Source organism: Giraffa tippelskirchi, chromosome 3, assembly GCF_054371585.1.
Source record: "Giraffa tippelskirchi isolate mGirTip1 chromosome 3, T2T-mGirTip1v1.2.pri, whole genome shotgun sequence".
In the NCBI taxonomy this organism is placed as follows: Eukaryota; Metazoa; Chordata; class Mammalia; order Artiodactyla; family Giraffidae; genus Giraffa; species Giraffa tippelskirchi.
The window spans coordinates 24,982,917-25,054,021 of NC_137277.1; the positions used below are offsets into that span (position 1 = coordinate 24,982,917).

The 71,105-nt window shown below is 45.8% G+C and overlaps 1 protein-coding gene across 3 annotated transcripts; it reads left to right on the forward strand.

The window, feature by feature from the left end:
- The first annotated feature begins 18,095 nt into the window (after nt 1-18,095).
- Nucleotides 18,096-57,845, forward strand: IGF2BP1 (insulin like growth factor 2 mRNA binding protein 1). Of its 3 annotated transcripts, none has more exons than XM_081582510.1 (15): nt 18,096-19,705; nt 20,847-20,907; nt 43,478-43,526; nt 44,055-44,106; nt 47,911-47,974; nt 49,124-49,405; nt 50,129-50,263; nt 51,222-51,344; nt 52,089-52,224; nt 52,855-52,977; nt 53,341-53,457; nt 54,257-54,331; nt 55,044-55,175; nt 55,604-55,717; nt 57,398-57,845. In XM_081582510.1, exons 1-15 carry the CDS (start codon nt 19,531-19,533, stop codon nt 57,488-57,490), a joined length of 1,731 nt encoding a protein of 576 aa, XP_081438636.1. In that variant the 5' UTR covers nt 18,096-19,530; the 3' UTR covers nt 57,491-57,845. The 3 variants fall into 3 exon arrangements, with proteins under 3 accessions (XP_081438636.1, XP_081438637.1, XP_081438635.1); XM_081582509.1 differs by having other exon boundaries at nt 18,107-19,705; nt 53,338-53,457; XM_081582511.1 differs by lacking the exons at nt 49,124-49,405; nt 50,129-50,263 and having other exon boundaries at nt 53,338-53,457.
- The last annotated feature ends 13,260 nt before the right edge of the window (nt 57,846-71,105 follow it).

The window sequence follows — 71,105 nt, forward strand, 5'->3', positions numbered from 1 at the left end:
CGCCATCGTGATTATCTGGGTCGTGAAGATCTTTTTTGTACAGTTCTTCTGTGTATTCTTGCCACCTCTTCTTAATATCTTCTGCTTCTGTTAGGTCCATACCATTTCTGTCCTTTATCGAGCCCATCTTTGCATGAAATGTTCCCTTGGTATCTCTAATTTTCTTGAAGAGATCTCTAGTCTTTCCCAATCTGTTGTTTTCCTCTATTTCTTTGCATTGATCGATGAGGAAGGCTTTCTTATCTCTCCTTGCTTTGGTTTACCTTCCGGCAAAATGAGGAGTGTAATAGTTCCTGCTTCAAAGCATTGGTTTGAAAAGTATTATACTTAGAAAATGCATTATGTTACATTATATCTTGATACATTAGGTATTTTTTGCTGTTTACGAAATTATTCCAAATTTTAGCAGTGTAAAGCAATGAACATTTATTTCTCACAATTTCTGAGGATCACTGATGTGGGAGAGACTTAGCTGGGTGGTTCTGGCTCAGGGTCTCTCATGTCAGCTGAGCTGCAGTCTCAGAAGACTCATCTGGGGCCGAAGGTCACCTTCCAAGTTCACTCCATGACTGTAGGCTGAAGGCCTTAGTTCCTCACCATGCGGACGTCTTCACAAGGCTGCTCACTGCGTGGCTTCTTTCCCCCAGAGGCAGGGCATGAGCCTAAGATGAAAGCCCAAGTGTCTTAAAACCTAAACCCGGAAGTGACATGCCATATATCATCAGGTCATCTATATGCTATTGGTCACAGGGACCAGCATTAGCACAATGTGGGAGGGACTCCACAAGTCTGTGACTACCAGGAGGCAGGGTCACTGGAGGCCACCTTAAGAGACTATCTTATGCATACTGAAGCAGGCCTTCTTGTCTCTCCTTGCTATTCTCTGGAACTCAGCATTTAGTTGGATGTACCTTTCCCTTTCTCCCTTACTTTTCGCTTCTCTTCTTTCCACAGCTATTTGTAAAGCCTCTTCAGACAACCACTTGGCCTTCTTGCATTTCTTTTTCTTTGGGATGGTGTTGTTCATTGCCTTCTGTACAATATTACAAACCTCTGTCCACAGGTCTTCAGGCACTCTGTTTACTAGATCTAATCCCTTGACTCTATTGGTCACCTCCAATGCATATTCATAGGGGATATTACTTAAGTTGTACCTGACTGTCCTAGTGGTCTCCCCACTTTCTTTAGTTTAAGCCTGAATTTTGCTATGAGGAGCTGATGATCTGAGCCACAGTCAGCTGTAGGTCTTGTTTTTGCTGACTGTATACAGCTTATCCATTTTCAGCTACAAAGAATGTAATCAATCTGATTTTGGTATTGACCATTTGGTGATGTCCATGTGCAAAGTCATCTCTTATATTTTGAAAAAGGATGTTTGCTATGACCAGTGTGTTCTCTTGGCAGAATTCTGTTAGACTTTGCCCTGCTTCATTTTGTACTCCAAGGCCAAACTTGCCTGTTACTCCAGGTATCTTTTGACTTCCTACTTTTGCATTCCGGTCTCCTATGATGAATTTACTATTCAGTCATTCAGTCATGTCCAACTCTTTGAGACCCCATGGACTGCAACACTCCAGGTCTCCCTGTCCTCACCATCTCCCGGAGTTTACTCAAACTCATGTCCTTTGAATTGGTAATGCCATCTAACCATCTCATCCTCTGTCATCCCCTTCTCCTCCTGCCTTCAATCTTTCCCAGCATCAGAGTTTTCCAATAAATCATCTCTTCACATTAGGTGGCCAAAGTATTGGAGCTTCAGCTTCAGCATCAGTCCTACAAATTAATATTCAGGGTTGATTTCCTTTAGGATTGACTGGTTTGGTCTCCTTGCTATCCAAGGGACTCTCCAGAGTCTTCTCCAGCACCACAGTTCAAAGGCATCAATTCTTCGATGCTCAGCCTTTTTTATTGTCCAACTCTCACATCCGTACATGACGTCTGGAAAAACCTTGGCTTCGACTATACGGACCTTTGTAGGCAAAGTAATGTCTCTGCTTTTTAATATGCTGTCTAGTTTTGTCATTGCTTTTCTTCCAAGGAGCAAATGTCTTTTAATTTCATTGCTGCAGCCACCATCCACCGTGACCGTGGGGACCAAGAATAGGACATCTTTTTTAGTGTTAGTTTTTGGAGCTCTTCTAGTTCTTCATAGAACTGATCAACTTCAGCTTCTTCGGCACTGGTGGTTTGGGCATAGACTTGAATTACTGTGATATTGAATGGTTTGTCTTGGAAAAGAACCAGGATCATTCTGTTGTTTTTAAGGTTGCAGCCAAGTACTGCATTTCGGACTCTTTTGTTAATTATGAGGGCTACTCCATTTCTTTTATGTGATTCCTGCCCACGGTAGTAATTATAGTGGTCATCTGAATTAAATTCACCCATTCCTGTCCATTTTAGTTCACTGATTCTTAAGATGTTGATGTTTACACTTGCCATCTCCTGCTTGTAACTGAGGATGGTGACTGCATCCATAAAATTAGAAAACTATTGCTTCTTGTCAGGAAACCTGCGACAAACCTAGACAGTGTGTTAAAAATCAGAGACATCACTTTGCTGGCAAAGGTCTATATAGTCAAGGCTATGGTCTTTCCAGTAGTCATGTACGGATGTGAGAGCTGGACAATAAAGAAGGCAGAGCGTCAAAGAATTGATGCTTTCAAACTGTGGTGCTGGAGAAGACTCTTGAGAGTCCCTTGGAAAGCAAGAGGATCAAACCAGTCAGTCTTAAAGGAAATCAACCCTGAATACTCTTTGGAAGGACTGACGCTGAAGCTGAAGCTCCAATACTTTGGCCACCTGATTCTAAGAGCTGACACATTGGAAAAGACCCTGATGCTGGGAAAGACTGAGGGCAAGAGGGCGACAGAGGATGAAATGGTTGGATGGCATCACCGATTCAATGGTCATGAACTTGGGCAAACTATGGGAGATGGTGAGGACAGGGAAGCCTGACATGCTGCAGTCCATGAAGAAGTCAGCTATAACTTGGTGACTGAACAACAACATCATATGCATAATCAGTACTGAAAAAATGTTGACCACCATTACCACTGTTATAGAAAATGCTAGATTCATTGTTTCTTTTCATCATCATACATTCTGGCCGTTTAATATCTCCCTATCCCTATCTCTCTACTTAATATCTCCCAGTCCTGATCTCTCTGCAGGAGTGGAAATGAAGATGATTTTAGATATCGAAGACCAGCAGAGGACAGATAGCAGAATGAATTGCATTCCAAGAGGGTACTTGCTTGGGTAGGCAGCAAATCTTGCATGGGATGTATTTGTACTAAAAAGTGTTTTAACATAGTTGTTTATCTGAAATTCAGATTTAACTGAGCATCCTGTGCTGTTACTTGCCAAATATGGCAACCTGAACTTTCCTAAGATTTTAAAAATCCTAGTGCCTCAGTGTCATTCCCAGAGACTCTGTGTGTCATTTGTCTGGAGATTTTTAAAACCTTCTGTTTTGAAGTATGTTAAAACTTACAGGGAAGTTGTAAAAATAACATGGAGAACTCCAGTATACGCACAGAGTCACCAGCATTCAACATTTTGCCACTTTTGTTCCATCACTCTATTATCTATCTTTTAAATTGAGAGTAGATTATGCACATCATGCTCCTTTACCAGTTAATATTTTCAAGTATATTTCCTACAAACAGGGATATTCACTTATCTAACCACAATGAGCACAATTATGAAATGTGAGACATTTAACATTGATATAAACATGTAGTACGTATTAGAATTTTTTTCAATTATCCTGCTAACATCCTTTCAGGCATTTCTCCTCTGTCCATAGATCTGGTCCAGGATTGTGTACTGCATTTCATTGTTATGTCTCTTTATTCTCCTTTAATCAGTTTCTCAGTCTTTCTTTCTTTAATGATACTGACATTTTTAAGAGTATAAGCCAGTTATGTTATAGAATGTTTCCCCATTTGGTTTTGTCTGGTGTTTCTTCTAGATGAGATTCGGGTTATACATCCTGACCAGAGCACTGGAAAATGAAAATATGTCTTTTTTTCAAGGTATTGCACCTGGAGGAACAAGGTGTCTGCCTTCCCATGACTTATGATAATTTTGATCACCCGAAGTTGGATTTTCCCACCGTACAGTTCCTATTTTTCACCTCATAACTAATAAGCAATGTACATGGAGACACTTTAGGACAATGCACATACCCGCTTCTTCATCAGAATTCCCCCTCCCTCAGACTTATTTAACAACTTTTGATGATTCTTGCATCATATCTCTACTATGATGATGGAAAACGGTTATTTTTCCAATTCGCCACTCCTTTCTCAGTGTTGGGATTTTTTTAAATGGCATTGTTGAGGTATAACTGACACATACTTAACTGTACATATTTAAAGTGTACAATGCAATGTTTTGACATGTGTCTCCTCCCATGAAATCATCACTCCGCTTAAGGCAGAGAACATAACTGCTGTCTCCAAAAGTTTCCTTGAGCCCCTCTCTCGTACGACTTACCCCTTCCATCACCAATCTGCTTTCTGTCACTGTAGATTTGTTGGTATTTTCTTGAATTTTATATGCATGGAATCACACAGTATGTATTCTTTTTGTCTGGCTTCTTTCATTTAGCATACTTGAGATTCAATCACATTGTGGCACAATGTCCATTCTTTTTTATTGCTATGTAATATTCTTCCATCATATGGATATATTAGTTTGTTTATCCATTCATCTGTTGGTGGACATTTAGATTATTTCCAGCTTTTGTTTATTACAAATACAACTACTGTGAATACTTGTGGACAAGTCTTTGTATGGACATTTACTTTTATTTGTATGGACATATAAAAGAACAATACCTAGGATTGGGGTATATTTGGCTTTTTAAGAAACTGCCAAGATGTTTTTGAAGTGGTTATAACATTTTACATTTCTACAAGCTGTATGAAAGTTCTTCCACCATCTTGCCCAAACTGAATTTGGTCAGTTTTAAATTTTAGTCATTTTAATAGATATATTATGGTATTGCATTGTGATTTTAATTTGCATTTCTCTAATGGCTATAAAGAAAGCTGAGCGCCGAAGAATTGATGCTTTTGAACTGTGGTGTTGGAGAAGACTCTTGAGAGTCCCTTGGACTGCAAGGAGATCCAACCAGTCCATCCTAAAGGAGATCAGTCCTGGGTGTTCATTGGAGGGACTGATGTTGAAGCTGAAACTCCAATACTTTGGCCACCTGATGTGAAGAGCTGACTCATTTGAAAAGACCCTGATGCTGGGAAAGATTAAGGGCAGGAGGAGAAGGGGATGACAGAGGATGAGATGGTTGGATGGCATCACCGACTCAATGGACATGAGTTTGGGTGGGCTCTGGGAGTTGATGCTGCTGGAGTGCTGCAGCTCATGGGGTCGCAAAGAGTTGGACACAACTGAGTGACTGAACTGAATAGCTAATAATGTTAAGTAGCTTTTTAGTGGGTTTATTTGCTATCTGTATATCTACTGTGGTGAAATGTCTGCTCAAATCTTTTGACTATTTGGGAGGAGGGATTGTTGTTTTTTTCTTGTTATTGAATTTTGAGAGTTCTTTGGATGCAAGTCCTTCGTCAGATATATGATTTGCAAAACTTTTTTCCAAGTCTATGATGTGTCTCTTTTTCTTTTCCTTTTTTCTTTTTCATCTTTCTCTTCCAGTTTAGAAGTATCATTGACATACAGCACTATATATCCAATCAGCATGATGATTGGACTTATACCTACATTGTGAAATGATTACCAGGGTGTTTAGCAGACATCTATGAAAAGTTTTACATGAGAAAAAAAATTTTCATTATGATGAGACTCTTAGGATTTACTCTCCTAACAACTTTCATATATAGCACACAGCATTGTTGATTATAGTATACTTGTTGTACATCATATTCCTAATGCATATTTATAACTAGAAGTTTCTAACTTTTGACTGCCTTCACCCTCCCTTCCAACTCACCCTCCCCTCACCCACCATCTCTAGTACTACAAATCTGACCTTTTCCTATGTTTGTTTGTGCAAAGTATAATTGACCTACAACACTGTATTAGTTCCAGGTACACAACATAGTGTTTCTATCGGATAATCACCACTACGACTTGTCTTTTCATTCTCTTAACAATATCTTTTGAGAAGCAGTTTTTAACAATTTTGATAAAGGCCACTTTATCAATTAGGCTTTTTTGTGAATTTTGCTTTTAGTGTCATACCAAAGCTTTGTCTAACCCAAGGTGGCAAAGATTTTTCTCTTAGAAGTCTTATAGTTTTTGGTTTTTCAGTTAATTGTATGACTTAAATGATTAGATTTAGGTATATGATTGAGTTAATTTTTGTATATAGGATGGGGTATGAAAGGATATTTATTTTTTGCACATGGATATTTAATTGTTCCAGCACCATTTGTTGAAAAGATTATCCTTTCCCCATTGAGTTGTCTTTACACATTTGTATGAAATAAACTGTGATATATATGTGGGCTGCATTGGGATTTTTAAATGCTCCACTGATATAATGGCAAGTGCAAGGACTTATGTCTAAGCATACTTGGGTTAGACTCCTGGTCTATCTGTGGCATAGCTGACCTATAGAATAGAAACAATGATACAACCACCTCAGGGTGTTACCACATTTTCCATTGTTCTTTCTGCATCTCTTCTTTCCTCTTCTGCTCTCCTCCAAAGCAAAGTACTGAAATTAGGAAAGCTGCTGCTGCTGCTGCTAAGTCGCTTCAGTCGTGTCCGACTCTGTGCGACCCCATAGACAGCAGCCCACCAGGGTCCCCCGTCCCTGGGATTCTCCAGGCAAGAACACTGGAGTGGGTTGCCACTTCCTTCTCCAATTCATGAAAGTGAAAAGTGAAAGTGAAGTCGCTCAGTGGTGTCCGACTGTTAGCAACCCCATGGACTGCAGCCCACCAGGCTCCAAGCTGGTCCTGACTAATGTTTCTCAAACTCTTGAGTCTTTACTTCCAGGGCTATAAGAAGGAAGGAAGGAAGGAAGGTGGAATGGGTACAGTGTTATCCATGAGCTACTTTCAGCATGATTCAGTGGGTAAAGAATCTGCCTGCAATGCAGGAGACACAGGAGACGTGGGTTCAAACCCTGGGTCGGGAAGATCCCCTGGAGTAAATGGCAACCATTCCAGTATTCTTGCCTGAAAAATCCCAAGGACAGAGGAGTCTTGCGGGCTATGGTTCAAAAGGTTGCAAAGAGTCAGACATGATTGAGAGACTAAGCATGCATGCACACTGGACATCAAACACAAATTATCCTAGGCACAGCTGTATGGGTAAATTCTAATGCCAAGTCCCTCTGCTTTTGGTGGAAATAGTGTAACCTCTTGCCACTTGTGTAGAAGCTCTGCTTTGTTGTTTAGTCGCTCAGTTGTGTACAGCTCTTTACAAACTTGTGGACAGCAGCATGCCAGGCTTCCCTATCCTTCACTATCTTCTGGAGTTTGCTACAACTCATCCATTGAGTTGATGATGCCATCCAACCATCTCATCCTTTGTTGCCCCCTTCTCCTCATGCCCTCAATCTTTCCCAGCATCAAGGCTTAGCCACTCATTTGTTATCACTTGATCAATGGAATTTTTTGATAAGGCAACATTTTGAAAAATGTTGGGCTTATATATGCAAGCATGTTCAGTTGTGTCTGACTCTTTGCGACCCCATGGACTATGGCCCTGCCAGCCTCCTCTGTCCATGGACTTTCCCAGGAAAGAAAATGAGTGGGTTGCCATTTCCTTGTCCTGGGGATCTTCCCAACCTAGGAATTGAACCCGTGTCTCTTGTGCCTCCTGCATTGCAGGCAGATTCTTTGCTGCTAAGCCACAGAGAATTTCTCACTTGATCAATGGAATTTTTTGATAGGCAATGGTTTTCAGAATATTGGGCTTATAGGGAAATAATAAAGGAGATCTTAGGTGGTAAAAATAATGAAGCCACTCAGAGAAAGGAAACAACATGGATCCTGTCATGTGGTTTCCAATGTATTGAAGGACATGATCCCTCAGCAAAAAACTCTCTAACTAATGAGAAAGAAATAAGCTTCACCCTATGGGTTTCCAGTGATGCAAATGAAACGCATCTTCAAGATCTGGGATAGACTGGGCAGGTGTGAATCTGGATGCTTGCTTCCTATTATTCACCAGCTGGTCCTAAGTTTCAGCACAGACCATCTCAGTTTATTATGAATACATGTATAATTAATTAGACCTTTAGCTAAAGTCAAGCCACATCCGTGATTTGGCTTGTAAAGATATTTTGGGATGATTAATTTAAATATCCATTTTACCTTTTAAAAAAAGATTGTTATAAAAACGTAATAGACAGTTGGGAAACCCTGAAAAATATAGCAGAGTAAAGAGAGAGAGAAATGGACAGTGGGGAGAGAGAGAGAGAAACAGGGAGGGGGAACAGAAAGAAATTCACCGCTAGTCTCAAAAACAAACAGTTATTGTTAGTGGTGATAATATTGAAATGCATAGAAATATCAAATCACTGTGCTTTGCATCAGGAGCTAACATAGTGTTGTAGGTCATTACTTCAAACAAACAGAAACAGAGATCAGATTTGTGGTTACTAGAGATGGGGGCGGTGAGGGGAGGGAGAAGGGGATGAAGGTGATCAAAAGTTACCAACTCCAAGTTATCAGATAAATAAGTGGTAGGAATGTAAAGAACAAAATGATTAATATAACACTTCTGTATGTTATATATGACAGTTATTAAGAGAGTAAATCCTGAGTTCTCATCACAAGGAAAAACTATTTATTTCTATTTCTTTAATTTTGTATCTATATAAGATGATGAATGGTCACTAAATTTACTGTAATCATTTCATGATATACTTAAGTCAACTCATTACACTGTACACAAACTTATACAATGCTGTATATCAACTATAGCTTAATAAAACTGAAAGAAAAAACTATTGTTAACAATAGTTTTCCAAGCTTTATTATTTCCATTAATTTTTATTATGAAATATTTATACTTAACAAATGGAGAAGGAAATGGCAACTCACTCCAGTATTCTTGCCCAGAGAATTCCATGGATTAACAAATGGAGAAGGAAATGGCAACTCACTCCAGAATTCTTGCCCGGAGAATTCCATGGACAGAGGAGCCTGGTAGGCTGCTGTCCAAGGGGTCGCACAGAGTCAGACACGACTGAAGTGACTTAGCATGCATGCATGCATTGGAGAAGGAAATGGCAACCCACTCCAGTAATTCTTGCCTGGAGAATCCCAGGGACGGAGGAGCCTGGTGGGCTGCTGTCTATGGGGTCGCAGAGTCGGACATGACTGAAGCAACTTAGCAGCAGCAGCAGCATACTTAACAAAAATAATGCAAACTATACACATAGAGTTTCAACAATAATACAACAAATACTTGTGAAGCTACGACTCAGATTAAGAACTAGGACATCCATTCCCAATCTTTGAAGCATCCTATGAGTCTCCCTACATACTGTTTAGTTTTGCATATTTTTCGAACTTAGATAAATGGAACCATAATGTGTGTATTACTCAGTCTCTGGTTTTTCTTTTTAAAATCAAATTATGAAATTCATCCATGATGACACACATTGCTGAAATTCGTTCATTGTCATTGCTCACTAGTATTCCATTGCATAACTATATCTGGTTTTACTTACCCATTCTCCTATCAATGAACATTTGTAGAGTTTGTAGGTTTTGTTATTATAAACAATGCTGCTGTAAATATTCTTGTACATGTCTCTGGATCTCCATGTACAAGAGTTTCTGTAGGGTAATTTCTAGTCCTTTATGCACATGTAATTTTTATTTTCAGTCATACAGACTACATAAGCACAAATACTGTTTTGTGACATGCATTTTTTGGTAAACTTCCCCTAAGTTTTTCTAAACTCTAAACATAATTTTTTTGTTTGTTTTAACACAAATGTAGTTTTATTTTAATAAGATTTATGCTAGTAACTGAGTTAAGAATTTGTATACTCAGATAAGATAAAGGAGAAAATTCAAAATTGTAGGACTTATGTATCCAAGGAATTTTATACAAAATACTGACTTCAAACAATCTCCCCAAATTTAACTCCATGACAAATGCTTAAGCATCTGTTTTGGCAGTAAAACTAGTATTACTGAGGTTACACTTTGAAATGATATTACCTCTTCTGTACTTAATTAAGGAAACAACATACTCCTGTGGCCAGTTTCTTGAGCTGTCTAAGCAGAATATACCATGAAGTAGGTTTATGTCTCTCTAATCACAGTCGTCAGTGATGATCTATGGAATCTCATTTTCATATCACTTAATGCACAACTGATCAAATTTAATAATTTCACAAATTCTTATTTAAAAATTTAGTCTACTTATAACTTTAATTTTAAACTCAATGTAAATCACAGTTCTCCCTCTACATTGTATGTTCAGGCTTGATCTGGAACTCTTGACAGTTTATTATGAAGGATGGTAGGAAAGATAAGATATAGGTCAAGTATACAATTTGCTAAAAGCTTTGACACACGCATAGACACAGGAAATCACCACCCCCGTCAAGAACGTGATTCAGATGTATGTGCGACTTTGCACACATTCTTTAAGAGCAAAGCTGCTGTTTCCAGCATCCTTCCAGTTCTTCCAAACACAAGTCCCACTGGCCTTCTGTGAACATAATTTTTAATGACTATGTAATATTTTACTAATAAAGTTACTTGAAGAGTTCCGTGTTTTAAAGCATTTATAATATATTGCCAACTGATTTTCTTGACAGATACATAACACATCCTTATTCATTAAGTTTTTTTTCTTTTTGAAATTTCCATTAAGTTTTTTGCCTTTAAAAAAAATTTGGTGGGGGGGGAGCAGCACACTGCACAACATGTGACATCTTAGTTCCCCAACCAGAGACTGAACCCATGCGCCCTGCAGTGGACTGAACCCATGCCCCCTGCAGTGGACTGAACCCATGCCCCCTGCAGTGGACTGAACCCATGCTCCCTGCAGTGGAAGCAGAGTCCTGACTGGACTGGACCACCAGTCCACTGGACCACCGGGGAATCTACCCTTTTTGCCTTTTTTAATCGTGGTAAAATATATATAACATAAAATGTATAATTTTAACCATTTAAGTGTAAGATTCAGTGGTATTAAGCACATTTACAGTCTTGTACAATCATTGCACTGTTTCAAGAACTTTCCTGTCCTCCTAAGTTGAAATTCTGCACCCTCGAAACAGTAACTACCCACCCCACCTCCTTCTCCCAAATCTTGCCACTTTCTGTCTCTGAATTCATTCTAGGTATCTCAGGTAAGTGGAGTCATATATTTGTCCTATTTCATCTGGCTTATCTTACTTAGTGTAATGTTTTTAAGGTTCATCTATATTGTAGCAGTTATCAAAAATTCATTTCTTTTTAAGGCTGAATAAAATACTTTATATACTGGACTTTTGGTAGAAATGTTACTCAAAGTGTAATTTCTTAGTCAAATGGTATGAATTTTTAAAAGTGTTTGTTGCTTTAAATTTCTTCTCCTCCACAGTTACATGGAATGTTCTAGTTCCCTATATTCTTGCTAGTAATGAGTATTATCAATTAAAAACCAAACAAAGCATTTTGCTATTTTCATAACTGGCTTTATATTTTTCTTTAATTTAACCTGCTATTAAAATTTGTTTGCCTTCTCCTTGAGTGTTTATAGCTGTGTGTCCATGCTCGGTCCTGTCTGACTCTTTGTGACCCCATGGACTGTAGTCTGCCAGGCTCCTCTGTCCATGGAATTTTTCAGGCAGGAATACTAGAGTAGGTTGAAATTTCCTACTCTAGGAGATCTTTCCTGAACAGGGATTGAACCTGAATCTCTTGGGTTCTCCCACATTGGCAGGCAGATTCTTTACTACTGCACCACCTGGGAAGCCTGTACTGATAGCTAGAATATTCAATAAACATCTGCTATTGTTGGGTGACTACACCAGACATTCTGAGAATCACCAAGATGGAGGGCTATCCTGGAATGACATTTTTGCTTTGGATGATGGTTAATGGGGAGCTGCCTACATTCCAGAGGAAAGACCCAAAGAGGGATCTTGGCAGGAGGCGTATGTAGATTGGGATTGTCATGCTGGGTGTGTGGCATCAAGGGAGATCAAGATAGTAAAGAGATTGACCAACTCTGTTGGTTGCCAGTGACTGCCTGAAACTCTGAGTTGAGAATAATTTCAAGGCTATTCCTTTGACCAGACATGGAAAGAGGATGCTCCACATTGGGCACTGGGCACTGTCATGGCACAAGACTAGGGAGTGAAAAGCCCAGAGATGCCATTTGGTTGCTATTCTTGATGCAGGCCAGTTTTTTCGATGGCTGCATTTACTTGTATTTCAACTGATGATTGTTGAGTATGGTATTTAAAAAAGAAAAGAGGAGGGGAAGGTAGGGGAAATGAAAGGAAGGAAAGAAGGCAGGGAGGGAGGAGGGGAAAAGGGAGGGAGGAAGGAAAGAAAATGCACTTATAAGCTGAATACAGCATTTTATCTGATTACATTGACTTCATCTTCTTCTCAGGTAGCATCAGAAGATACTTATTTTATATATACATATATCTGTATACATATATATATGTCAGACACCTGTTAGAACTGTGTCCCACTCCCTGGGTAATAGTCTTTGCTCTCCAGGATTTGATGCATAAAATGCTAATAACCAAATTAGTTATAAGCAACACAAGACACAGGAAAATGATACAAAGAAGGAAAATGTCTAGGGAATGTTCAGACAATACACACTGGGAGTACAGGGGTGAAGGAGCTCTGGGGTCTGAATAACCCTGGAGTTCTCAAAAATCTAACAAGTTTCCCATTTTGGTGTATCAATTAATTCAAGCATCTCTGTGCCCTTCCACTTCATCGGAAATAACAGTTTAAATGACACGTCAATGATAGTGGGAGAGGAAGTGGGAAGGAATGAAGAAAAGCATAGAAAGTTTGAATAGGTACACTGATTAAAAAGAGGAAAGGAATGGGTTGAGGGGCAAAAGACTCAGAGAATAATAAAAGGGGGAAGAGTAGTAACAAAGAAAAAAGACAAATTGAAAAGAGGGTAAAGGTAAAGGGGGAGGAGGAAAGGAATTGGCAGTGTCGGGAGTAGGAGGAAAAATGGAGGAACAAAAGGAGAGGAGGGGGGAGAAAAGGGGGAGGGGTGGGGGGAGGGGCGGGGAGGAAGAGGAAGATAGGGAAAGAGATCCTGAACCTCATTTCAAAGCAATTTAGAAACAACTCTAATATTTGTTTCCTACACACTTTGTAAGCACATTTGAGAAATGAAAAGAAAGTCATAAAAATTATTCAATCATTTATCACACACATGCTCATCAAATACTTGCAGGTTATGTTTAAAACTGGAAGTTGTGCTAATAATAATTCTTAAAAATTTTTTAGTATTTATGAGAGAAGTGGATGGACCAAAACTCTAGACTGTTAACCCATGAAAACTGAAATCACTTTTAGAATTGTGTCTCAGTTTAGTTAAACAACCATTAAAAAAAAAAAAAACAAACAATGTACTGTTAGGCTGGGTCCTTTTTCTTTTACAAAGAAAAAGTTTGTTTTACAAAGACAGATTGAAGTGTTTTTAATGAGTATTTTGCTGATGAACTATCAGTGAAATAGTGTATGTATTAATTTTTTCTTAAATATATTTTTTAAAGTATCCCTTTTAAGCACTCAGAAACATTTAAACATTCAATACACCTGAAAAAAAAGAGTCCAACTAGAAACAGGAGTAAGGTAAATTAATTTTATCATCAGAAGTAAAATTTTAATGAAGCAAACAAAACTAGTTTGAGGTCCAGATAGAAAAATTCTTTTAGTCTTGAAAAGCATAGGTTATGCAGATAAAATCAAATTAACTCCATGCAATTTAATGTTGAAACTTATTCATTTTGAATTACAGTAATTTACTTAGAAGACATGTAGCTTTCAAGTAAAAAACTGTCTTATTACTATTCCCACTTAAATAATATCCATGTATGCATTCCCTCACTTTTGTTGCTTGTTATAATTTATTTGGGAAAATAACATTTACTTCAAAAAATAACATTTATTTCCTTGTCTTTTATTCAGTTGTACAATTTTGCCCCAAACATATGAACTATTTTACATTTTATGCAAAATAAGGACTAAATAAAGTTGTTTATTATCTTTTAACCAAATGATTTTGCAGTAAAAAAACTTGTGTAATCTGAGGAATGTTATCACCATTTCTTTTACATGTATGAATAGGGGTTAGTGTGGTGAAGTTTAATTGACTAACAAATTGAATTTGGAAGCATTTATTTTTTTAAAAGTTAATTAAATAAATTATTCTCTCCCTTATCTAAAAGTTTCTATATTGTAAACCTGAGCCAAAACCAAAAGTTAAGCAGTTTTTGTCACACACATTGTGTGACCCATAGAAAAACAAATGACTGTTCTTGAAGTTTTTTTCCTCCATGAATCTCTTCTATCTCTGGAATAAACACATTTCTTTCCAAGGGTTTAAATACTGAACACTTAAATAATAATTTGAAGGAGGGAATTTCCTTTTCCGCTTATAATTCTCTTACATTTTATGAGTTATCTTAATCATATAATTATCCTTATTGACAGGAGAAAATGCTGAATGTGCTTTAATATTGGGACAAATTTACACTTTTTCAAAGTTTGTAGGCATTTAAAAGAACCACACTAAAACTTCAAGTTGCAGGAAGAAATAAAATATCTCAAGACAATACCAATGAAAGACAAGCAAACAACAACAAAATAAACAAAAACCAAGCAAACAAAAGAAATTCTTGCAAAAACTTTGAAGTCAAAGTGGCCATATGTCAGGAAATGTGCAGTCTTCTTTTTCTGTATTTCATAGAAACCATAAGTTTATTTCAATATTGATCATGATTCATTAGAAAACAAAAATTGTAAAAATTCAATTTTAATGTATTTTCCTTTTAACTGCTTTCCAATTTGTGTCCTCTTTTTTGTAAAGCATGTGAAGTTTTTGAAATAGAAAGCCATTGATAACTTTTAGATTTAAAATGCAATATACATTGTGGGGAGTTATCCAAAGGAGCTAATTTAAAAGAGGAAAAAGTTATATGCCCTCAAATACCTAGTCAGCACTACTAACAAAAGTACAAGATCTGATGTAACTTATACACCTAAGAATAATGATTCATGATTAACACATCTATTGGGCTGAATATAACATTTTGGCTAAAAATGGTCATTATCAAAGCTTGGAAGCAGCATGGGAAAATACTTATGGTGCAAGAGTGAGTAAAAAACCAAGATATACAAATAAGATGACAAAATACAAAATATAAAACTATTACAAATAAAAAACTGAAAAGAAATATTAAAATTAATTTGTGGAAATGCTGATTTTTTTCACTTTATATTTCAAATTTTTAAGCTGTATTATCCTCTTCAATTTTTTTTTCTCTCTGCAAGTATTTGTATGTTCTCACTGAAGGAAAATGGATCAGAACCCCCATCTTTAAAATGGAGTCAAGTTTCAGTGTTTCTGAATTCAGAAAACTGAATTATGTAACTAGACCAAACACTTCTTCAGGAAAAATAAAGGAGGAGGAAGAGGGGGAGGAGAACAAAAAGTATGGTAATACTTTTAAAAATCATTATTCTTAAAACAATTTACCCTCCAGCTATACTTTTAACTCTCACAAAGTAAATTTAACTCTGCACTAAAGATAAATCTTCCCACATAAGTGATGTATAAAAAAGCAAATGTAACAAATACAATGTTTACTAGTTGTCTTTAATTTTTAAAAAAGCCAAGGAAAAGAATGATGACAAATGATGGCATCCCAAGTCTTCCCACCCCTATTCCTAACCTGGGAGTGAGTCTTGACGAGAAAGAACCCCTCTCTCAGGTTAATTTTAGAGCTAGACTCACTCAGAGGGAAGAGATGAAGCACCAATCAACATCATTCAGTCCCCCCAACCTCAGCCTAAAATAGCCAGGTCACTGAGGCACAACTGATTTGGGGGGCTAAAAAGGTCTGCATCTCCCCCAGCTGTCTCCTTTCCCTTGTGTTCTTGCAGCCTCTGACTCCACACAGAAGCTCTTGGGGGTGGGGGGTGGGGGAGGGTTAGAATTCAGTGAAACAGCTGATTTTTAAAAAGTACCAATCAGTTTATCAGCAGTTGGTAAATTTTTTGTTTAATACATTTATTATATTTTTTCCCTTGTCATTTTAAAACATCTGAAAAACTGAGTAATTTCAGCTAATCTTTACACTTCTATTATATTTCTAAATGGAAAAAATCAAGCTAAAAGCCAACTGAATAATGTTCAATTATTAACTTAAATTTGTTTCCCTTTGAATTTAGGATAGGAAAATGTGGGCTGCATTTTACAGGCGTTTAGAAAGCTGAAAAGAGATTTTTGTGGGGTGTAACTTGCCTTTGTTTTAGGAATAAAGAGAGAGAGTAGTGGGTATGTTCCCCAGGGAGAAAACCTGAGAGGTGCTTCTATTAATTCCTGAAGATTTAAATTAAATGAGGGAAACAGCACTTAAGGTTTCTGGGACCTGGAATGCTCCGCCGAGTACCTTCTTCCTTGTTCCCCAATATAACAGAAAAGGTTCCAGGAAGCTGGGTTCCTATTTAGGGAAAGGCCAAGGAACACAACAGCCTTTCTGAGACCATCTTTTAGCCCTTTCAAAAGTAAACACACAACACCAAGAAGAGTCCCCGGGCAACAGACCCACACATTCTGGCCAAGATAATTTTTTCCCCCTAGCCTCCTAATTTTCCTCTTAATTTTCTTCGCTCTACAGCTTCTATTAGCTTGCTTTTCACTTAAGAGAAATTATTTATTGCATGCCTACTATGTGGCAGGCAGTGGAAACTCGTTGGTTTGTTGAAAATTGTTTATGTCAAGAGCCAAGTATTACGAGTCTGAAACGGGTAAGGTCGGAGGAATTGGGGGGTGGAATAGAGATATCGCCAACCTTCTTGGATAGAAAACATTTTTTGTCTACTCAGCAACTGATGGCTTATAGTATTCAGATTTCTGTAGATGCATGGAAAGAAAAAAAAATCACAGAAGTAAAAATTCGACAAACACGTGGCTGGCAAGAACAAAACGCGGATTTGGAGGGTGGGTTTGGAAGGTGGTGGAGATGGAGAAACCGAGTTGGAAGCCCTCCCCCACCCCATTTCTTTTCAGTGCGCGGGGAAACGGGGTGGGGGACAAAGGTGCAGCGTGCGGTCCTTTAACTCCCGACTTTTGAACGGTGGAAAATCGTCTGCCAGAAGGGCGGTGCGCCGAAGTCGGAGCCGGCTCACTGACTCTGCAAACACCAAATAATAACAAGAAAAAAAAAAAAAAATCCAAGGCATTCATATCGGTGCAGCTAACACGTGTTGCGGAGTCTGCCCGGGCCGCCGGCGACTGAGACAATGGGGTCGGGGACCGGGAAAGGGAGAGTGACCCCCTTCCTCACCTGCCCTCGCAGCACGCGTGCCCCCGACAAAATTATTTCTCTCTCTCGCAGAACCAGGAGCAAACCCCCAGCTTCCGCCCAGTTCGGGGAGACTCTGGCATTACTGGGGGTTCACCCCCCTCTTGCCCTGGTTCGCTGGGTAAAGGGGCTCCAGGGTCCCCGGGCCGCGCTCTCCACCACCCGCTGGCGCCGTCCCAGCCCCCGCCGCTGGAAACTCGTTGGCCTCGCTCGCCCCTCGGCCTGGGATCCCGGCTGCGCGTGGACCGCACGCCCGGCTCTGTGCCGCGCACCCGGGACTCCGAGATGCGCGGCCAACCGCCCCCTCCCCCACCGCCGAGACGGGGTGCGACCGCCCACGTGTCGCCCCTCGCCCAGTCGGGTCCGTCCCTCGGGCTCCCGGGGCCAGAGAATCCGGAACGAGTTGGTCAAAGGCGAGGGAAGGGACCAGGGCGGATCCGCTTCCCCCTCCCCAGGCGGGCGGGGGAGGGGCCGTCGCCCCCTCCTCCGAGCTGAGCTCCCGCCCCTCGCTTCCCCGAGCGCCGAGCGGAAATTACCCCCTCCCCCCGCGGGCCTGACCTGGGGACGTGGGCGGGGCTTAGCGCTCGGCCCCCCGGCCCTCGGCCCTTCTCCCGCCTTCCAGCCAGGATCCAAATCTCGCACCCTAAAAAAGTTCCGAGACCCGAACCCGGAGCTGGGAAAGCTGCCGTCGCGAGAGGGACGGGCGGAGGGGACTCCACCTGTCTGCCCCCGCGTCTGGGAGCGAGAAGGGGATCCTTCGGATCTCCACCCTGTCACTCCCTCCTTGAGACCTCCCCCTTCGGTTAGCCCGGGTCCGCTCGAGCGACCACTCCTCTTCCTTCTCTCCACCCCTCCCTCTCTCTCGGGGTCATCTTGGGCCGGAGCCGCGCTTTCCCCCAGGACCCCGAGACGTTAGAGTTCAACAGCCGAACCCCGGGTGTGAGCCATCCTTTCTCCCGAGGGAATCCCGAAACACGATTTTCTGCAGATCCCTGGTTTCCAGCCGCGATCCCCCGTGTTTTCCAGCTTCCCAGTCCCGCGCTCGCGGGGCCCCTCAGTCCCGGATTCCCCGAGGCGAGAGAGTCTCCTAGCGCTGGGGTAGGGGAGGCCGAGGACCCCCCCACACACACTTAAAGATCTAGGGGAAAAGCGCCTTTCTTTTGAAATCACCGGCTCGCGCGACCCCCTCCTGAAGACCCCGGAGTCCTCGTTCTCTTTGTCTCTCTCGGCCGTCCCCCGCCTGTCAGTCGCTAGCAGTTGGCTGGGGTAGGGTGGGCAAACTCCCCCCAACCCCCGACCACTCGAATAAAAAATAACCGCACATTTTACCCAACCTCGTAAGAGGAGGGAGATTTTGGGCTGGACCACCCTCCCCCAGCTAGGGCCCGGGTAGGGGGATGGGTGGGGGGCGGGGCGCCTCCCTAGGGGCCAGATTCTTGCAAGGAGGAGGGGGCAAGTAGAGCTATACGAAAGCAGCCCCCTCCTACCCAGCTTACCCGGGGGGTGAGTTGAGAGCCCACCCGCCCCCCCGGGTGGGAGTTTGGTGGGCTGGGCTGAATTGGAGGGCCCAAGGGCCCTGAGGCGTCGGGGGTCTTCCCCTGCAGGGTGGGTGGGGGCTTTCACCACGTGGCTTTGCCTTTTTTTTTTTCCGCTCCATTTTTTTTCAAGTCGATTTTATTTAGAGGCGGCGCCAGGGCGGCCGCGGAGAAACGTGACACACCAGCCCGCTTGGAGGGGTTTCGGACAGAAGGGAAGGAGCCGCGCCGCGTCGTCCGCCTCCCAGCGCGCCGCGGGCACTTCTCCCGGGCCTCCCCGAACTCTCCCGCGACCTCTGCGCGCCCTCCGGCCGCCCTCCCCGCCCCGGCTCCGGACAACTTCAGGGGTGGGGTGCAAAGAAAGTTTGTGTCTGCTGCCGCCGCCTCCCGCCTCGGCCTAGGAGGCTCGCCGCCCGCGCCCGTCCGCTCGGCCTTGCCCGGGACCGCGTCCTGCCCAAGACCGCCACCATGAACAAGCTGTACATCGGCAATCTCAACGAGAGCGTGACCCCCGCGGACTTGGAGAAAGTGTTTGCGGAGCACAAGATCTCCTACAGCGGCCAGTTCTTGGTCAAGTCCGGCTATGCCTTCGTGGACTGCCCCGACGAGCACTGGGCGATGAAGGCCATCGAAACTTTCTCGGGTAAGAGTCCACCCCCTCCCCGGAGAAAGCACCGCCTGAACAACGGGGACCTGCTCCTCCTCTTCCCCTGCCCGCCAACTCCTCTCCGTTCCCGGCCTGCGGGGCTCGGCCTGGGTACCGACTTCCACCCACCTCCTCCGACGCCCTCTCAGTCCCCTCTTTAGCCCCTCGCCAGTCCCTCCCAGCCCGAGATGAAGAGCTGGAGGCTTTAGTGAGGTGATCCCCTTACCCCCCCACCGACGGGGCGGGAGCCCCCGTTGGCAGGAGGTGGGGGAACTCGCCACCAAGACGACCCCCGCGTGGGCGTCCTTCTAAGTCAAGCCCTCGATGTCCGAGGCTGGACGCCCCCCCGCCCCCAGCACTCCCTCCCCTTCCTCCGCCCTAGGCCTTTCCGGGCGGGGAAGGGTCCTTGCCCGGCTCCCGATCTCCAGGGTTTCCGTGGGGACTGCAGCTTTCGGGCTCGACCTGAGAGCAGCGGGGTCCCGCCTCCCGCCCAGGGCCCGGGGCTTGAGCCATTTTGATTTGAAAGTGGGGCGTGAGCGGGGTGGCGCGGCGGCGGCGGCGGGTCGCCATGCTGCTTCCCGAGACCCAGGCTGGGCCGAGAGGCGCGCGCCGCGGCCGCCGGGGACCCTCCCGCGGGGCCCCGCTCCGCTCCCCCGGGCCTCGCCTCCTGGCCGGTCCCGGCAGGTGACCGCCCCGCCACCCGAAGCCCTTCTTCCTCGCTAGGCAGGAAAATAAAGTTTCCTTCTGCACCCCACCCCCACCCCCCGCCACACACTTGAGGAGAAACGGGGAGCCCTTTCTAGGCCCCCTCTCCCCACATCTGGGAGCTGTAAAGGTAGCCGGCCCACACGGACGCCCTCGCATCTCTCCCAACTCCGGCTCCCAGAGCCGTCCACTACTCAGCTAGCTTCAGTGAGAGAACAAAACACGAATTCAGAAAACACGATAATGAATTTAGAGAGTCCACCATTCCTCCAGCGACCTTCTTACATCCGGCTGCGGAACCCACTACCTGGATTTCTAGGAAGATCTCAAATCCCAGTAACCCCTGAATCACCCTAGTGTCTTTCTCCTTCCTTTTCCCGCCCCCTACCCCTTGTCCAAGCCCTCATATTGTCGTTTTCAATTTAATCTGTAGGGAAAGTGGAGCTGCAAGGAAAACGCCTAGAGATTGAACACTCCGTCCCCAAAAAACAGAGGTAGGAATGAGCTCTTCTCTGGGGAGGGGTCAGCCTGGGGACGCTGAGAGGCTGTGTTCAGGGGTCCATCGTCTCTCTAGGGGAAGAAACCCTTTACTGGCCTTCCCACCCCCAACTCCGGATGTTGGGGGCAGGGAGGGAAGATTGGCTAAGATCTTGTTATGGGTGGTTTACAGCTTGTTAAAAAAAAAGAGCTGGGGCTGGGGTGGACTAGGAGATGTTACTTGGAGAAGTAAAGGGGAAAAAGATCAATAAGGGAGAAAGCTTGTGGAGTTTGTTCAAGGTGTGTGGGGCTATTTTTGTAGGGAAGCTAAAAATCTTTTTAAAAGAGTTTATAGAGTCGTGGACATTCAGCAACTTTCTAGCAGGCCTGTTTTTCCCACCCTTCTCTCACCATAATTCTTAAGTGAATTGGGAGAGGGGTCCCCTTTGATTTCCTAGGGGAAATGGAATGAGTTCCTGCCCCCTAAAGAATTCTGTGATTGTGCTTTGTTTATATCTCTGCAACAGGCAAAGGCATAATTTTTTTTCACAAACTCCTACCTCTAGTCCTTCCCCTCAAACGTCCACCCCTTCCAACTGGATTTTGCAAATACGCTTTGGCTGTACTATCCTTTCTGAGCCCCCCACCCCCACTCCTTCAGTCCATTGTTACAAGGGGACCATCTGGGGTGAGAGCTTTGTGTTCAGGCTGTGAGCTGGGGCTCTTTGGAGGGTCTAGAACTCCCTGGATGAATGGGTGTGTGTGTGTGTATAAGTGTGTGAGAGAGAGACTGTTCCAATACCTTCCTGTCCTCTCTTCAGCAAAGGGGGTACCTCTATCGTGTTATCCCCCCAAACTGATTCAAGGTTCAAATCTTTCATTGAACTCTGGCTGGGAAGTATAAGGGCAGAGTCTCTGCAAACCTCACTTTAAACGTGTTGACATGCAGAATTTTCTTTCGTGTTGCAGTCCCCAGTAAATCTTTGATCCTTTCCCCCCTCATTTCAACTGGAAACTTCCTGCATTTCAGGATAGTCTCTGGCTTTTTCTGGGTGGGAGGGTGGAGGTGGGTGACTGTGCTTTTTTGAAGGCAGTTAAGAGGATCTAGGAAGTTTAATGTGAGAAAAGTCTGTTCAGTGCTTTAGTTTGAGATATTTAAGTAACATGGAACTATTGTATCTATAGATGATCAATATGACTTGTAACTGTGTTTATAGAGCTTGTGATTTAATCTCCAGTGCTTGAAATACTCTTATTGAAAAGGCAATTAGGGTTAAGGAATAAAGAGGCAATAAAATCAGAAGAAAGAAAAAAAAGTAGCATTTATTATTTGGAAGCATTTCCTGGAGGTGGGAATAAGAGAAGTATGTACACTGACATCTGTAGATTTACTGAGAAGATAGTGGATTTTTGAACTGAAAGCTGAGTGTTTGAAACTTGTTGATGGGAAATAACCAGAATAACTGGAATTCTGAAATATGTGGAATTTTTTTTCCTTTTGCTCTAAAGAATTGTTTAAAGGGAATGAAGTGAAAAGCAAGAAAAATAGCAAAATGTGATGAAATGGAACCCAAAACATTTATATTTTAATTTTCATGGTGCTCTGTATTTTATGGATCTTTTCCCCTAAGCCATCTGCTTGCTTTAAAGCCATTTTTAGGCTTCTTGTTCCCTCCAATATGTATTACTGAGGGCTTCTTTGAGTTGGGAAAGGGTGGGGTTTGTGAGGACTGAGTACAAAATCTTCCTTTCCACACCCATATTCAAACTTTTGTGTATTCTCCCCCCTTTCTGAAACAATTTTTGAGCACAAACATTGAGTCAGTTGTGTTTTGTTCCTCTGAGTGGTGGTAAGGCACTTCATTTTTCTAGAATGAATCAATTTTTGAAGTTTTAGGATTTAAAAAAAGAAAGTTTGTTTTCCTGAAGTTGGTTTGCTCTATCATTTTGTGTTCTTTGAGGAAGCATGTTGTGGTATGTGTTTTCAGTCTGTCTGAAAAGTATTTCTTCAGTTGGTTTGTTCCTGGCTTTTTTAGTTTTGTGGATGTATAGAACAGGAACTAGTTAATTAACTATGACTAATGTATTTCAAGCAAAATGAACGGTGGTGCATATATATATATATATATATATATATATATATGTGTGGGGGGGGTGTGTTTGTGTGTGTATATATATTGTTTTCACTGTTTAAAAATAGAGAGCTCTTCTTGATGTACTCAGTTCCAAGTGAACTATGGCTTTAAAGATTTCCAAGAGATTCATAAAAACCTCCCAACCTAGTTCCTGGGGGTTTTGTTTTTGTTTTTACAGGGTGGGGGTTAGCAAGCAAAAGAGAACAATATTTTTTAGCAGTTCTCTCTGAGTAACTGATTTTGAAGTATTAATATATTTTGTTTTAACCTTGTATCTATTTGATAATACAGTTTGTTCCTTTTTAAGAACTCGAGAATGAACACTATACATTTAAACTGAAAACATTAAATTGAATTTTTTAATGAGTAGCCTTTCCAAATACCTTCTTAGTCAGTGTTGGAATTTTAGTCAAGAGTTTCAGCTTACTGTTGAGAATTTATATAAATTTACTGTCAAGTGTTAAGACAAAGGAGGGAAAGCAAAAGCATTTTAGAAACAATTGTGGAAAGCATTTGTATTTATTTTTAAATTTGAGACACTTGAGTAGTGAAGGTAAAAGGGTATCATCCTAAAGAGACTTGGGTATTTTGGAAGAAAATTCCTTAAAAGGAAATTAAATTTTTGTTTCATTGACCACTGTGTGTGACTTTTTCTAGAGGATTGTGGCCTAAAGATGGCATACCTCCTGTCAACTGGTGTCATCAAAATAAAAGGTGTGGTTAAGGAAAAAAAAAGGAAAGATGTACTCCATTTCTCTAGGTGAAGTGTGTTCAAGATGAAGACTTTTATTTTCTTAGGCAGGTTAGTGTTGTTTTCTCTGACTTAAAATGAGGTGGGCTAATTGAACAGTTTCCCTTGTATTTGTGACTATCAAAAAACACAAAAAATGGTCTTCCAGGCAAATGAAGTGTGAGAACTCTCAGAAGAGTATGTATTCAAACTTTATTCTGATTTTACGGTTTAATTTTTAAAAGTTGGTTGCTTTAAAAATCTCTGTAAAGGGATGGCTTGTGAAGGGCAACAAATATTTTCAAGTGATTTGCGGAGACACTGAAGAAGTAATTGGATCACTGAATGTATTCAAAACAGACAAAAATTTTGCCTTCAGGAATGGGTTTGCCTTTAAGGAAAATTGTTCTTATGGGCTGAAATGAATTATAAGAGAAGCAAGGGAATGTCTTAAAAAAAAATGTGCAAAGGAGGAAAAGTATTAGAGTTGGGAGTATTTGCAGGCACTTTTGCCTTAGTGGTTATAGCTGAAAGGTACATTTGACCAGGTCTTTAACAAGTAAGTTGAAAGTAGAAATAGTATATGACACTTTTAGTAAAAAGGTTTTCTTAACTAATATCAGTTTTTTTGAGTTTTAAATAAGTTGAAAAAAATCAGTTGATTCTTAATTTTTCTGCACTGTTTGGAGGAAAGGTGGAAATCAACTCACTCTTTCCATTTTAATTGTCACCTAGAAAGTAAATGTTTGCAAATTAATTTTTTTCACTGCTAGAGAAATCTTAAACTTAGCATTTAGTGCTCAGTATTTGAAGATGACTTTCCTAAAGACAGTGGTATATGACTGTCCTTTGGAAGAGCTGTAGGTTTCCAGAACCCTTGGCTTTCTAACCCAAAGTAGATGAAATTTTACTCCAATGGTTTCCCAGATGGAGAACTTTTGCATAAAGAGGTGGAAGAATTGTAATTCCCATCACTAATTTATTCAAAGTATAGTTAACTGCTCCAAATGTAAAATTGTAATGGCATAGACTTTGGTGGAACAAGAGCAAAACATTCTTTCTTGTAATTATGTTTTGGAGGTGAAATACATGATGTTAACCATTGGAAGAATCTTGATTCAAAGCTTCAGAGTGTCTAATCTTTTAAAATTACCTTAAAGCATGATTCAAATGACATATATTATGTGTTTGGGTACTTTTAAGCCTCGTTTTTTTGAGCTTATTTATTCTATAATGTGACACAGTCAGTTGACAAAGATACCATTGAGGTAGGCTTGTGAGTATAAAATTCTTAAACACTAAATTTTTTTTCAGATCTGGTATAAAGTGAAAAGAGGGAGACCTAAGTGCTATTTGTAGACCTTTAAGGGTTTTTGTGATGAAGAGCTGTATATTGGTTATACGTGTGTTACTTTGTGTGTGTGTGTGTGTGTGGGGTGGTGTTGGTGTTGGTCATGTTGTCATTAGAATAAATGTATGAACCAAAGGCGTTTGAAGAACAGACATTTTGCCAACTGTTAGAATTTAAATTCGGTCTTGTTCGCTCCCCATCCTCTTAAGAGACTCTTAAAATGTGGCTAATGCCTTCCAGAAAGTGCAGCTTAGATTTTGGGATGGGAGTGTTTGGGAGAGAAAAGGGGAGGAAAAAAGCAGCAGGGGAGACTGGAAAAATCAGACGAGTTAGTCCTGGGTTGGAAATTCCAGACGGGGAAAAAAAAGAAAGAGAGATGGGGGTTGGGGTGGATTGCCCGCTTCCCTTTTAAAGAGGAGCGGCCGGAGGCGCACAGCGACCGACGGGAGAGGGGCTCTCAGACACCAGGTTTAGAAGACGGTGTTAGATTCAGCCCAGGGCAAGGTGATTTTTGCTTTCGGAGTTGCCTGCCTTCCCTTCGCTTTTTCAAAAAGCAGAGAAAGTCGAGGCGGCGCTGGAGGCGCTTCCTGGAGAGCCTGCGCCGGCCCCGCTGCCCTAACCCTTCCCCGCCCGCCGCAGCCCCAGCCCAGCCCCGGCCTCGCAATCTCTGCCCGCTCCGCGCAGGGGCCCCCGCCTGCCTCTGAGCCAGCCCCTGCCTGGGAACAGCCGCAGGCCTGGGTCTCCGAGGAGGGCTTCCTTTCCCAGGGTCCCCGAGACCCCTGGCTGCGACGCGTCGGCCCACAGCCTCGCCTTGGTCCTGGGAGCCCCCAGATCCCAAACCTCGCCGCGGCTTACCCGGCCTTCCACACGGGGAGAGGTCCCAGGCCCCACGGTGCAGACCTTCCAGCGCCCGCGCTGTCTCAAGACCTTTCCATTCTAAGGCAGAACCTAAAGGCTGGTGGGTGAATGTGGAGTGAAGAGGCAGAGGAGACAGGAAAAGAGCGGGTCAGGGGAAAGTAAGAGGATGAGAGGTGAAGAGAAAATGGAAGTGCCTCTAGTTGCTGCCTTGTCCCAAGACCCGAGGCCCTTAGCTGTGGGTTATAGAACCTTGGAGAGTAAACAGCGTGGGATAATATTTAATCTTTAGTAGATGTTCTGTATGTCCCCAGGCCCCAAAGGCTGACTGAAACAATAACAAAGGAAGTAATAGTAACCAGAGGATCTACCATGGGTTTTATTTAGTTGTAAATGATTGACAACAGGTCTTTTATTTGGCCACTGGCGAGGCTGTGGAGATCTTTCTCAGGGTCTCAACCAGTGTTTGGCTCCATGTTAACGTCAGATTTGCATACCATTTCCACCTGTGTCCAGTCCACACCTTTTTAAATGTCTGTCGAAAGAAATAAGAAAAAGGTCTGTCCTTGAAAAAACATGGAATCAAAATGTATGCTTTTTTGGTTATTGATTTGATTTGGCTGGAAAACAATCATCGAGGAGAGCGCCTGTGATTGGCAGCACAAACAGGGAGATGTCCAGTCCTTGGTTTGTTAACTGAGTTCTAGTAGAAGAACCTGGAGTTTGTTCACAGGGGGCTCTGTACTTTTCAGTAGGTCCAAGGGGTCATCCTAGTATTGAACAAGCAGAGTCAGCTTTGTAAGACCTGCTTCTCCTTTGCAGCCAGTAGGTTGGCAATAAAGAGGCATGGAGTGAAGGAAGAAGAGGCTTGAACAAGCTTTCACCCTAAATGCAGACTGCTGAAATAAGATGTGTGTTGATTATGGGTAAATCACAGGAGAAGAGTAGGTCTGGACCTCATCATTTTAATATAGTTGGAGAAAACTTGATTGCGAAACGCTGAAATGTAACTGTATACAGAACAAACACCACTAGAAACGCAGTCCTAGTGCAGAAGTCCAGGCTTCCAGGATCTGATGTTCTGGTCGTGTGGCAGAGAGCATGGCGAGCCACCAGTAAACTGCTTTTGTATGCAGAGCAAATAACTGGAAGAGTAAAAAAATAATTTTTCACTAGATTGTCCAGATATTTTCAAAACTCCTAAGGACAAGTCTGATTTATTAGACAAGTGGCATTTTGGTGGCTAAAGGCATATGTAAGTGACTGGTCAGGATGGGTGGGAACTTTGTTCATAGTTTAGGGGGGGGAGGTTGTGGAGAAGATCTCTGTTAGAGAGGAGACAGAAGAAGTGAAGGATCCCTTTTCATTTTCTCTTTCCCTCTCCAGCATATCTGTTTTGTGGATGTTAGTCAATCCTTTCAACATATCCTTAGGAAAAGTGGGTTAAGGAGGGCTTCATTTTTGCTCATTTTGAGTTAGTTTCAGTTAAAAAATTAGTTTTTCATCCAGATGTGTTGGCCACTTGGAATGAAAAATGTTAAGTCTGAGTGAAGTTTGATTGGATGGTTTAATTTAGTTAATTGGATACAGTTAGAATCTTTAAGAGGAGAAATGAAAGAATTGAGAAATTTTTTAAAGATTGTTTTGTGTATAGGTTGTTTGTGGAGTCTGGGTTCTTTGGCAGCAGGAGCAAGGAGGACAGGAATCATTTTCAGAATTCTTGAGGCTCAAGGAGAGAGGAAGCTCTATTATTAGGTCCGAGTCTCATGACCTTCCCTAGGTCCCTCACTCAGTCCTACAGGAGTGTGGAGGAAAGGTGTCTCTAGAGATCCTCCGAAGAGTTTTGGAGTCAGGCAATGGCTGGGAAACTGGAAAAGTTACTTAATCTCCTTGAGCCACCATTACCTTAACTGTAAACTGGTGCTACCACACATTAGCTATTCCTATTCTTTGTTTTCGATATGGACTTGTGCCTCCTGTCTTTGGACTGGGTGTAACCATTGGGCTATTTTCCTAAGGCAGTAGGTAGGGTGTTCAAGTCCACTTCTGTGGATTTGGTGTGCATTTTATGTGGAACAATGATGGATAGGCATATTGAAGGGGATTTGTGTGTAGGATGCTTTTGATAACCTGTGTGCTAAAAGGAAGAGGCCACCTTTGGGGAGATACAGATGAAGCTCATCAGGGCAACTGCCAAGAACCCCTAGATATGGGCCCTACCATTTTAACCATCCTTTTAGGAGAATAGAGCATATTTTCCATTGTTGATGCCCTCAGCCTGGACCAGGTTCCTCACTGAAATTTCACTCTGGTGCTACTGTCAAAGGTGCTTGTTAGGGTAGGGAAACTGGTGAGAGGAGAACTCTCCTAATTCTGCAGATGAGGTAGGTGCTGTGAGAATTCCGGGTGAAGGGGACTCTTAAGTCCTCTAGAAGGTCTGAGGAAGGAAGAAATAAGCAGCTTCCCTTGCCTGGTAGGAGATGGGCATGTTTGTCTTGAAGTTCTGCTCTTACTTAAGCTAACAAAGTAGGCATTCAGGAGTTGGGGGTCCCTTGGATTCAGAGGTAGTGACTGCATCCATGGCTCCCCTCCCTGTGCCCTCTTAGATGGCAAAACCATGGTGGTCTCAGTTTGTTTCCCTGGTCTGGAAATAGTCCCCCAAGGTGTACTCAGGACCCACCTTCATGTCCACTTCCTTTCTTCAGCCCTTTCTGCTCAAAAGGTACAAACGTACCTACCCACAGACTTAGAGCCCCTTTCCACATCTCAGTCCAGAGAGTGAGGATTGAATCTTCTTTTAGTGGGGTGGGGAGGGGTAGGGCTTTCAATCCGGATGTGGTTTTTGGCCATTTAACAGGCTTGTGACTTTAATCAGTTACTATAAAGGGTTTTACAATTAGTTTATGTGGAATGATGTGTGTTGCCTCTTTTCTGGAGTGGCATTTGGGATTGCTTGGGGCTTGTCAACTTTCCATTAGGTACTCTTGAGGAGGAGAAAATGAGGGGAGACAGGAACTGAAGTGGGGGCTGTTGGGTGAAGTAAACTTGTTGGGGCTATCTATTCAGAATTAGACATTTATGCCACTTCCTCCTCCAGGTCTCTAAGTTGCTTGGGAGGAGAAGTCCAACTGTAATAGAGAGCAGTTGCCTTGGCAGGATTTGGAGACAGAACCCTAAATTAAAGGGCAAAGACGATCCTTCACAGACGTGGCTGTTGGTGGCTGCAGCCAGTTTGTTCTGAGTGAGGACTGGATGTAAATAAGATGTTGGCTGGGGAGACAGCAGGGTTCAGAAGAATAATCTTTTCACTTCTTTTCTGGAGTGTCCACTCGAGCAACTTTTTATTTAATGTGGAAGAAGGGAAAATCTAGCTGGCTGAAGTTTCATTTTATATAGAGAGGTTTCCTCCCAATGTTTATTACCGTTTGCTTCAAAGCTGCTTCTGCTGACTTTTTAGAATAGGCTGGAATGATATAAGTCCAGAATAAGCTGTGGGAGGCAGGAGGTGGAATAAAATGATTTCACAAACCTCACAACCTCACAGATCTCTCAGATCATCTTTATTTACTTTCCCACTCTTGCCCCTGACCATCTTGGGTAGTTTCCTTTAAACTTCTTTTTTTTGGCTGTGCACCATGGTGTGTGGGATCTGAGTTCCTCAACCAGGAATGGAACACCTGCCCTGTACATTGCAAGTGTAGAGTCTTAACCACTGGACCCCTAGGGAATTCCCTGAACTTCTAACTAGAAGAAGAATAATGCCTGTCTAGGCCCAAGTTCCTCTCTTCTCTAAAACACCACACGGTCAGCCACTTTAGTCTTGAGTATGTGGGGGTCTTGCCACTCAGTCATCAGCCATCTTAGGGGATGAAGTGGGGTGTAATTTTAAAAATACATATTTACAACTAAATCATGTAAGAAAATATTTAACTAGACATCTGATAGTTTGCATATTGCTCCAAAGCTTGGTACCTCTATTCATGCATGTATGCATGTATGCATGCATGCATGTACTTATTTTTATCTATTCAGAGTCTACTATTGACATGCCCTCTGCCAGGTACCAGAAATACAAAAAACAAGATGTAATACAAAGACAGACCTTAGTCTTTAGTGTGGAGATGCAAGGAAATACACTTTATCAGATCATTTTTCTCCTGGAGCTTTTAGGTTTCCTCCTCTATCCTTGTTTTTTTGGATAAGCTGGTGGCATAGTAAAACAATTAATTTTAAATTAAAAAATTAAATTTTTATATTAAAAATTCAAATTAGTAAGCAATAATTAAAACAGTTTCATGAAGTAAAATATATAGAGCATAAAACTGACCATTTTTAAGTGTACAGTTCAGGTGTACTAAGAATATTCACATTGGTGTGCAGCCATCCCCTCTACTTATCTCTAGGAGTCCTTTCATCTTGCAAGATTGAAACTCTGTACCCCATAAACAGTAACACCCCATTCCTACCTCCCTCCAGCCGTATTTGCATCATCGGTTTTGATTTTCTTACATGGTGGTCACCTCCTCATTTTATATAAAATGGGAGTCTTTGCCTGACCTTTCTCCTGAATTAAACATTTGATTATTCATTGGTTTTTATCTAGCATTATTTGGTCTTTTTCAGGGCAGGGAATGGAGACATAGGGAGAAGGAGCTGCACAAAAAAGGTGCAAGATAACATTCCTGCCCCCCAGCATTTTCACTTTAGATCCAAGAAAAGCTGTGGGACCACAGAAGCCAAGAGACTGCAATGCAAGGCACACAACCTCAGGAACTAGCAGGAGGTAGGCTTTGAGTGAGTGTAAGCTGTGTTTCAGAGGATGGGCAGAAAAAATAGGAGTGGATTCGGGAGAAAACGGTGGCCAGGCAGCGAGATGTTTGTGGGGTGATAACTCTTCTGGAAAAGAGTGGTGGTATCCTAGTGGGGAGAGCAGAGCCCCGCTCCTGGTAGATACTGCATATGTCACTGTTATTTCCCCTATTGAGCATCTTTGCGCTATAGGTCAAAAGATGAGTGCCTTTTGCAATGATAAGCATTTATTGAGTGTCTACTCAGATATAGGCATTGTTCCTACATTGACTCCTAAGAACCCTGCAGGCATTAGTCTTCATTCCACAGAAGCTGAACCTCTTTAAGTGGTTATGGTAGCTTAGCCAAGGTTGTAGCTTGAATAAGTAGTGCTGGATTCAAACCCAGACCTTTGTACCTTCAAGGCTGAGCTCTCTTAGAAGGTGGGAGCAGTTGATCCTTTAAGAGAAGTGGAATTTTTTGGGGGGGAGAGCATAAAGTTAGCAAATAAAAACGTGCCTGACATTAATTTTTCCGTGTTCTGAGCCGCTTGACTCTGTAGGTGTTTTATACCTGCTTTGCATTGTACTTTCTTCTCATCATTGGGATTTTCAGGCAGTCTTGACTGGTTGAAGAAAACTAAGAACATTGTCCTTGTGTCTGGGCAGCTGTGATAGGAAATGGGAATTCTTCTTTTAATGAAAAACCTACGGAAAGGGAGCTGAGTGAATTGGAGAAGGACTTGAGTGGTTTAGGATTCAGATGTCCATCTCAGCTTGCCGTTCGGCCAGACACTTTGCAATCTGGAGTCAGTATCTTCCTGGGCCTTCTGCCATCTGAAACCTCCTCATCTCCTGAACCCAGAAAATAAACTGGGTGCATATGTATTTTGAGTTTTAAGAGCTTCCATCCTTTGGCATTCTTGGAGATGCCAGGGCTGGAGCTTTGGGCTGATTTTTTTTTTTTTTTTCTTTCCCTTTTCCTTTTGTTTAGGTTCAAACCTGGGGAAAATGGGAGGCTGGGGGGAAGGGCAGGGCCCAACTGGCTTCCCCTCCCACCCTGCCTCCTCCTAGCAGGAAAGGACAAAGAGTTAACCTTTGTTACAAGCCTACAGAATCATAATTCATAGCTCATACGTTTTTGAGGAGCGAGAACCCAGTTACCTTTTCCCAATGAGCAGGAGCAGGCTTCATGATGTGGTGACACTTGCGGGCTAGTGTCAGCTTGGTACTAGGCAGTTAACCTCTGAGCCTCTTTTTGAATTGCAGAATGAAAATAAAAATATTCTCAATATTCTGTGGTTTAGAGGCTCAAATCAACCTCTTGTGTTCTAGGCTCATAGGAGAGTGTGGATTGTAAAGTGTTAGTGGCTTGGTTGTGTCCACCTCTTTGCTAAAGTACTGTGTAAACGTGAGTTATTAATAAGACTATCATTAACTGATGACACCCCAAGAGGGCGGACAAAAGAATGTCATTCGCACCCCCAGACAAATGCCCTACTCTGCGTGGAGGTGTCTCTTTGATTATAAATTTTCTATAGTGGTTCCCAGAACGCCCAGGGAGGAGGGTCTTTTTTTCTCGAGGCCCGGAAGGCCTCTTGGTTCTGCGCCCCCAGCCCACCCCACTCCCAGGCCTCAGTTCCTGCCTTCTCAGTGGGAGGCCTCCAGGCCCGGGTCCTGCCTCCTCCCACAGCCCAGCCGAGGTCTCTAAGGAATGCCGCCTCCCGGGCCATTTTCTCCCCTCCTGCTTCTGCGGCCCCACTTCCAGCCCCCTACCCCCAACCGGTTCCCACTTAAATGCTTGCAGGCCTGTTTGCAGGCGGGAAGCCCCCTCCCCCACAGGACCACCTCAGTCACAGCCCTGACCACAGGGAGGTCGGGTCTGGATTTACTAAAGGACCCCAGAGGGGGAGCCTGCCCCTCGCTGGCTGCCTGGCTCGCTGATGGGGTCGGGTTTCGGCCGATGGCTCTGGAGAGAGAGACAAAGGGCAAAGTCCTGGTCCCCACCCCCACCCGGCAGCCCCCGGCGGCTGTCCCCTCCCCCTCCGGGCCCTGCGCGGATAGCCCGGGGCCCCCTGGGCCGGGTGGGACCGGCTGTGGCGAGTCGGGAAGCCGAGGGGGTTCTGGCGGCAGAACGTTCTAGACCGCCGGGGCCCCGGGCACACCCTCTGTCCCCCTCCTTGTGCTCTGCCAACTCGGCCCACCCAGCAGCCGGGTTGGGGGGCTGAGCGCTCGGCTTCCCCCGGGTGAGGTGAGAGGGGCTGGGGGAAGGGGCCGGCCCACGTGGGGCACAGGCCCGGCGACGCCAGCCCGGCCGCTCAGCTGCTCAGCCCTTCTCAATTGCCCGTTCATGAGGACTCCCCTCCTCCCCCCCAGCTGCTGCCAGCCCTCCCCCACCCTCAGCTGCTGCCGCCCTTCCCAGGCACCTCTTTCTCCATTGCCTTGCCGCGCCTGCTCCCCGTTGTCCTCGCCGCCCTGGGTCCCTTGGGCTGTTAGAGCCCTTGCCCCTGCTCCTGGCCTAGGATGGTGAGAACCATCGCATGACGCTGATGGGACGCCCTGGCAGAGTCTGGGACTGGGGAGAAAGGCCTTTACAGAGAGGGCATGTGGCTCCCGCACAAGCCAGGGCAGAACTCAGGGCTGCGCGTCCGTGGCAGAGGAGAGTTGTTTTGATGTACTACCCACTAGAAAGAACCAAATAGCAGTTCCTGAAGTTTTCGACCACCAACAGGTCTGTGTTGGCAGCTGGAGGAGAAAATTCCTTGAGGTTGTTAACCTCCTGTTGGAGGAACACAACCAGAGCGCCTTCCCACCAACAGGGTGAATTGTATTTTTCAACGTCCACTGGCATACATTCCCAGGAACTGGCATACATTCCTTTCACAGGAACACTAGCAATTCCAAGAAGCATCCGAGTGACACCAAGGTCTGTCTTTCTCAGTGCGATTGTGAGTTGCAGGAGAAGAGAAGATTTCTCTTAAGACTGGTCTAGTTTACATTTCTTTGCTTCTCTGCCTCAAAATCCTAGTCTGGAGCTATGCTTCAGAGCTTGCTGGTCCCTCATGAGGGGAGGACTCCCCCCCCCCCCCCCCGCCCCCTTGCTTCATTTCTGAGGCACACCCTGGTAGTGCTTTCCCCTGAGTGTCAGCTCCACCCTCAGCCAGGTCTCTGGCCCCTGAGGCCAGACCTTTTGGCTCTTAAGCTTCTTGGAGAGCTGCTGATATCTGCACTGAGGGGATGAAAGCTAAATCAGTCTGTCCGTGAGGTCTTTCTAGCCCCCTCTACCTTTCCCTCTGTCAGAGTGTATTAGCCTCCCCCACTCTGAGGGAAGATCCTGGAAACGCTTCCCATTACCAGCCAGAGAATGAAGGTGAGCAGTGTTCCCAATGGTTCATTTCTTACCCACAGCATCCCTCCCTCCACCAGCTGGGTTGCGCTGCTCACAATGGGCACCTCTCCTGTTTGTCTCCATGCATGCGATTTAGTGCATGGCTCCTCACACCTCACACTTCATACTGTAGAGCTCAGGCCAGCTCTGGCTCTAGGCAGCCCTCAGGTGAAAGAGCGTGGATTCTAGGCAGAGAGAGCCCTGTGGAGGGAGGGAGTGGCAATTGGCCCAGGCCGACTTGGAATTTGTCTCGAAAGAGCTCCACTGTCTCAGCTTCTGTTTTGGCTTCCTCTGGCACTGCCCAGATGGGCAAGGAAAAAAAAAAGAAGTGGGCTTTCTAGTCAAACCATGTATTTCCGAGATGAGTAAATTGAGCAAAGGGTTTATTTCTCCTTTGCTTGCTCTCCAACACCAGGTAGCGCCTTCCCAACTGTCTGTCATCTTTGCACTCCTGCCTATCCCAAACCAAGATGAAATTTTGCAAGACAATATTTGGTGACTATACTTTTTCCCTGCTAACAAATCTCTCTGACAATCATCCAGCCGTATTATAGTGTAGTTAGCTCTTCTGCAAGTTAAATCCTGTGCCCAAATTGGAGCCGCATGCAATAAAAGCCAGTTGGCACGCACTTAGCCATACAGAATATGGGCATTTTTCCTGCTGCTGACATTGGGGCTATACAAGCTTCTGCTGTGTTAACACTTCTTGTCAAAGAGAAAGAACCGAAGTTTGGTGAGATGAGCAGAAACCAGCCTGGGAGGAGAGCTGAGTTCTAGTCCTACCTCAGCTTCCAAGTCTCTTTCCTTTTCCTGTGCCTCGGTTTCTCCTATAAAATGAGGGTGACTATTAGGACTCTCTTAGACCTCAGTGTCTACATCTGATTTCCTCGGTGTAGAAATCTGATTTTCTTCAACTGGAACTTCCTATTGCTGGGTTAATGATGTGTGTGTGTCCTTGGTCATCTGAGAAGCCTAATGAATCCCCCTCTTCCCTGATTCCAGGCAGGCCAGGAGCACTTTAAACGCAGTACCAGAGCCTTCCAAAGAGGGAATATGATTCGTCCCAGAGTTTCTCCCCAGAATTTGCTTCCTGTCCTCAGCATTAGTTCAGGAGCACATGCTGAGCACATGGGACGATGTGTGTGTGCTGAATACCTTTAAAAGACCATGTTCGAGGGACCAGAGATACGTTCCAGTGGTGTCCCTGCTGGCCACTTCCCCCAATACTTTGACCCCTTGGTGGTGGCATCTGCTCTGCCTGGTCCTGCATCTTCCAGCAGGTCCGTGTTTTCCTTTCCAGCCCCTACCCTGCCCGTCAACCCACCCCGCTGCCTGCCTGTCTGGCTGCCCTACCTCTGGATCAGCCTGGCACAGAGCCCTGGGCATTGGGCCAGCTTCTCCTCCCCTCCCCAGCCCCGCCCCCTTTCTCAGCTACTGCCATGCTTGGAGCGTGCCAGGTCCGCCCCCTTCAGAAGCTTTCCTCCACAATTATTTTTTTCTCCACCTCTCCACTCTACAGGGATAAGGAGGCAGGGTGGGGAGGAAGGACTGGGTCAATGGTGATCTTATGGAAAGGGCAGAGGTTGGCACATTAGGACATCTTTTATGTGTGATTTTTCAGTTGGGCAAAGCAACTGGGATGGGAGCCAGCTTTGGGAGGGGGGGCAGTGCCTCTTCTCTGGTGTCAGCTGCGTGGGACTCTCTTGTTGAGGAGTCAACAGTATCACCCACTTCTGAAGGGTTACTGTGCCCAGCCCACCTCCTCAGTGCAGTTAACCTTGTCTGTTCCCTTCTCCCATCCCTAACCAAGCTAGGGTGTCCTGCTGGACTGTAAACTGAAAGCAGGAGGCTTGCCTAGCTTCCTCATCACTCCATGCTGTACTGCAGCACAGTGCCTTGCACTGTCAAATAGAAGTGTGAGGCAAGGCACATATGTAAGTGTAAATTTTCTAATAGCCACATTGAGAAAAAAGTGAAAAAAATTAAATTTATTTTCGGCTGTGCTGGGTCTTCATTGCTTTTCGAGGGCTTTCTCATTTCAGTGGCTTCTCTTGTGCATAACATGGCCTCACTAGTTGTGGTTCACGGGCTTAGTTGCTCTGAGGCATGAGGAATCTTCCTGGATAGGGATCGAACTCATATCCCCTGCATTGGCAGATGGATTCTTAACCACTGGACCACCAGGGAAGTTCAAAAAATGAAATTAATGTAGCAGGTTAACCCAACAATTATTTTTAAAATTTATTCAGAGATTATTGTCAGCATGCAATCTGTATAAACTTACTTTTACTACTTTATTATTATTATTATTATTATTAATTTTGGGAGATACTACCTTCCCTGGTGGCTTGACAGTAAAGAATCCGCCTGCAATGCGGGAGAGCTGGATTTGGTCCCTGGGTCAGGAAGATCCCCTGGAGGAGGAAATGGCAACCCACTCCAGTATTCTTTGCCTGGGAAATCCCATGGGCGGAGGAGCCTGCTGGATTGCAGGGTCAGAAAGAGTCGGACGTGACTTGAGTGACTGATCATGATGAGCATGAAGTCTTAGGACCCAATGTGTATTTTATTTTACTGTTAGAGCCTATTCCAATTCATATGATAAATTTTCATTGGACGCATTTGGTCTGCATTTAGAGTTCATAAAATTTAGAGAAAAAAGTTAAATTATATAAAACATTTATTTTAAAGAAAAAATTCAGTTGCTGATTTGAAGTGCTCAGTAGCCACATGTGATTAGACTAATAGACTACTGCAGTGTGGACAACACAGGTTCAGTGCATAGCAGGTGCCAAGAAAGTCTGGAATGAATGACTCCAGCAGCTGGACACGAGAAATCTTAAGAAAGTGGTAGTGACCTTGACTGCTGATTAGAATGAAAAGAACATGGTGTTACTGGAAGTTTGAAAAATCTTAATTAGTTGCTCACTCTTTTAAAATAACCAAGTAATAACCCCAACCCCATCACCAGGCAAGCTTAGTTTTCTAATTGCCTTGGGCTTGTTTCTTCCCACATTTTCGAGGGGCTGCCTAGAGGCTGGAGTGAATTTGGGTATCACTGGGGATGAAGTTAAGTGTGGATGTGTGGGAGAGTGTCAACTTTGGGCTATGGATGGATTCCAAAGCTTTCATTAACCCATGAAATCTTTAAATTGTGTGCAGAATGTTTGCATCTTTCTGGTGAAGAGTGTTTTTTACCTTTTATCATATTTCCTAGTGGGAATCTCCAGGGGAAAAATTGGTTCACAACCACTTACGTAGACCGTTAAGACACAGAAAATCACTCTAATTAAAAAAGTGTAGGAACTTTTAAAATTAGTGGTCCAGTGGTTGGAACTCCATGCTCCCAACGCAGAGTGGCCTGGGTTTGATCCCTGGTCAGGAAACTAATTGGAGAGGGCAGTGACACCCCACTCCAGTCCTCTGGCCTGGAAAATCCCATGGACGGAGGAGCCTGGTAGGCTGCAGTCCATGGGGTCGCTAGGAGTCAGACACGACTGAGCGACTTCACTTTCACTTTTCACTTTCATGCCTTGGAGAAGGAAATGGCAACCCACTCCAGTACTCTTGCCTGGAGAATCTCAGGCACAGGGGAGCCTGGTGGGTGGCTGTCTCTGGGGTCGCACAGAGTCGGACACGACTGAAGCGACTTAGCAGCAGCAGCAACAGCAGCAGCAGGAAACTAAGATCCCGCATTCCACAGCAAAGATGCCACAGTGAAGATCCTGCATGCCACAACTAAATAAATATTTGGCACAGCCAAAAAAAGAAAGTGTATTACTATAGGTGGTCAAGGTTGATCTCTATCTGGGAACGCAAGATCCAGTAAAATGGACTAATCCTAATCTTTGTTTCTGTAATGTGAGAAACTGAGGTCTGGAGAGTTGAAGGCCTGACTTGCCCAAGAGCATGCAGCCTGCTAGTCAAAGAATCATGACCTGGAGGAGAGGTGGAGATGAGGGTCTAATCTGGAGAATCTGACTTAATCCTATTCTCTGGAGAGGTAAAAGCCCTGATTTGATTCTGATAGTGGTCTCTAGGGGTTGGGGCCCCAAGCCTGAACAGTTTTCCAAAACCTGCTATTGCCTCTGTCCCCACAACTGGCTTGCTCCACCTTGATGTAAAAGGAGTCTTCCCTCTAGGGCAAGATGAGGTCACTAGCATAATTGAAGGTGGCATCCTACCCTCTGGAAATGGGGGTGGAAGGAGGAAGGAGGTGGTTTGTCTGCAGGGGTTAGAGAAGGAACACTTCCTGGGGCAGGCAGTTTTTAGCTGTCCTCCCGAAGACCTCAAGACTTCCCAGGATGTGTTCTTTCCAGATGTGCATTCTGTCGTCTGCGGAGGCCTCCTTCTGAAAGTGTCCCACCTGTGTATCTGCTTGTCTCTCCACTGGACCTCAGACCTGTCCTCCCTGCCCCCATCAGGCTCCTCACCAGGGCCTGGATTCTTGCTAATAAAAATAATAAAAGAAGAAAACTTCCTTGGCTTAGACTCATTAATTTTTAATCTGTGATGACCTTAAAATTGGGTGAGCTAGAATTATATTTTTTAAAATTTTCGTTATGGAAAAAAATAGTTTGAAAAGAATAATTAAATAATTCCCCCATGTACCCATGACCAAAAATTACCAAATCATATTCGATCTGTATTAATTTTCCCCCTGGTTACTTTAAAGTAAACCTAGACATGACATTTTATCTGTAACTATTTCAGTATGTATTTCTAAAAATCAGTATTTTATCTTTTTGGCCATGCCTTGAGGCGCGTGGAATCTTAGCTCCCCTACCAGGGATTGAACTCTTGACCTCTGACCGTGAGAGCTGCTCAGAGTCCTGCTCAGAGTCCCGACTGCTGGTTTGAGTGCCTGTGTGCTCAGTCGCTCAGTTGTGTCTGACTCTTTGCCACCCCAGGGGCTATAGCCCGCCAGGCTCCTCTGTCCATGGGATTGTCCAGGCAAGAGTACTGGAGTGGGTTGCTATTTCCTACTCCAGGGGATCTTCCTAACCCAGGGATTGAACCCGTGTCTCTTGCATCTCCTGCATTGGCAGGTGGAATCTTTACCACTTTGCCACCTGGAAACCCTCTAACCACTGGACTGCCAGGGAATTCCCTGACTTTTTTTTAAGAATTAATTTTTTTTTAAATGGTACAAATGAACCTATATACAAAACAAATAGACTCACAGATATCGAAAACAAACATATGGTTACCAAAGCCTGTTATAATATTATCAAATATCTAGTCAGTGTTCAAAAACCATAGAATCACTTTTCAACTAACTATGAAAATATGTGTCTTAAGAAGTTATAGGTGGGGTGTTTTGACTTCCTGGAGAACAGTACCCACTCAGCATGTCTGCTCTTCACTCTGATGCTTGAACTTGTCCCCAAGCCAAACCTTTCCTGTATTTTGGCAAAGACTTTTGTTTCCTTTGTGTCATCAAGAAGGCAGCACAAGGGGACAAGCCTGGAAGAGCCTGGAACCAGACAGCCTCTGTGTTTCAGTACTGACTGACTCTGGGTATCTGACTTGGCAGATATTCAACCCCTCAATCTCAGGGCCTCGGTCTGTAAAGTGGAGCCGCAGTTACTGTGGGCATGGATAGTGGGAGGCTCCTTGGAGGTGTAGAATCTGCACCTGGCGTCTGGTAAGCACTCCTGAAATGTTAGTGTCTTCCTTAATGAACTGTTTTCCTTCCCATTCAAGGTCAATGACATGTCTCTAAAAAGGTAAAAAGGACCAGAACTCCCTGCCCCGGGGGAGCTTCCAGTCATACTTCCAGGTGCCCAGCTCCTGTTATTCCTGAATCTCTTGTTTTCCTACTTATCTCCTTAGCTGTTGCTCAGATGCTCTCTCCCTCTGGTCTCTCCTGAAATCTCCCCTGGGCTGGAATGAGATCACTTGGTCCCTGTGGCCCTCGTGTCCCCTGCTTGCCCCCAACCACATCAGAAAGGAGCATCCCCTATGATTGCTCTGTGTCGGGGGAGCTTCCCCAGGGCCCTGCTGGTTAGGGCAGGCAGAGGGGGTCAGAAGCCTCAGGGTGTTGGCATCCAGGGAAATAATTTGACTTGTGCAACCATTGCCTTCATTGCCAGGGGCTGGAGGCTTCACTCCTTCACTTCACAGGTTTATCCGTTCCAGGATGGGTGGTGGCTCCTGAACCTCTGGAAGTTCTCTTGCTTTTCTGAGCAGTGGGTGTTGGAATTTAGGGTCCTGCTCAGTGTCCAGTGTCCTGTTGCCTGTAGTGCAGAGGCTCCACTCGAAGCTAGTGGAAGCCTGTCTGTCGGAGTGCTGGATCGTGCTGGATCCGGGCCCTTTGGTTGTCACAGGAGGCGGGGGTGTGGCCTGTGGTATTTCCCGCTATTTCCCCATCAGTGCAGGAGCCTATGTTACTATGACAGGTAGCCACTCCGTGTCAAGACTTGCAGCCTCTTCCCATGCTAGTCTCCTGGGGACTGGAATTGGGACTAGGACTGAGCCCCTGGACTGAGCACCATGACTTAGCAGGTCTCCTGCCTGTTCTAAGTCCTATCAGTTTTCCACAGGAGGAAACTAAAGTACTGAGGAAAGAAATCAAGGCTTCTTAACTTCCATCCTGATCCTCTAAGCCCTCAGCACCCTGCCCTGGCCCAGCTTGTACTGGGCAACTGGAAATGCCTGTAGGGTGAATGAGTTAGCCATGGGTTCCTGGAAGGGAGTTGAGTACTGGGTCCATTTCTCAACATGGCCCCATGTGCTTTGGGCCTGAAAGAAATTAGGTAGCACCATACTTAATACAAACCAGGCCAAGGGCTTAAAAGACAAAAAGTTCTTGGTCTCTGTGTTTTTGTCAAGGTTTGCCTTGCTGGCCGGGTTTGGAGGCCTGAAGTGGCCTCGCATGGGTTCCCAGGATTAGGTGTGTGGGCCCTGGAGAGGTGGGTGAGCCGCGCCTGTTGGGGGTGGGGGAGTGCTGCAGGATGTCTTTTCTTTCATTGGTTGGGTATCCCTGCCCTCCTCCCCCTCCTTCTCCTGGAACATTCCAGACATTCCAGACTGCCATTGCTTTCAGGATATGGATTAACATCCCAAACTGAGATTTGATTTCACCTCCCCATCCCCTCCCAACTCTTCCCTACCCTGAAAAGAAAGCCCTTAAAAGAGGGGGCTTTGAAGTAAGAAGAGGGTGTGTTTTTTTTTTTTTTTTGAGAAGAGGGTATTTTTGACCCTTGACCTGAGATTAGTAAGGCACCATCCTGAAAGAATGCTCTTTAAACTAAACTTCCGTAGGGGGCTGCTTTAAGCCCTTACTGGTTTGAGCTCCAGGCTGGCAGCCACCCATCCCATTGTGGTCCTTCCAGAAGCATTTGCTTGAGGGAGGTCCTCCCTCAGCTTGGGTGACCCCTGTCACTAGCATTAAGGTAGATCAGTGTTCTCAGTCTTATAATGGGGTAAATCACCTCTTCAGGTTGCCAAGAGTTTGACTTTCCTCCTGTGAGGGCTCCTGCGTTTTCTTTGCCCATTTCATCACAAAATGAGTTGTTTATGGGAAATCCCATATGGCATGTCATGCAGATACTATGAAGCTCACTCTTGGCCATTGAATTGGATCCCAAGAAGCTGGCCTGGTGTGGGACCCGAGGACCTGGAAGTGGACTTGTTTCTGATGCTCTTGTTCTTTTGTCCTGCTATGATCTAACCTCCTTAGGTCAGGTTCATGAACCAAACCAAAGTAAAGAACCATTATGCCACATTTCCCTTAAGTTATTTCAACCCCAGAAGAGATTTTGTTAATGTATTTCATTGATAAAGACTCTCTACCCTCAAAACTGCAGAGCTAGAAGGGGTCTTAAAGACCCTTCTGTTTCCATTTCCATTCTAAAGACTTGGTCACGAGTGAAATGAGTGAGCTGGCCGAGGGCAGAGAGCCAAGATCAAAACATTTACAGTTAGAGTTTAGCATCCCTTCCCTTGCTCTCGTGTGTGTAGGGTTTTGTTTTTTATATTTTCTTGGCCACACCGCATGGCATGTGAGATCTTAGTTCCCCCACCAGGGATGGAACCCATGCCCCTTGCATTGGAAGCGTGGAGTCGGGACCACCAAGGAAGTCCTGCTTCCGTGTGTTTTGAGCACGCTTTCCCCCTAACTTGGCAAGAACTGACTTGGCCCTGTTGCATGTCAGCCAGGAACACGGGGCCTAAAGCTTGAGTGGCTTAGTCGGGACAGCCAGTCGGGGGCAGTTGAAGGGGTAGAACTGGACTTTCTCGCTTCCTGCTCTCATTTTTCCCTCGTGCCACTGGAATTTCATTGGATCATGTCCCGAAACTGAGAGTTTTGTAATCAAGGATACTCAAAGACAATTGACCAATGCAGATCAAGTCAATTGAAATGTTTTAAGCCCAGGGATTAGGGCATTGATTTGGGTGGTGAGCAATTAATTGCCCTGGGAATCAACCTCGAACCTGAAAGCCTTCCTCAGGGAGAATTACATTTTTAAGAGGCGTTTGAAAGATGGGAAGGAGGAACTATAATAAACTGGGAGGAGGGAAGGGGATGGTCAAGATGCTGGGTTGTGTGTGTGTTAATCACTGTGCCTTAGTATCCACACGTGTGTCTATTATTACATTTTAAGTAGATGCTTACTCCAAACCCTTTGCTAAGCTCTTGATAATATTATCTAACATCACTTTATACCTCCCTGTGAATAGGTATTATCCTTGTTTTACAAAGGAGAAAACTGAGCCTCGAGTTAAATAACCTTTTAAAGATCAGTGCTAAGTGGAGCACAAGTTTAAATCTGTATCTGCACAAAGAAAGAGCTTAGCTACTGCCAACTATCCTGCTGTAATTTGTTTGTGTGTGTGTTTCCCCTAATAAATTGTGAGCAGCTTGAGGCCAGGCACTTTGTTTATCAATTGTGTCCCCAGCATGTAGAACAAAGTCATCCAGCATGAAGTAGAGACCGATTAAAAAGGTATCAGGTGAATGGTTTGTGTAATAATTCGCATAGCTAGCTCTGTATTCCTAGAGTCTGAAACACAGTGGGTGGTAACGGATGGTTCCTGAGTTAAGATAATAACTAGTGAGGAACCTAAGAGAGATGAACAGTGCAGATATGATTGGGGGGAATTATGTTATCCTGGTGCTTAGGGCATCTGGTTTTGCCTTTCTATCTGTGGTCTCACTGTATTTCGCGCTCTAAAAAGGCCAAATTTCCATTCCCAAAGGTTATCATTCTTAGATTCTAAGGCTTTGGTGTTGAGTAGAAGGTAGAAGATAGACTGGAACGAGGACTAAAAACTGCAAGGTCACAGGCCCCTAAAGTATCCAGACCTGTCACTGATGTTGTTCTCTCTAATTTCAGGAGTCGAAAAATACAGATCCGAAATATTCCACCTCAGCTTCGATGGGAAGTAAGTGATGAGGGGAAACTGTTCGTGGGGCCGTGGAGACTGGGAGGGAAGTCTTGGTTAGCCTGAGGTGGCAGAGATGGCTGGGAGGTGTCCTGGGGGCTTGGTGCTAGGCCAGAGATGCTGGGGCAGGGGGTGGAGGGGTGGGCAGTTGGACTGCATCCTCAACCTAAGACTTCCAGCATGAGTTCTTGGGCATTCCCTCTGGTGAGAGGCATCAGGGAGGCGGGAAGGGTATTCCCTGAACCCCAAGCTTAGTGATGACAGAGGACCGGCTGGAGACCCACGTGGCACAGGTCTGCTTCCAAAAAGGACCTTAAGTTCCTTTTTGAGCTCAAGTACGTTCTGTGAAGAAATTCTGATGGATTACCACCAGCATTAGTACCCGAGAAAGGGCAAACCGAGCAGGTAACATGTTCAGTCCCCACCAAAGGCTTTCCCAGTGCTTTGGGGTGAGGGGTGTGTCCAGTGATGACTTGGTGAGTTCCTGGGGTACTCAGGGCAGCCGTACTCCCCTCCCCCTGCCCTCAGGTCCTGGACAGCTTGCTGGCTCAGTATGGTACAGTGGAGAACTGCGAGCAAGGTAAGAGTGGATAGAGGCGGTGGGGCAATGGGGTAGGGGTAGATGGATGTTGGAGGAGTTGGGGGGGCGGGAGGGCGGAAATCTGCTCTGCTTCGTATCCCAACCAACGTAGAAACAGAGGTTCCCAAAATTTTAGGAACAGGTTAAGAATGAAAGCTGTGCATGCAAGCTACATAAATCTGTAGGCCTTTTACTTTAAAAGCTTCCTAACTCAAAAAAAAAAAAGCTTCCTAACTCTTGGTTTTTGTCTGAATCAACTGGTTGTCTTTGGAGGGGTGGGCGGAGGGGGTAGAAACTGATTGTCAACTACATGTCTTTGGTTAATGAAAAAAAAAAAGCAGAGAACTTTTGCACATATTGATGGGCAGGCAATATCTTTCTCAAGACTGGGCCCACGGGAACTTTCCTGGTGGTCCAGTGGCTAAGACTCCGTCTCCCAGTGCAGGGGGCTTGGGTTCGATCCCTAGTCAGGGAACTAGATCCCACATGCCACAGCTAAGACCTGGCGCAGCCAGAAAAAAAAAAAATAGTAGGCCCACAGAAGGAGAAATAATAAAAAAAGAATTCGAGATCATGAAAAGTTTGCTGTGATTTTTGAAGTTTCTCCATTGCTTAAGATTATAAATTATTTTCAGAGGAAATGAGCTAAAATAAAATCTGGAGGACTTCCCCGGTGATCCAGTGGTTAAGAGTCTACCTGCCAGTGCAGGGAATGTGGGTTTCGTCTGGTCTGGGAAGAGGGAAGATTCCACATGCCATGGGGCATGGTGCAACAAAGCCCTGGGTGCCACAACTCCTGAAGCTGGATGTCTAGAACCCTTGAGCCGCAACTATTGAAGCCCTTGGCGCCTCTGGCCCACACTCTGCAACAAGAGGAGCCATAGCAATGAGAAGCCCACCCACTGTAATGGAGAGTAGTCCCTGCTCGATGCAACTAGAAAAAAGCCCATGTGCAGCAATGAAGACCCGGCTCAGCCAAAAGTAAATGAATGAATGAATAAAAATTTGAAGTGATTTGGGCTGGACATAAAGTAGAGCTTGGTTATTAGGCAGACAAAATGATTTGAGTTTGCAGATCTTTTAAGAAACCTAGACAAGACAAAATATTCATCTCCACATTCTTTGTGGAAAGGGTCAGGCTGTAAATCATTACAAATGATTAAAATACTCGCCTGCACAAAGATCTGAGGTGCTGAATCAATCGAACAGGTTCTCTTCTGCTCTGACTGTGGAGTTTGCTTTTATTATAAGTACCAGGACACAACTGGAAGCACTGATAACCATTGCTCAGTCCCTGATAACCATTGTCCAGTCCTGCTTACGTCTTAGACTGATGACTCAGTTACTCCTGGACAGACAGCAGTGGCTTGAGAGCGCATTGGAGAGTTTCACTGGGGGTGCCCAGCAGGGGTCACTGCTAGTTCAGAGGCTCACCAGAGAACCATAACACACCGAATCTGGGGGCGATACCCGCTCCCTGGAGAGAACAGAATGGGAAATGTTTGCTTTTGTAAAAATAAACTCTTTGTCTACTTAAATGCCGATTACTAAGCAATGCCCTTTCTGTCCACCCTACGTGAAATTATACCCCTAGCCACCACCTCCTTTTCCCTGATTTGTATTCCTCCATAGCACTCAACGCCTTCTACTTTTTTTCAGGGAAAACATGAATTTATTTTTTTTATTGAAGTATAGTTGATTTGTAATAGTTTTAGTTACACACCATAGTGATTCAGTATTTTTCAAGATTATACTCCATTCAATGGCATTACAAGATAATGTCTATAATTCCCTGTGCTGTGCAATATATTTTTGTCATTTGACTGTTTTGTTTACCTATTTATTTATTGGCTTGTGAGATCTTAGTTCCCTGACCAGAGATCCAACCCAGGCCCTTGGCAGTGAAAGCACTGGGTCCCAACCTCAGGATTGCCAGGGAATTCCTATCGTTTTGCTTATACACAGTAGTTTGTTTCTGTCAGTTCCATACCCCTATACCCTTGATGTCCCCCCTGCTCCTTTTTAGTAATCACTAGTTTGTCTTCTGTATTTCTGTTTTGCGTGTATATTCATCTCTATTTTTTAGATTTCCCATATGGGTGATACCACACAGTGTTTGTCTTGCTTTGACATTTCACTAAGCATAATATGCTCTTGGTCCATCCACATCTCTGAAAATGGCAAGATTTAATTTTTTTTTATGGTTGAGTAATAGTCCATTATCTTACTATCTTTTCACATTCTTTGCTTATTATATACTTTTTGCTTTCTCTTTAAGCTCCACGAGAGCAGAGGTTTTGTTGGTTTGATTCACTCCTGTATTTCCACTTAACTGGTAGAAGATTCTTGCAGACTCTTCCTCTCCACTGAGATGGGAGAGCTCTACTGACAGGCCAGAGGGGCTGAGAATGGTCTGCATTGTGGTTTTGTGGCTATAAGTGCCTTTGGTGTTGTAGGGGGAGGGGTGGATTTTTTTTTTTTTTTTTGGTCCAAGTCCCCCATGCCAGGGCTGAGCAGGTCTCAGTACAGTTTAGTTGGTCAGTCGTGTCCGACTCTTTGCTACCCTGTGGCCTGCAGCATGCCAGGCTTCCCTGTCCATCACCAACTCCCAGAGCTTGCTCAAACTCATGTCCATCAAGTTGGTGATGCCATCCAACCATCTCATCCTCTATTGTCCCCTTCTCCTCCTGCCTTCAGTCTTTCCCAGCATCAGGGTCGCTTCTAGTGAGTCAGTTCTTCATATCAGGTGGCCAAAGTATTGGAGCTTCAGCTTCAGCATCAGTCCTTCCAATGAATATTCAGGACTGATTTCGTTTAGGATTGACTGGTTGGGTCTCCTTGCAGTCCAAGGGACTCTCAAGAGTCTTCTCCAACACCACAGTTCAAAAGCATCAATTCTTCGATGCTCAGCTTTCTTTATGGTCCACCTCTCACATCCATACATGACTACTGGAAAAACCATAGCTTTGACTAGACAGAGCTTTGTTGGCAAGGTAATGTCTCTGCTTTTTAATAGGCTGTCTAGGCTGGTCATAGCTTTTTTTCCAAGGCAAGCGGCTTTTAATTTAATGGCTGCAGTCACCATCTGTAGTGATTTTGGAGCCCAAGAAAGGGCCCCTGCTTTCTTGAGCAGGTCTAGGGGACCCAAAATCACAAGACAGTGATACATAAAGCAGAGGTTAATTTTATTAATTCAAAATGGGGGAAGAGTATGTGGCCAGATCACGTGGAACTCTTAACATCCAACCCAAGTCCATTTCCAAATCCTGTCCCCCAGACTCCATGGCAGCCGCTCTTGTCAACTCATTCAGCTAGGTGATGATACACTTATATTTGGTCAGTGAATCCTTGAGGGTACTCTAAAATGGATTTAGGTGTTTTCTCAGATCTCTTCAGGGATGTCCTTACAGACCTTTTCTTTGTGTAATCTCACTCAGTGTGTGGTTTTTAATTAGTTTAAATTTCTTTCTAAGAATAAATTTATTTCTAGATTGGGGTATAAGTGTATGTGTGTTCTCTCTGCTGCATAACTGCTGATATGTTGACTGCGCATCCGTTTGTATGCCTGGCTCTCTTGAGGGCTGGCAGGGAAATCGAAGGAAGCTATATTAAAGGAAATGATAGGCTAATTTGAATTTTCCAGGAGTTGTGATGAAAGGGGCCTTTAGGGGAAATCCTCTGCTTTGTCATTCAAGTATTTGCTTCTTGACTGCATGGCCCTCAAAGATGAGCCTTTAAAGAACGTCGTTGGTGCCATCTCCAGGACTCACTGCTCTAACCCTGATCTCTGTTTTGCTCCACTAGTGAACACCGAGAGTGAGACGGCAGTGGTCAATGTCACCTATTCCAACCGGGAACAGACCAGGCAGTGAGTGGACCCAAAAGTGGGATAGGGAGGGTCTTTGTGGCTCTTGGGAGCCAGGTGCCCCTGCTTTGACAAGGATGGGATCTGGGTGGGCACCAACCAGTCCCCGCCTAACCTCTCATTTTGTTACAACCAGTGCCAGACTCTTGTATTTTGGTTCAGGAATCTCAAAGGTTCAGAAACCTCCTTGGGATTGATAGGATAAACTTGGAAGGGAGAGACCCAAAGAGTTCCCCAGAGAAGGTGGGGAATCCTCTTTAGAAGAGGCTGGCTTTTGATAGGTCTCTGGTTGCGGAACCATAGGGTCCGTTGCTGTGTTGATGGCGCCATCTAGTGGTGATGAGAAGGAACTGAGACCTAAAAGATTTGTGATGTGGCAGAAGCAGACATTTTATTAATATCTCAGGAATCACCTCGAGTCCCGTCACATCCACAGTTTCTGGCTCCCTAGCTGTTCGGTTGAGTCACCCTACCCCACCCCATTAGTACGGATAGACTTCATCTATATTCTGTTGTAGGCCTTTTGCCACATTTTGCTTTTGATGGCTTTCTCGTTCCTTGAACATATTGCCTCTATCCCATTTGTTTCCTCCAACCTAGTTTAAAATTGCACCACTTTCTCAAACCTTCAGTTTTCTTTCAGATGTCTGCTGGGCTCAGAATTTTCTGGAGGTTCCTGTGGCCAATCTACGGGCCTAACTTGGTTTTAAGTCCACACTTGCTTACTTCCTACTGCATATTGTTGCTTTGTTAACATTTCTAACCAGTATCAGCCCAGGGAATGGATGGCGCACGGCCCCTCCCTTCAGTGTTCACTAGTCCTGGTTTGCAGACATTCCAAGTGGACTTAAACTTCTGCAAGCCATTCTGTCTCCACTTCTTCTATTTCCGTGGAGTTTACTTTGAAACTTGAAATTAACAAGCCAATCCCCAAATTCAATGGAAATAACTTATTTTTGCTATACTACCTTATTTGATGTCTTATTTAGACTGGAGGTGTCTCTAAGGTGGAGGTGGGGGTGTGGGCAGGTGGTCATCTCCCTTTCTTCTGGAATGTTCCATGTTGTAACCCAGCTGAGTGCTTTACATCGGAGAGCATTTGGTGTGATTGCATGGATTGGAGTGACCGGTGGATTTTCTGTCTGTCCTCAGAGCCATCTTGAAGCTGAACGGCCACCAGCTAGAGAATCATGCGTTGAAGGTCTCCTACATTCCTGACGAGCAGATCACACAGGGTCCTGAGAATGGGCGCCGAGGAGGCTTTGGCTCTCGGGGTCAGCCCCGCCAGGGCTCCCCTGTGGCAGCTGGGGCCCCAGCCAAACAGCAGCAAGTGGACATCCCCCTGCGGCTCCTGGTGCCCACCCAGTATGTGGGCGCCATCATTGGCAAGGAGGGTGCCACCATCCGCAACATCACGAAACAGACCCAGTCCAAGTGAGTCTTGGCCGCAGGGGAAGTGGAGGTGGGGCCAGGAAACAGTGGTTGCTGCCCAGGAGGCGAGGCTCCTCCTGGAAACACACGGAGGGGTTTCAACTCAACTTTGCCTCTTAGGAAACGTTGGGAGATAGAATAAGTCTGGGATGTGCCATTTGGTGGCAGTGGCTGGGCCACACACTGTAGTTGTAAGAAGGGTTTCTTGTAGAACTTCTCATGGAGCAAAACTAGTCTTGGAAAGGCAGCCTCTTCTTAGTGCTATGTGACCTCAACACTGACTCTTCGGGTCGACAGGACAGGCCAGTCAGGGACCTCAGTGAGAGGGCGTAGTTCTGACCTGTCTCCCATTGAACACAGCTGTCGCTCTTCTCTAATCTTTATAGGCGATCAGTGGAACAGAACAGGTCACTTTGTGTTCTGATTCACAATGCACCCTTTTATTATTTGCTTTTAATTTGACGCAGTGTGCCTTCCCTTTATAGTTGTTTCAAGGGGGAAACGCAGCTTCAGAGCTGAGGGCTGTTGATCCCCAGCCCTGGATTCCCATGAGAGATGCCATCGTTCTCAGCTGCCGCCTCCTGACTGAGACAGAATCCATAGCAACAGGCTGTCCTTTCCTTGCCTGTCTCAGTTCCGCCCTTGGCCTTGTTCCAAGAAGAGCAAGCCTGTACTTTGGGTTGAGGAGCTTCACCAGGGATGGCTAACCATCCATGTGCTTGTTAGGATCGACGTGCACAGGAAGGAGAATGCAGGTGCTGCCGAGAAGGCCATCAGTGTCCACTCGACCCCTGAGGGCTGCTCTTCTGCTTGTAAGATGATCCTGGAGATTATGCACAAGGAGGCCAAGGACACCAAAACGTAAGACGTTAGCTTCTCTGGGCACTGCCGCCTCCTCAACACTTAAAACAGACAAATAGGGGACACAGAAATTGTTCAACAGGGTAAAAGCTGAAAAATAAATCCTCCTCCTTGTAAATAAGGCCCTGTGTATCCTAGTAGTGCTGTGCACATGTATGTATATGCATATGTTTTAGCACAAATAGGATCATCGTGAACAAGCTGTTGTACAGTCTGTTTTTTTCATTGTCGTGCATCAGTACATAGGCTCACCTTGTTCTTTTTTAGCTGCATAGAACTCTATGAAAAGTTCCGCAGTTGTGTCCGACTCTTTGCAGCCCCATGGACTGTAGCCCGCCAGGCTCCTCTGTTCTTGGGATTCTCCAGGCAAGAATACTGGAGTGGGTTGCCATTCCCTTCTCCAGGGGCTCTTCCCAACCCTGGGATCGAAACCAGATCCTCCTGCATTGCAGGTGGATTCTTTACCAACTGAGCCACTAACCCAAAGGTACATAGAATTCTGTGAAAGTGAAAGTTACTCAGTCATGTCTGACTCTTTGCAACCCCATGGACTATACAGCCTGTGGAATTCTCTAGGCCAGAATACTGGAGTGGGTAACCTTTCCCTTCTCCAGCGGATCTTCCTGACCCAGGAATCTAACCGGGGTCTCCTGCGTTGCAGGTGGATTCTTTACCAGCTGAGCTAAATTCTGTAGTATACCCATTTGAGAGTATACACTTGGATGCGTTTTTAATACAAGTATATTTACAAAAACCATCACCACAGTTAAGATAAGGAACATAACCATCACCCATAGTGACCTTGTGCCTTTGCCACCTGTCCCTACTTCCCTTTTCTCTCCCACTGAGCTTCATGGTTTTGTTTGAAAGCACGATTTGGTTCTGGTGTTTGTCCCAGAAACCCCCATCTGCAGTGGCCTACCATCTAAGGAGCTCTTGTCCCTCACTTCTTCCCAAGGGCTGACGAGGTTCCCCTGAAGATCCTGGCCCATAATAACTTTGTGGGGCGTCTCATTGGCAAGGAAGGGCGCAACCTGAAGAAGGTGGAGCAGGACACGGAGACAAAAATCACCATTTCCTCGTAAGGCGCTTTGCTTTCCCTCTGCGAGTGGGATGCCTGGGCCCCCAGGGTGGCATATTTCATTATCTATCCTTAACACCTGCCCCTTAAGTCAGATACAGTTTCTGCTTATTGCAGAATACCTAAAGCAGCGATGAAGAGCATTTATCTGTCAGGGCTGGAGTCCTTCCATCACCTGTGGGAGGGAGGGCTGTGGTTAGGGTGCTGCGTTTTCAGTCCGCGGCTACTGCATCCTGTTTCTCTTGCTCTGCATCTGGGGGAGAGATCCTGCAGCCAGGGGCCATGACTGGGGGGGCTCCTGGCACACCGCCAGGCCACGGGGAGACGACAGACCCAGATCCTTTCCTGAGCCTTGAGCAGATGCTCTGTGTGGTGGCCAGCTTCTCAGGAGGAAGCCATTAGCCCCACTGGGAACACTGTCTCTTGACTTTGTCAAGAGACTTACTTGTGGGCAAATTACCTACTCTGCTTCAGAAGGGCACAGAAAATGGATTGCCTGGCACCACTGGGGAAGTTTCCAGTCAGGAGCACCCTCCTTGCTTACTAGTCTGTGCTGAATGTCCTCACCTCCCTGCAGGGAAACCTTGCTCTGGGGACGAGCTGAAGGCCAGAGACAGAGCTATTCATATTTGCCCCAAACTGAACATCATGTGGAAATGGCATGGCTGTGATGTCCTCAGCCAGGCTCTTTTCCTGGTCCTGGTCTGTCAGCGGAACTTGACGCTGCTCTGCTCCCTGCCCCAGGCTGCAGGATCTCACCCTCTATAACCCTGAGAGGACCATCACTGTGAAGGGCGCCATTGAGAACTGCTGCAGGGCCGAGCAGGAGATCATGAAGAAAGTGCGGGAAGCCTATGAGAATGACGTGGCTGCCATGAGCGTGAGTGTCGGACGCCTCTGAGCTGGAGCCATAGCGGAAGTGGATCTCCAAGTGGGTGGACGTTCACATGCTGGGGTCCTGGGAACATTGACTTTGCTTTTGGACCTCAAGATTGATCAGTCCTTTTAACACTGAATTAATACGGGTTGTTCATTTGATTCCTGGGTGCAAGTGGGGGTCCAGTCTTGGGCTTTGAGGTCTGTGGTCCCCCTGTAAACTTCGTGTTTATGTGCACTTAAGTGGGGAGAGGGTTCCTAGTTTTCATCTGGTTTTTAAAGGTGAGTGAGGATGTGGGTCACATGACCAAAAATGTGAGTCCTAGAAGTCAGAGACCTGTCTCCCCCACCTTGTTGCGGGCTGTGAGTCCGAGGTCTGCCTCCGTCAGAGGGGAGGGACTGCTGGAGAAGGACGTCTGAGAGTCTAAAACAGTGTCCCTTCACCTCAGAGGTGGGAACCCTCGTGTACATGTGAGTGTTGTGAATACCAGAGGGGCAGGCAGGTTTGGGGCAAAAGCATGCCACGCTCCTGTTTTGGCCCATTCCCCCTCCTGTTCAGCCAGCACCATGTACAAGAGCTACCAGGCCCCATCCGAATGAGCCAACCTCTTTCTCTTCGCCTTCTTTTCCCCAGCTGCAGTCACATCTCATCCCCGGCCTGAACTTGGCAGCTGTAGGTCTTTTTCCAGCCTCCTCCAGTGCAGTCCCACCACCTCCCAGCAGCGTCACTGGAGCTGCGCCTTACAGCTCCTTTATGGTAGGTGAAGGGGACCCTGGGCTGTCCGTGAGCTCACTTAGGGCCCAGCTCTTCGTGGGAGCCTGATACTTGGTAATTTACAGGGAGAGGGAAGGGCTCTCAGCCACTAGTGCTGGCTGTCCAGAGCATCAGCCCTGTGGACAGCAGCCTCGGCTGCTGGCAGCACTCTTCCTCTTCGTCTGGCCCAGCTTCTTCCATTTGTCCCGGCGGGGCATTGGGAGAGCTGCAAGCATGTCGCCCAGGCTGGTGTCTGGGTGCTGCCCCCCTTCCTCCTCGACAGTGCAGGGCAGGGCCACGGAGGGGCTTCCGGGCTGTGCCCCTTGACTCGAGCTGCATTAATGACATGTCCTGTCTTGGCAGCAGGCTCCAGAGCAGGAGATGGTTCAGGTGTTCATTCCCGCCCAGGCGGTGGGCGCCATCATCGGCAAGAAGGGGCAGCACATCAAACAGCTCTCCCGCTTCGCCAGCGCCTCCATCAAGGTGACCAGCTCTGTTCTCCTTCTGGTTCCCGGGGTAGGGCGCTCTGCTCCCATCACCCTCTTTTGGTTCTCAGACACCCCATCTGCCTAATGTTAGGGCTCTCTCCTGTGGGGTCCCAGTTCCTTTTGCTTTCGACTTCACTTTCAGACTAAGGGAGGAAATGGTATCATAGCACAGAAGGAGAGCTTCAGTTCAGGCAAGATTTACTGGGTTCAATCGCAGTTTTTGAGCTGTAGTACCTGAGCCTTCATTTCCCCGTCAGTATAGTAGTGATGAGAATACTCTGAGATGATGCAGCCAAAGCCCCCAGCTCAGTTCTTGTTGCACAGTGGTTGCTTGGTAAATTTTAGCTATCTTTCCACCTTCCCTGGACAGGGAGAACCTGTCACAGTAAACGAATGCTTTGTTAAATTTCACAAGTCTAAAGTCATTGCTATCAGTGGTCTGAAAGGTTTTGGTCAAATGCAGCGTATGTTCTCTGGTGAATAAGGGCTCCCAGAGATTCTCTAGGAGGTCAGTCCGTTCCCCTCTACCACCACCATCACCAGTGGTCCCTCTTGGCAGGACTCAGCTGAACCCTCCTGGGTGGTGAGCAGGAGGCCCTACTTAGAAAATGTCAAGAAACAAATGCACTTGTGCCCTTGTAAGAGTTTTGGCACAGGGGCAATAGCCTTGGGTCCGGGATCTTTGTTGTTCACTCCCCTGGCCGTCAGAAGTGGGGAGTGGAAGCAGGATGTTGGTAGGGTTCTGGAGGAGGGGGCGATATAGTGCTTATTTGTGACCAGTGTTTGCTTTGTAGATTGCTCCTCCTGAAACTCCAGATTCCAAAGTTCGAATGGTCATCATCACTGGACCCCCAGAAGCCCAATTCAAGGTTCTGATCTTTATTGTTTTTTCGAGTAGGACCCAGGGGAATCAAGTTTGCGTGGGAGTGCAAATCTGCATCAGATTTTAAGCTTCCCTGTAAATTCGGGGCTGCACAGCTGCTTTCAGACTGACATCCAACTTGCATTCTATTGCCTTCCCTCTCTGCTTCCTGAGAGTGAATAGGCACACGGAAAAGAAGGCTATCTCCTTGCCCTCTGCTGTAGTGACTAAGGAAGGCTCTTCTCTCCTTTATGTCCCTACTACGTTCCTAGGTTCTCGGACTTCTGACAGACAGCCAAAGAGCTAATAAAGTAGCTTATTCTGACCTGGGGAGGGACGGAGAACAGGGACAGCCCTAGGCTGTGTACAGTGACCAGCAGCCTGCCGCTGAGTGACTCCTCCAACCGCCACTCGGGGCTTGACTCACCACTCACTGCTTGTCCGAGTCCATGCCAGCCTCCCAGACCCCTTAGGTCTGGTTTGTAGTTTAGGTACTGTATTCGTCTGAGGAGTTATGTATTCATATTCAGTTACTTTGCCCAGGCCTACCAGTGTTACAAGTGAGCAGAAGGAGTGTTGACAGGTCAGTGCTGTGGGCCTTTCATGTCGCCTGTCCTAGGTGGTGAGCCACCCCGCACGCGGGAGTGGGGCTTGGGGAGCTTCCCTTTTGCCGTGTATGTGTGTGTACTGCCAACATAACAATGACCTCCTCTTCTCAGGCTCAGGGAAGAATTTATGGAAAACTCAAGGAGGAGAACTTCTTCGGTCCCAAGGAAGAAGTAAAGCTGGAGACCCATATCCGGGTGCCAGCGTCAGCAGCCGGCCGGGTCATTGGCAAAGGTGGCAAGACGGTGAGCCATGAGGGTCAGGTTGAAAGCTCTGGATGTTAGTTCCTGAACCTGACAGCTCTGCCCTGGCTCCTACTTAACCCACCCTGAGTGATCTCTGAGTGTGAATCATCTTAGTTGTGTCTGACTCTTTGCAACCCCATGGACTGTAGCCTGCCAGGCTCCTCTGTCCATGAGGTTCTCCAGACAAAGAATACTGGAGTGGGTAGCCATTCCCTTCTCCAGGGGATCTTCCAGGTCTGCTCAGCCTTTGTTCTTGCACTTCGCCCCTTTACTTGATTCTGCTCTCCAAACTCAGCTCCTAAATCCTCCAGTTTCTACCAGCTGGTGACTAAACCTCCTGCCCCTCACTCCACTGCCATCCATGTTTGACATTGTCAGCACCCAAGCGCCTCTCTGACCTGTCCTCCTGCTCCCGCCCCTGCCCCCAGGTGAATGAGCTGCAAAATTTGACAGCAGCTGAGGTGGTGGTGCCAAGAGACCAGACCCCTGATGAGAACGACCAGGTCATCGTCAAGATCATTGGGCATTTCTATGCCAGCCAGGTACATATGGCACTCCCCCATCACAGGAGGGTAGCAGGAACCTGGGGATCAGAGGAGCAGGATCCTGCCTGCCTCTGGCCTGGGTCACTCTTCTCTTCCAGGTGTAGGGTGTGATGTGTAGATGTCTTATTCCCTCTTAAGACTGTAGGGACAGTGATTTGACTATTTTCATAGGTATATGTTATGTACAGTAACTATTAATGTTACATATCGTATGTTATATGTTGATAGTCTTCACTGTCGTCTAACCATAGTCCTTCTCTTTCGCACTGGAGAAGAGAAATGGGTCTTAGCCACTGCCCAGTCTGGTTTGCGGGGTAACACCATGGGTTGCCCTTTTCCAGTGCATTTCCTTCACCTTTCCCAGAACCATTGCTCCATCCTTGCTTCCAGTTCTTCCAGCCTCCTGGTCTCATCCTGGCACTCACCATCCATCTCTGTGCTGCTTCCAGTGAGCCTGTCAGCAGTGCCCAGCATTGGGACTGACCTCAGAGTCTAGAAAGGAGGGCAGGTATCAGATTCAGACTACAGGATGATTGAAACTAGTGGGGTTTTCCTAAAACCCCTGATTGTTGGAGCTGGAAGGCTGTGAAGGCTATTGGATACGACCGCTTCCATTCCTAGAGGATAAGCCTGTCACAGCAGGTTTGTGGCCCACCTGAGGCTGCTCGTGAAATCAAGGGCCAAACAGGAACCCAGACCCCAGCGTGGCGTGGCAACTTTCTCTGACAGTCCTTTGGGAGCCATTAGTAGCCACAAAAGCTATCTTAAGATTTGTGGGTGTTTCTGCTACACCAAGCACCATTCTATGTGGTCTCTATTAACTCATGTCATCCTCGTAACAACCTCATGGTACAAATGAGGAACATGAGGTTAAGACAGTAAATGATGTATTCAGGGATGCAGAAGAGCCAGGATGTATTAAATACTGAAGGGGGGTATTTTTTGTTGGTTAGAATGAGAACTAAATGAAAAACTTCGTAAAACATTAAGCACAGGGCTGACAGGAGGCATTAACATATAAAAATATCGACTCCACATTCGTTCCCCAACTTAGACCAACTTTTCTCTTTAACCAAGAAAATCAGTCGCTCATCTTATGGAAAGGAGACATTCTGGTATATTTCTGTCAAGTGAGTCACAATTGACAGTTGGTTTCCCTCACAAAACTTTTGTTCATAGGGAAGAAATTTTTAAGAAGGGAAGAGTTAGAGATACCGGTCCTTAGGTTTCTCCGTTTTCACCGTGGAGCTTACCTCACTACCTTTTGGTTATCCTATTTCATCCCCTTTCCCGGGATGTGTACATGCATAGTGGAGTTGTGATTGGTGACAAGGCCTCATGATTTTTCACCTTCTGACAACACATACTCCTGGAAACTTAGGGAGTTCCCTCTTGAGTTCAGTAACTTGTGTCAGCTCGGTCACGTTTTACATTCTGATGAACGACTTCACACTGCTTTTCTCCTCCATTCCCCTATTTGAATCCAGTGGGCGCTCAGGGTCTGCTCAGAGACAAAGAAACTGTCTGTCACTCTGACCCTCAGCTTCGCTTACCTTTCTTCTAAGTCCCATGTGACCTGTTTGTTGCCGGGATCCAGACGCCGGTGGCCTGTCTCCCCTAGTAGGGCTGCATCTCCTCACCTTTGAAGATCCTCACTCGTACGTGTTCTCTCTGCAGATGGCTCAGCGGAAGATACGAGACATCTTGGCCCAAGTCAAACAGCTGCACCAAAAGGGACAGAGTAACCAGGCCCAGGCCCGGAGGAAGTGACCAGCCCCTTCACGTCGACCCCCGTCATGTCGGCTGAAGGACAACGGGCCGAAATCGAGAGCATGATCTCCCCAGCAGGCCTGAGAATGAGCGGGAATCAGGGACACTTGGGCCGGGATGTAGATCAGGTTTGCCCACGTGCTTGAGAAAGTTGTCCCAGTGAGGAACCCTGATCTCTCAGCCCCAAACACCCAACCAATTGGCCCAACACTGCCCACCCCTGAGGGTGTCACCTTGGAAATTCTAGCTCAGGGTGCTTTTAAACGTGGATTGTTTTAAGTTCTCCAGGTCCCATCGAGAGGGTGGGTCAGACCCCAGTGGGAAGAGAAATAAAATTTCCTTCAGGTTTTTAAAACATGCAGAGGGGTGTTTTAATCAATCTCAAAGGATGATTTACTTCTTGACCTTAAAGCCCTTCCAGCCTTCTCCTCCTTGGTTTATTGATTAAAATACCTCTATTCTCGTGCCCTGACGTAACCTCTTCCTGTATTCACACTGATTAGCTCATCTTTCTGCTACTGGCAAAAGTGGGAACCAATGCATTGCTTTGTGTATATTATTGACTCGAAGGGAGAAGACACATCGGCATCTGTAGATTAATTCCATTCCCTTCCTAACCAACCTATAGGAACAGCAAGGAATAAAGAATGGGAGAGACAGATGATTAAAATCTATAGTAATCCACGTTTAAAAGGAGTGCCCTTGTGGCTGATGGATTCCAGATCACCACCTTGAGAAACTGGTGCAGTTCAAATTGCCCATGTGGTCGGGGCTTCCCCACCAAGATTCCTGCCCTGTTCATGTCCCTCTAACCATGAAAGTCCCACGTCATGTCCAGGAGCGCATGGGTGGTACTGACTGCTCAGCGGGACAGGGGCTGACCACTGTACTGTCCCTGATTCCTGCCATTCTCAGGCAGATTTTATATTTTTTTAAAGTCTATTTTAATGATTGGATACGAGCACTGGGAAGGGGACCCTAACTCCCCTTGATAAAGTCTCAGTTCCATGGAGGACTTGAGTGGCCCCAAAGGCTGCCACTGTGCCCTCACCCCGGCCCATGTGCTCTCATAAGGGCTGGTTCCCAGAAGCGGGGGTTGCGGGGCACTCCCCCACCACGGCACTGTTCCCTTGGTGGTGGTGGGATGTGCAACCCGACCCTGAGCTCCTGAAAAAGCTGAAGTCCATCATTTGGCATCTATTATGAATATTCAGTAAATCGGAGAGTATTTGCTTCTGTTTTTATCCTAGAGGCGTATTTAACTGATGGCTTCTGCCTCCACAAGTCGTCGGCGTGATGTTGTGTGTGCCTAAAAGAAACAAAATTCAAAATACCAGCAGCATTATGCACAAAAGGGTAAACAAGCTTAATTTATTAATTTTCCAGGCTCAATAAGGTCCCATTTTAAGTTCAGCCCTCATGAAAGACAGCAGCCATCAGTTAAATGAGGTTTGGCCTCCCCTCCTCATGTGCTGATCGTCGGTGCATATTAGCCAGGTGGTGCACTTTAGCTACCTTGGACAATGCTATCCAGTGTGCTGGGAAGGGAGGAAGGCCTCTGTGTGTGGAAGAGCCCATGCTCGGGACTCCCCTCCTTGCAACATTGCAACAACAGTAACAACCAGACAACCATGACATGTGGGCGGAGTCAGTCAGGTAATGCTGTGCGCGAAGTAAACTACCTCAAGGTATGAAGTTACCTCAGCAATTACTTTCCTTTTTGTTCCCCCCACCTCTTTTTTTTTTTAATCTTTTTTTTCTTTGCGGCTTGCTGATATTTTATATAAAAAAGAAAAGCAAAGCAAAAGAGAAGCTGATAGTCTTGAATATTTTATTTTTTTAATGAAAAGAAAAAAACGAGAAAGTTATGTTTCATAATTTCTTACAACATGAGCCAGTGTAACTCTTTAGGAAGTCTCTATGGAGAACAGGCCCTGTGGGAAAGGCAGCCAGCGCTGCCCCTTGGAGGGAGGCTGGGCCCAGAGGGAAGGCCCAAGTGTGAGAGAGCCCAGGGCCAGGCTCTGATCTCTAAGCCACCCACCTCTCCGAGGAAAATCTTGCCTGATGAGATTGACAGGCCCAGCAGAGCTGTGGCCCCAAGGGCGAAGCAACAGCCTCCAACAGCTGGCCTGTGGTCTCCCCTCCCCCCTTTGGTTAAAGGGCACCCCGGTTGTTTTTTCCCACCAGTGGTGCTGTTGAGATATTTTAAAGTATTGCCTCCGTTTTATCGAGGAGAGAAATAATAACTAAAAAACATACCTTAAAAAAATGTATACTTCTCTAAAAATATGGGAGCCAAGATTCCATTGGTGGAAGAGACAAAGCCACCTCTCACCCTCAGAGAGGTCCACCTGGTTTGTCATTGCAGTGCTTTTCATTTATTGTGACTGTTATTTCTGAATTTCAGTCCCATCTTGCCATTTTTGGTCTTTATCAGTAGACCAAGGGACAAACAGATAACTGGCCCTTCTGTCTCCTCATGTTCTTTCGATTGATGTGATTGATTCTAACAGTGGACCCACACTTACAAATCCTTGATTTAGGGTGGTGGGTGGCAAGGAGGGGCAAGGGATTTGGGAATGTAGCTGGGGACGGGTTCCTGCCTCGTTAGTGTCTTGTCACTTTCTTCCCATGAGTTCCTTTGTTAGACCCTCAGAACTGTCTGCCCCAAAGAGGAGGAAGCAGGAAAGCCTTTAGAGATGATACCAGGCCAGTTTAATTAAGCTTCCCACCTGTCCAAACCACAGAAAAGGGTCTCCCAACTTGTATTTCTGGCTCTATATGCTTTATTCCAAAATGAAGCAGATAACGTTCAGACATCGGCCATTTAGTGATTTAAGGTGAATTTCCAGCAGCAAGCATGCTTTGATATCTGGTTCAAACTACCATCAGAATAAAACCCCCCACAGTACCTGAAATGTGATTGTTGCAGTGTTAAGTTTCCTTGGGATCCTGCTCCTATCACACCTGCAGCCCACATCCTTTCCCTCTGGCTGGTTCAGCTCCCAGAAGAGACCAGGAGTGTGGCAAGGGACTGTCAAACCTGGATTCGGCATGGCTGATAATTGCCCAGCGGGAAAATTGTGCAAGTTACGCTATCAGAAAGCAAAGGAATATGGTTTGGTGGTTAAGGTTTAGCAGGATAAAGAGCTTGTCTTGGTGGTTCCACCTTTGACCTCTGGGCAAGGTCTTGGGGCAACTCCGCCCCCGGCACATCACCTCCATTTCCCCATCCTTGGTGAGATAACAAGTTAATGTGAAATGCACTTGAGAGATTTGGATGATCTGAAAAAAATGACTTAAAAAAAAACAACTTCTGTGCTCTGATATGTGTGTGAGCCACATATATATTTTTAAGAAAAGACCATCACTTTTTGGATGTATTTTTTAATTCTGTGGAACACGTAAAAAAACCAAAATGGTTTGATTCCCTGACTTTGAAGCTGCATCTGACAGTGACACCCAATGGCCCCTGAGGGTCTGGTTGCCTTTTGCGGTTTGGGTTGTGGACTTGGCTCCCAGGAGGGGCCTGGGGAGGAGAGAGCCGTTTTTAGGGACAGGGAGTTTCCTCACCTTCTACTCTTGCCTGCGCTCCTCTCGGTCCTTTCTCAGTCTTTTTCTCCTTCACCCTGAGCTCTCCACTTTTGGGGGCGGGCTATCCTATTAAGTTATGCCTCACGATTGGCAGAAGAGACCCCATGTAAACCCAGAGAGCACTGGAGGGGACCCTCCCGGTGGTTCTGTGCGTCCATTTTCCCCTGTGCCAAAGACAGGCTGTGAGAGACACCGTCTCTGAATCAAAGCAATAACCATCCTTTGAACCCTACCTGGGCTGTCTGAGAAGGGGAGAGGTCCCGGGAACTGTATGGGCTAAAGGACCCGGCCCTTCCCTTCTGAGGCTCCTGGGGGTGTGGGGGTGGTACGTGCCAAGGCACAGGGAGCTGAGAAGGGGTCCAAGGGCTCCGGTTGCACTTTGGGGAAGGAGGGGGGTTGGGGGCTCCTCCCTGTGAGGCTGCGCTCCATCCTCCGCCCCCACTGCAGAGACAGCGCTGCGAGTTCTCTTCAGGCCTGGCAGACTGGCAACGAGGAGGGGCCTCAGTTAGCTCTCCAGGGTGCCTTCCCCTCCTCCCAGCCCAGACATAACTCTCTGCCACACTGGGAACAGCGGTGCTGCGTAACTACCTCACAGAGCCCCCGAGCTTCTGCCTCTAGTCCACCTTCCCTCCTGTTACTCAAGGGTGGGGGTCCCCTTCCCCCTGAAGTGTTGATGTGGAGATCCTAGAGGCTTTGATGTTCAAAACATGCCAACTTTTGCCTATTTGTTGAAAACCGGTAGGAGGAAAACAGCACAGCCTGCCCCCGTAACTGCAGGAAGATGGAAGAAGGATCCTCGGTGCCAGGGGACGGACATAAAGCCATTTCCCTTCCAAACTCTTGGTGATTTAGAGGCAGGGCTTTTCTCTTGTATTCAGACTTAGGGCAACACCAGCTGAAAACTGCAGTTTCTTTCTTTTGGATACATAAGGCTTCTCTATCGGGGTACAGGACAGGGAAGAGGCCTCGTGACTGAAGGTGGATTCAGAGGGTGAGGGCCAGAGCCCCAGCCCTGACCCTCAGCCCTGTGCACCTCCTTGGGGGCACAGTCTGATGGCACCGTTACTGGTGCCTTAGTCTGGTTGAATCTGGATGGACGAGACAAAAGAATTTTTTTCTTAAATGAAATAGCAGGAAGCTCCTCGGGGCATGTGTTTTGAGTAACCACAGATGATGGATGCTACGAGTATAAATGGATTAACTACCTCAATCCTCACAGTGAGATTAGAACCGAGGGCTGGGAGTGGTGAGTAAGGGGGTGGATCCCAGCCAGGAGGAGTGAGCTGAGGCTTGTGCCACAGAAGGTTTGTCCTTGAGGAATGGGCGTGCCTGCTAGATACTCATTGGGTTGAGAGGACTGGTCATTAGGCCCCCCCTTTCTGCCTTCCTCGGCCTGGGGACCCTTGCTTCACCTCTTCCCTGCAGCCTGCCCTGCTCTCGCCTGCCATGTCTTGTTGGACCAGAGGGGGAGGAGAGGACGGGCCTCCTGTCTTCTACCAGAGGGGGGCAGCCTCCTGTCTTCTACCAGAGGAGGCTGCCAGGAGGTGAGATGTGGGGCCTGGCCTGGAACCCGCCACTCAGCCCCATAGCCAAGAAGCCTGGGGAAGCCGGAGCTAAGACGTCTTCAACAGGGTTTCTTTGAGATTCTCCACCTCCTCTACCCCTGCCCAGTCTTCACAGAGATGGTGGGCTCTGAAGAGGTGGAGCAGGATCCCTTATCCTGAGAGGCCGAGGGCCTGGTCCTCTGGTCGTCAGGAGCCTTTGTAGTTGGGGAGTTCCACTGGGCAATCCCAGCCCCTCCCCACCCTCTAATGGACCTCCTCATAGAAGCCCCATTTCACTTTTGTTTTATCTACCTCTTAGCAAGACAATAGAGATAAATTAGGTAGTGGCAACTCCACTTGCTTAGATTAGGGGGGGAAAAAGATTTCTTTTTCCAAAGGAAAAAAAAATATTACCTTAAAAATACTTTCCAAAAAATTAAAAAAAAAAAAAAGCCAAAAAAAAAAGTTCTTAAGAGGGAGACATTTTCCAGTGACTGCTGGATTGTTTTAATTCCCTAAACTTTTTCTCTTTTTTTTCCCCCGCAAGTAAGTTTCACTCTTCGGCAATTTTCTCCATCTGGTCTAAGATAATCTGCTATTCTAACAGGTACAGCTTTCACAGTCTGCCCCCCTGGCTTGCCCCACCCCGCACCTCATTCCTGTCAGTGAGTTCCTATCGGTGCTCTCCCTGTTGCTTCTCAGCCAGGTGACTTCACTCAGCCCCACGGAACAAAGGCTTTGTGTGTGTTGCGGTGCTGAAGTCTGGACTCACCATTCAACCTGTGGAGGTCGGGGGTGGGGGTGGGGGACGGGGAGCGCTTGTAACCCTTTTGTGTCTATAACCTACTGCAGTGTAAAGGTGTTCAAAATGAATTTCAGCAGATAATGAGTTAGCAGGAGGAATAAACATTCTCTACCACCACTTGGATCCTCCCCTTACTCCAACATGTTGATCCTGATCCCAGGAACCAGAATAAGAGAGTCCCTTCTCCTGAGGCAAAGTGAATTGTGTTCAGTCCTGAGACATCACTTAGGAAGGTGGAAAATTATTTTTATGAACGCAAAACTTGGTGGGGACTGGAGGGGGGACTTGTGCCTGTGATTGTGTGACCCTGTTCTGTAACTGCGGCCACTTTGAAAACTGTACTTTGCTGGGGATCGGCCAGCCGTCACCACCAAATTTTGATTGTATCCTTTCTCCCACCCTTTAATCTGCTCTGTGCTTGGTCTGGGAAGATGGGGCGGCTGGCTCAGACTTTTGGAGTTTGTTCTTTTGCTGGATGAGCACTCCAGTTTTCTTTCCCATGAAAGTTGTTTCTGCTACAAATCACTTGATTCCGCTGTTTCAATTTCAAAATAAAAGGAAACTTATACTGAAAGCTGTGAGAGTCTGTGTCTCGGGGAGGGTTTGGGGGATCTGGTTGCTGAGATGGTCAGACCTCTGGGGGTGGAGCCTTGGTCTCCAGGGACCAGAGCACTCAAGTGTGAAGTAGGCATTTTTCTTATATTTACAGGATAGTAAAAGAAGAGTGGTTTTTAAATGGTGCCTTGCTCTTAATTCCCTTGGCATATTGGGTAATGTCTGCAGAGGAGTTGCAGCTGCTCTTCCTGATACCTACTGTAAGAAAACAATGCCAATGGCCTTGATGGGGGAGGGTTCCTGGAAGGGAGCTCAGTCACCATCTATGGTGACCTTGCCCTCTCCTCTTTTTTTCCTTTCTGAAGACTAGATGGGTGGAGGGACAGCCTTGTGCGAGACAACCTGGACCCTGACTTGGCTCTCCTGATTCTTGGTGCAGCCTTTTCTTTAAAAGAGGGACAACTCCCCATTTAAAGTGTCATTCCAGGTTATCTTGGGCTTCCCTGGTGGCACAGAAGGTAAAGAATCGGCCTGCAATGCAGGAGACTGGGGTTCCATCCCTGGGTTGGAAAGATCCTTGGACAAGGTAATGGCTACTCATTCCAGTATTCTTGCTTGGAGAATACCATGGACTGAGGAGCTTGGTGGGCAACAGTCCACAGGGTCGCAAAGAGTCAGACATTACTGAGCGATTAAGCATGCATGCAGGTTATCTTTTGAGTGGACAGATGTGGCTACCCTTAGAGGTCGGGTAGAATGAACACACTAAGAACTGTCCCTCCCACTTTTTAAGCAGCCCCAGATACTGAGCAGATCAGTGAAACCTTGACTTCCACAGGGGGCAGTGGGGAATGTTTATGACTCTGGATAGGATGAGATGAGGTCATTGGACTAGTTTTAGTGTTGCTGTTACAGTGCCTTCCCAAATAATTGGGTAGATGTTGGGGCAGGATTCTCAAGCCTTAAGGGAAGCTTTATATATAGCAGTGAAAGTGACTGAAAGTCGCTCAGTTGTGTCTGACTCTTTGTGACCCCATGGACTGTATAGTCCTTGGAATTCTCCAGGCCAGAATACTGGAGTGCGTAGCCTATCCCTTCTCCAGGGGATCTTCCTGACCCAGGATTCGAACCAGGATCTCCTGCATTGCAGGCAGATTCTTTACCAACTGAGCTATGAGGGAAGCCCAAGCAGAGTAGTTTTTATTTGTTCCCTGACTTGTTTCAGGAATAATTAAGGTAGGAAAGGGGGGAAAAAAAAAACAGCTTTAGGGAATTCCCTGGCAGTCGAGTGGTTAGGACTGAATATTCATTGGAAGGACTGAAGCTGAAGCTGAAGCTCCAATACTTTGGCCACCTGATATGAAGAACTGACTCACTTGAAAAGACCCTGATGCTGGGAAAGATTGAAGGCAGGAGAAGGGGACGACAGAGGATGAGATGGTTGGATGGCATCACCAACTTGATGGACATGGGTTTGAGCAAGCTCTGGGAGTTGGTGATGGACAGGGAAGCCTGGCAGGCTGCAGTCCATGAGGTCGCAGAGAGTCGGACACAACTGAGTGAACTGACTGAGGGCGTGCGGGCTTCCGTTGGTAATTGTGGTGCATGGGCTTAGTTTCCCTACAGCATGTGGAATCTTCCTGGACCAGGGATCCAACTTGTGTCCCGTGCTTTTGCAGGTGAATTCTTAACCACTGGTACACCAGAGAAGTCCTGGCCTATTCATCTTGCTGTAAACGAGGCCATATTAGTTTCCTTGGATAACTGTAACAAGTTACCCTAGAACTGATGGCTTAAAACAACAAGTCAGATCAGGCTGTCACCAGGTCTGTTTCTTCCAGAAACAGGGACATCTATCTCATGTCTCTCTTCTAGCTTCTGGTGGTTAATAGCAATCATTGGGCCTCCTTGGCTTGAAGACAGATCCCTCTAATCTCTGCCAACATGGCTTTCTCTGTGTCTCTGTTTTTGTGTCTCATAATCCTCCCTGGATTTAGGGACCCCCTCATCGAGGATGATCTTGTGATCCTCTTCAAAGATCCTTATTTCAGTTAAGATCACATTCCAAGGTTTGGGGTGGGCATAACTTTTGTGGGGACACGATGCAACTTACTATAGAAGCCATACCACATGGGGCTTGAGCCCATCTTGTCACTCTAGTCAGTGACAGGCTGGCTACATGGAATTTTTTAATCCTTCTTCCCCTGGAGGTTGACAAGACCACAATGCCCTTTTGGAAAAAGGCAGCTATGGATCAGGATTCTCAGATGATGGCACCCTGGTTACTGAAGCATTTGGTGACAGGAGAAAAGTGGCACTTGACTGTTGCCCATGGTTAGAGGACCCTGTAACAGTAAGAAAAATATCATGTGATTGCTGTTACCCTTCTGCTCCCTGGGAAAGCAAAACTGCTTCCTCCCACCTATGGAGGTAACCTGATATAACCCTGATATAACCCTCCCACCTATAAGGGTAACCCTGGTGGTCAGGTACAGTCAGTTTTGCAGAACTGTCCTGTGGTCTGCTCTTACAAAGAGTGGGAAAGGAGGAACGTGAGGTTTGGACAAAAGCCCAGTGTGTTAGCTGGGGCTGCTATAACAGAGTACCATAGATTGTAAGCCTTGTAAGCCACAGAAATTTTCTGTGGCTGGGAAGTCCAAGATCGAGTTGCCTACAGATTTTGTGTCTGGTGAGGACCTGCTTTCTGGTTCATAGATGAATGTCTTTCACTGTGTCCTCCCATCAGAAGAGATGAAAGGATCTCTTTTATGATGATACTAATCGCACTCCATGACCTAATCACTGCCCAAAGACGACTCCTCCAAATACATCACTTGGGAATTAGGTTTCAATATATGGATTTGGGGGACACAAACATTCAATCTATAGCCCCCAATGAAACTAGAGGGATTGGCTCTTTAGCTGTAGTAAAGAAAGAAGCCATACCAGTTGTGCTGGATGAGAAAAAGTAGAAAACATTTGGTTGTCTAATGACTGATGTGGAAGCCTGCCTGGCTGATGATGTGAACACAGAGGAAGGACTTGGATGAACATGGAATGGTTTAGTGCAGTTAGTGGGTCTTTACCTCCACAATGAAACAGTGACCTACCTCACAGGAGCTTACCTTGTCTGATAAGCATCCATGGGTGATAGAAGGGGAAGCTATACATATCCTTAAGGCAACTGTAATTATATGGAAACCAGGAGTACCCAGGTGATGAGATAGTCACTCAGGGTCTGACTGGTTTGTTCAGTTGGCACCAATTATCAGGGACAATTAAGTCCAGAAAACTCTTTAACAACCAGGCAACCAGCTCCCCAGAATAGAGGGCTGACACAGGGCAAAGTACGTGCCCTTCCGACTCAAGAGGAGAAAAATGGGTTGAAGATTCAGACTGTGGGACAATATGGACATAGCATTTATGCCAGGGAGTTCCCAGACAGGAGATTGATGACTTGCCCATGAGGGAAATCCTCACTCTCAGGCCAGTAGAAGGCCACAAATTTAAAGATCTGGGCTGTGGCGGGTGAAGATGCCAGGCCAGCTGTGCTGTTTACCGTGGACAAACAGGAGGGCCAGGAGGGCTGAGAGACCCTGCTGAGGTCTGCACTGTGCACGCTGGTGCTGGTCCGGTGCCTTCACACCACCTCTCTGACCAGACGTCACCCTTCAAGAACAAATTAGACCAGGGCAGAAGCCAAGTTCCTCTCTTCCCTAAGGAGGGCTGACGGTGCTGGTCAAGGTATGCTGGTGACTTGATGGCAACCAAGGTCACCAAATCATTTCAGTCCTTTTGGGCACAGAAGTACAAGTCTATGGTGCCAGGAAATACCCAGGGACATGGCTGGAAAAGTACTGCCATTGAATTTGGGATAGATTCTCAGCTTGGACAGTGGACTACAGTAACTTGATGAGTGGGCCCTTTGGGACAATACACACACGAGTGGTTGTCACTGATACTGCTTCTGACCACAAAGGAGGTTCCCAGTGGGGAAATGCCACAGCTGGAAAAGTGGTAGTGGAACAAGTCCACAGTCTTGTTCCCAACAGGCTTCCCAGCCTACTCTTATGACTGAACCAACACAGGATGCTGGGGGTTGGGGGGTGGGGGGCAGGGAAGGACAGGATGTCCCTAGACCAAAAAGCTAATGGAGGCAGAGATGTTTAAAAAGTGTTATCACCTTATAATAACCCTATGTGGCCAGTGAAAAAGTCATTGGTAACTGATATCTTCTGTGGATCCCTGCAAACTGAATGTAGCCTAGTGCCCTACTGTGCAGACTGGAGCAGCTTCATACCCTGTGGAGACCTCACTAACCCTGGCTCCATCATCTCTCTGCATCCAGATGATCAGAGACGATTTGCCTTCATGTGACTTAGATTAGAATGTGTCACTGGGCTGCTGCAAGGCGACCTAATCTCTCCCATAACTTGTCACTGGTGGGTAGACCGAGACCTGAAGAGGCTGACATCTCACCAGCAGGGTCCAGTACCATTATCTGGAGACGTTATTCTGACAGTAAGGGCTAAGGCAGCATACTGACTGCCTTAGGTAAGATGGTTCAGTTCCTGAGTGAACAGGGATGGAATATTAACCTCAGCATGAATTGGGACCAGTAACCTAACCAAAGTTCTTGGAAACTGTTATGGTCTGAACTGTGTCCCCTTAAAATTCATCTATCAAAACCTTAACCCCCAGAATTCCCTGGCAGTTCAGTGGTTAGGATTCTGTGCTTTCATTGCTGGAGGCCGGGTTCAATCCCCAATCAGAGCACTAAGATCCTGCAAGCCAAAACAAAACAAAACAAAAACCCCTAAGCCCCAGTACCTCAGAATTAGGTTGTGTTTGGAGAGAGGAGCTTTAAAGAGGTGGTTAAGTTAAAATGAGGCTGTTAGAGTAGTAGGTCCTAATCCAGTCTGTCTGGTATCCTTATAAGAAGAGAAATTTGTAGATAACCAACAAGGACCTACTGTATTGCACGGGGAACTCTGCTCCATAGTCTGTAATAACCTAAATGAGAAAAAGAATATATATATAAAACTTAAGTTATATATGCATATATATAACTTAATCACTTTGTTGTACATAAGAAACTAACACAGCATTGAAAATCAACTACAGTTCCATATAAAATAAAAACATCAAAAAAAAAAGTAAAAAAAAATAGAAGAGGAAATTTGGACACATAGAAACACCAGGAAAGTGTAACACAGGCCATATGGGGACACAATGAGAAGGTGGCCGTCTGCATGCCAAGGACAGAGGCCTCAGAAGAAACCAAACTCACCGACACCTGATCTTGGACTTTGAGCCGGTAGAACTGTGGGAAAATAAATTTCTGCTGTTTAAGCCACCCAGTGTATGGTATTTTGCTGTCCATCCCTAGAAAATGGTTTCAAACTGCATGGGCAAAAGAATTGTGCTCAGTGGGCAGAGTGCAGGCTGTGGTGCTTGCCCCGAAAACACTCCCCCATATGGACCTTGTGATCTATGTACTAACTCATGGGACTGACAGTGTGGTCTAGTGCCTGGCCGGAGACGACTGGATCATCAAGTCTCAGGTTCTGTGGGGATGAACGTTATGGCAGCCAATTGTACAAGACCCACACCTGTTTACGACCCATGTAGAAAGAGACCCTCCAAAGATAAACATCGGTGGAATCAACAAGCTGATCTGCACTGCCCAGGTGAAGACTACAACTCCATGTCACACAAGGCGTGGTCATCCATATACAATTCAGATCTGGGCCCTAAAACTAGGCTTAATGATTCCAGCTTAGGGGGCTAAGGAAGCCTGGAAAATGTGCCCAGACTGCCAGTTTCATAGTGAAGTAGCAAAGGGAATTTCAGAATGTACAGTTAGGGCTACAAGCCTGGCCCTAGCAAACAGACTGTATTGACCCCTACTCTCTCTTGAGGGTGCTGCAGGGCACTGGCTACAGGAGACGAGTGTTCTTTCTCTATTGCTGCTGTAATAAATTGCCACATGTTTAGAGGCTTAAGTCAGCAGACAGTTACTATCTTAGATAGATTTGTAGTTTGGAAATTCAAAATAGGTCTTGCTGGGCTAACATCAAGGTGTTGGTAGGACAGCATTCCTTCCTGGAGGCTCTGAAGGAGAACGCTTTTCTTGCGTTTTCTAGTTTTTGGAGGTTGCTCCCACTCTTGGCTCCTAGCCTCTTCCATCTTCAAAGCCAGCAGTGGCTGATCCAGTCTTTCTCACACACATCATTCTGATGCTGACTCTCCAGCCTCCCTCTTTCACTTATAAGAATCTTTGCAATTACATTGGTGCCACCTGGAAAGTCCAGGGTAATCTCCCCATTTCAAACTGTGTGCATGTGTTCTCAATTGTGTCCAACTCTTTGCAATCCCATGGACTGGAGCCTGCTAGGCTCCCCTGTCCATGGAATTTCCAGGCAAGAGTACTGGAATGGGTTGCCATTTCTTTCTCTAGGGTATCTTTCCAACCCACGGATCGAACCCACATCATCTCAAACTAAGCAACCTTAATTCCACCTGCAATTCTAATTCCTCTTCCCAGGTATCATATGTTCACAGTTTCCACATACAATTAGGGTGTGGGTACCTTTGGGGGTCCGTGAATATGTTCTTGGGAGTAGCATAGGAAATGGGTGCTATCATACTATCCAAGGACTCTTAGATGGACTGGGTCATGTCTTTGGATTCCCTGAGCACATGCAATCAGAGAGTGGCACTGCCTTTGCAGCAGAAAGTACCCAGCAGTGGGCAACACCTGGAGCATTCGTTGGATCTTTCATGCCCTGTATCATCCCCAGACAGCAGGTGCCATTGACCCCTAATATGGACTCAAAGGAAAAACTGGAAAAGACAACTAACCAGATAACTGGTGTTCAGCTTCCACCAAAGCACACTTAAGAAAGGCAATTTGGTCTCTGAATATGGTTATTTTCTAGAAGGTGCCTCCCATTTAGATAAATTGCTTAATTACAAGGTTGGGGAAGAGGGGAAGAGATCTAGAATGGCTGTAAGAGACCCAAACCACATGATGAAGCCTTCTCACTTCACCTTTTTCCTTTCCCCATCTATACCTGGGAGACTGGACCACTGGAATTTGAGAGTGACAAAGAAG

Bases quoted from the DNA above. Each gene is read 5' to 3' on its own strand.
- IGF2BP1 (XM_081582509.1), top strand. From the start codon at position 19,531: ATGAACAAGCTGTACATCGGCAATCTCAACGAGAGCGTGACCCCCGCG. The intron at 52,225-52,854 runs GTGAGTGTCGGA...TCTTTTCCCCAG, and splicing joins ATGACGTGGCTGCCATGAGC to CTGCAGTCACATCTCATCCC. The intron at 55,718-57,397 runs GTACATATGGCA...TTCTCTCTGCAG, and splicing joins GGCATTTCTATGCCAGCCAG to ATGGCTCAGCGGAAGATACG.